This window comes from Dipodomys merriami, unplaced genomic scaffold (assembly GCF_024711535.1).
Source record: "Dipodomys merriami isolate MVZ:Mamm:240054 unplaced genomic scaffold, mDipMer1.0.p SCAF_2, whole genome shotgun sequence".
NCBI lineage: Eukaryota > Metazoa > Chordata > Mammalia > Rodentia > Heteromyidae > Dipodomys > Dipodomys merriami.
The window spans coordinates 7,464,769-7,536,857 of NW_027203381.1; positions in this window are offsets into that span (position 1 = coordinate 7,464,769).

A 72,089-nucleotide genomic window follows, 5' to 3' on the forward strand; every position below is an offset into this window, starting at 1 on the left:
TCTTATTGTTGGAATTGAACGATGCAGTGAGGGATAATTTATTGCAAGAATCAAAAGTCCTAAGTATTTACTTGAAGTTATATACTTATTTCTGATAGGATTCCAACCTAATCTGAGAATTAGGTTGATCCAGCCTTGTGTGAAAAATAAACAATGCATTAGGTAATTTTTTGTGTAATTATATTGAATTCTAGCACTTCTTACCTTCTTCTACTTTGTAATCTTTTTTCACTAATCTAACTATTCCTGAGTATTTCTACATTGTACACCAGTTTGAGAATTTCTTCTGATCCCCCTGTGGGGGGACATGTTAATCAATATGTCAGTTTTCTCATTTCATAGGACACTTTTGGTAAATGTAAAACTGTGTTCGGCAAACTCAAATCCATTACTAAGAGGTGTTCTACTTAATGATAAAAGTCAACCGTGTATGAGGAATGCTGTCAGTATGGACATGAGAATTTCAATTAAATGGTATTTCTTGAATGCATTCTGCAGAATTCCAAGTGACAAAATAAAAAGATTCTGAAATACAATGTAAGCTAGACCTGTTTTTCAAATATCCTGACAGACATTAACTTACTGAAAAGGATACTTCTTGTAAAGACATCTAACATTGGCCATGGAATATTTAATGAGGATCATACTAAGTAAAATAAGACAGACCTGAACAAACATCACATGTTTTCCTTCATTTATACAGGCCAGGGGTAAAAACAATCTATAACAAACATGCTGTTAAAACGAGCTGGGAGTGATGTAAAGGAGAGGGAGGGAAGAGAGGGGAGACGGAATAAGAGCAAAGGAAGAGAATACGATCACTGTTAGATGCGTCATGGAGATACCAAGACAATTAAAAAATAATTCTCAGTGTTTAGGCATGAATTTCACTTGTAATTTAAGTACCAGTGGGAAGAAATTATGGGACTTTGTCAGTCTAGACTTTGACACAGGACAGGTATAAGGAATTCAAACACATGCTAGAGGATAATCACAATAAAAAGAAACAACAGACAGTTCTTCTAGCTTTTCTTTAATTTTGCAAATATTAAATATATTCAGGGTGATGGCAGATCAGTCAAAGCAAAAACATACATAGACAGTAAACCAGGGTTGTAAGCTCGTATATGCTGACAAGAACCAGCAATCTAATCATACAGATTGTAATTAAAGAAATTGTTAGGTTTCTGGTGTTGTCATTCCTGAAGACATGTTTATCAAGCGATACACTTCAGTAATTCTATGTATTTGTAACTTTTATTAAATATCTGCTTTGGTTTTGCGTAGCGTAAAACTTGGCTGAACCTCAATATAAGAGATACATAAGCCTCTTATGTAGTTTATGAATTATGCACAATATTTACTTATCATTCAGCTACTACCAAAAGTGAACAGAAACCTGGAGAAAGTAAATGAGATACCTACTATTTATAGTCAGAAAACAGTGAAAGTCTATGTTTGATAGTGTTTTCGGCTATATTGATACAACTGGCTTATTCATTGTATGCCCCTTCGACACCAATTTCTTTAATGAAGGAAATATAATCTATTGATTTCCTATCATCTTTATGAAGATAGGAGATTATGGTAAAAAAAAAGTCTTATTAAAATTTGTAAAGAGAACAATGTTACATTCTGGAATTTGAAATTTGTTTAAGAAAACCCACAGAGCAACAAAAAGATGCAGAAGAGTTAGGGAGACAATATCCCCATGGGGTAGAGATACCTCCCCCACTACTGCATTATGGCAGTCATTATACAAATGAACAGAAAACAAACAGAAAGAACATTGTGCTCAAGGCCACAACAAAGCACACAGGCAGAAAAGGGAACATGGATCATAATGAAAAGAGGTTGTAGCTGTGCAAAATGGTGTGTTGTATTTCTGAAAGAATGCAAACAAGCTATTTAGAGGAAATTTGGGTAAAAGGATTCTTAGAATATAAAATACTTTTCTAAATTTGATTGTACTTGGAAAAATATATACGGAAAGTACAAAAAATCATTTTAAGTCATACATTTTTAGTGTATATGGTTTGAATTATTTTTCTTCTGTTTCAATCATTGCTAATGCTATCAATGTTTATGTTTCTTGTCAATAAGTTGAATCATAAGTATGAATACTATTTTGTCATTTGGAAACTTCTGTTCAAAACTGAAAATGAACAGAACTTAAATTGAATTGTCTATAGTATAAATATTTTTCAAAAAGTCTGAGAGCTAATAAGGATTTTGCTGTCCTAATATCCTTGGAATATATAATGAACCAGTATTATATTACTAATGTTCTCTTAAAAGTCATCATGCCAACTTGTTAAAAAAAAAAAGAAAGTGAAATGTATATTATGCATTATTCCACATAAATCAACATGTGTCTCAATATCTGCATTTATATTTCTATTTATAGTGAACTCAGTACAATTTGTTTCTGATGAAGATTGCAATCTTTTTTTTTTAATTATTGTACAGTTGTGTATACAGGGGTTACGGTTACATAAGTAAGGTAAAGAGCACATTTCTTTTTTAATAGTGTTATCCCTTCCCTCCTTTTCTCCTGCTTCTCCCCCTCAGACATACCTTCCCCACAAGTTGTAAAGTTCATTTCCAACATAAGGTCTAGTGAGTGTCAATGTTTCGATGTTACATTGGTTCATCCTTCTGTGATTCCTCTTCTCTTCCCCCAATCAGATAAACATATATACAAGACAAAGGGTGCAGAAATCTAAAACCATTACAACAGGGAATAAATCAAAGGGAGGAGGAAGAAAGGAAAAGAAATACTTGCACACTGTTCACTAAAGAAACCCTCTTGTTTCCATTTCTCAGAGTTCATTTTGATAAGCATCATTTTATATGATCACATTTTATATGATCACATGCACATAGCTGTTGTGCACATAGCTGATCCTCTGCTAAGAAAAGAGGATTGCAGTCTTCTTACACATTTTCAACAATGTTACTATTGCTTTGGCCATTCCACTTTTACTGAAAGTTCAGATCCTAGGAGAAACCTCTGGAGCTCCAGATGCTCACTTCTGACAGTTATTACCCTGACATTAACTAAAATAAGCTAGAAATGGCATTAAAATATAAATTACAATGGAATTAATAATATACATTGGTGTATTCCATCTGCATTGTCTTGTGGTGCACATGTTTACTGTCACATGTTTACTGTGCGTATGTTTACTGTTATTGATGAATCTAGGAGAATCACTACACCAATTACAAATTAAATGTAAGCTGCCAAATATTGGCTTTCATTCATTTTTGTCCACCAGATTTATTGTTTTAGTTCTTTTTCACTTCATTTTAAAATATGCACATGCACATATTTATGGGATTTTTAAAAGTCTAAATGTAACCTATATTTTTCAATTAATATACAATTATAGAAAATTCCCCTTTCTTAAGGAAATATTTTTTGTCATTCATCTCTCATCAACTGTTTACTAACCAGTATATAGTGCTTTCTCCAACACAGCTTATTAAAGATCTTTTAATTCATATGTAAGTGCATATATACATACATATGTGTATGCCAATTATACAGTATTAAATATTCAAGTTTTTAATCTTTTTAAATTTTCTTGTATTTCTAAATTTTAATGAGAGATTTATCCAGTGAGAAATGAATACATCATTGTACTTTGTAATACAGGTTTAATGGAACACTAAGTTCTATATCTCCTACTGTTGCCAATGTGTCCACAGTAAATGACTGGAATGTGGTTTCAGATTGAGGACCATCATGTTACTGAATGTGTGTACATGAAAATGGAACTTGATTACTTGTGGGGATGGGCAGGGTTAAGAGAGCTGGAGAGGGAGAAGGAGGGAAGAAGTACCCTGATCAAGATGTTTTGTACACGTAAATTGACATGTTGAATAGCAAAGCTTCATATCATTATTTAAAGGTTAAAGAGCAATTACAAAATGGTGATGGGATAAAGTCCAGACTCAAGAGGGAAAATGTGATATATTCAGCAATTTCAGGATGTCTGCTCACACACACAAGGTAGGATTTTATTATCTCAGGGTTTTAGTGTTGAATTTACTGTGTATCAAGTTGACCCCTAAAAATTTGTGCCTGTATTGTAAGCAATGTCATTTTGAGGTTTTTTGGTTGGTTGGTTGGTTTGTAGTTCAGCACTACCAATAATGAGCTCTGTTTTCAGATTGTGTTTCAGTTTCCTCTAACACAAAGATGGATTTAAAATATTACCTACTTTTCAAGTGTTTTCTGTAAAGATTTATAAGACTCAATACCACAAAAAAGTGGTGAGCACAAGTGGATAACACCCATTATTCCAGATACTCAGGAGGCTGAGATGGGGGATCAGAATTCCAGGCCCGCCTGGGCACAACACAATTGGAGTTTCCTACTCTTGACAGCTATGAGGCAAGATTACTCTTGTAAGTTTAGATTGAACTAAAAGATTTGCCTCCAGCCCTTCTCACAATTCTTTTATTACAAAATCTTTACCAGGTGTTAAAATACATTTGTATCTGTGTAGAGACCGTAATGCTGTTTTCTCTTTTCAGTAGAGTGAAAGAAATACTGAAATGTTTTTAAATGCATAGCATCAAAAATGCAACCCCTTCCAACTTATACAAAGGCTCTTGGCTAAACAATAGTGCTAGTCACTTTTCCAGAATGTCTTTCAGTGTATGAACTGATTATGCACCAGATGATTTTTTTTCATGTTATGTATTTCCTGATTCTGAGAGAAAAAAAAATAGATTTCTTTTCAAGCAAAATCCTGCAAATTTTGCAGAACTCAGTGTTGCAGTCTATATCATATTTCACTGAAAGCTATTGGCTTTTTTATATAAGCACACTAAAAGAGGGACAGATTATGGATAGCTTTTATGGGATTTATGGGTTTGGTTCATTCATTTCTGTATGTGTAGTAAGGTAAGAGGGAGAATAAGAATGAAAGAAAGATAAGAATGCTAAGAAGATTTACTGGTTCTTATTCTATCTTAATTCTCCAAGCCTAAATCTCAGTAGCTTTAGGTCTACTACTTATTAAAAATATACAGAAAAAAATAAGCTTAGCTAAGACCATAGAGCTTGACAAGTAGATTTTCCAAGCACCCTGTGGACGCAGTCTTATGAACAGTCACGTTGATTTTCCATTTCCTTGCATGTAATGATGGGCCTGAATTTCCACTGCACAGCTTACATTCCAGTCTGTGTTCTGCCACATATATTCTAAAGCCCAAGGCCAATTGCTTGACTTTCTTCTGAGCCTCGTTTTATCAAATCAAACAATCCTATAATAGCATGTGTTTAGTGCCTATTACATTGGGTTGTTTAATGAGTGGTTAAGATAATCCATATAAGATTAAAAGGTTTTGTTATTCCTCATGTCTCAATGCAATCTAGTTACTCTATCCTTTTGAAAAATCTTGCCTACATGGTAGTTTTCACTGCTATTATCACCCTTTCACTTCTGCTAGGAATGGACATCTTTTGAACTGCTTGTGGGCAGCTGCTTCATTTTTACTGTGTCACAGAGGTTGGGTGAGGGGTTTTCAGTAGCCGTGTGTTTGCTCTCAAAAGGCCATGAATCCGATTGTCTGACTTTCCACTCAACTGAGTGATAATACTAATGCAAAAGTCCACAACATGGCTAGTTTTCCTCAAACCACAAAGGAAGCAAAGTCTTTCCATCCTCATGGCTGTCATGTGATGGGGCTGCATTTCTCTTCCAGTGGGTAAACACAGCTTTTACCCACAAGGCTCTGTCAGACCAGACAAGGTTTGCTTTTTCTCTTTAACATAAAGAGAAAAAGTTTCCATGGGATTTACTGTTTTATATGGTCATGGATTTATCAGCACACATTACATTATCTGTTCGCCATGGCCATAAACATAATTTCTATGAGAGAAGACATAATTGTTCCTAGGCTGCCAGGTTGTAGAGATTTCTAGACAAGCTGATTCTTAGCAGTAAAAGCATTTATCAGCTGAAAATGGAGCACTTCACAACATCAGTGAGAAACACTGAGAAAGCATTCTTTATTCTCCTTTAAATATCCCTTTTTATTATTTAATCTCAGCCCAATCCTACTGGTTTATAGCTCATTTACATAAAATGGCATATGACCATAAGTACAGACAGACATTTACATTCCCATTAGTCCTATGATATGGCACTCAGGCAACAAATAATGAGAAACATATTATCCAGAATTATGAAAGGCTCGCTGTGCCAGGATGATGGCTTAAGCAATTAAATGTGCTCTGCCGGTATTTACTGCCCTCATCCTTCAGTTAGCATGCAATAAGGCACATGGATATAATTCTTGGAAATGTGTGGAAAGGTATGAGATTTTATTATATGAGGCATATCAACTCCAATTGACTAAGGATTATGAGAAAGCAAGTGATAAACTCTCCAATTTTGTTGTGGGGACAAACACTTTATATATTAGGGTTCTGAAGACAAATAAAATCGGTAAGGAATAAACATTAGGAATTTGCTCCTGTCATGGTGGAGGCTGTAATGCTGCATTATCTGTCATCTGTAAGCTGGAGAACCAGGAAAACCAGTGAGTTTATCTAGTTTAGTTCTGAAAGTCAGGGAGTATGAGAGGTGGCTATTACAATGGATTAAGTGGTAGTCAGAAAGCAGAACCCGGGCAACCAAAAATGTGGGTCCCCAGACAAGAGGTAGGTGTCTCTGTTTAAACAGAGAAAGATTAGTTCCCTGTTTTGTTTTGTTTTGTTTTGCTCTACTCAGGCTCTGGACAGATACAGGCTCTGATAAAGATACATTGTATCTACTCAGTGTACCCATTCAAATGCTATTTTCTTCAGCAGATACCAGGAATAATAATACTACACACATTATTGTGTGTAGTACCAGCCATCGGATTATCCTTTAGCCTGGTACAATTGATACATGAAATTAAATACTACAAGAAACCATGTAAAATTCTTAATTTCTTAAGCATATTTATTACTATGAATCTATCTCATTGGAAACACTCTCCTTAAACAACTGACCTAAAAAGAAGAACACCTTTCATTTTTGCAATGAGTACCTACGAAGATTGCCAAATTTTAAAGTACCAATCTTTTGGAAAGCTGCATTTTCTTTGAAACATTTCTGTCATTCAATTGACAATGATTAAATTCTGCCTTACTATGTGCTTAAAAACTTTGCGGGTATGAATGAAACTAATGTTTAACTTAGAATCTTTAATGTTTAACATTAAATCTTGCATGTATTCATTCAACAAGGCGCTCTTGCAGGTATACTAAATGCCTGCTACCTTGCTAGGGGCCACAATTAACATAATGAAAGATGTCAATAGGACAACAAGAGAAAAGCAGACAACAAAATAACTAAGTTTATCATTTTTGCTAAATGTGATGCTGCAAGTAGAGGCCTCGTAGGCAGCTATGAGCATAAAACCAGACTTTGTCAGAACAGTATGGAAGACATCACTAAGAAAGTTAGGTTGAGCTGTGTTGAGATGAAAAGAATTAAAGAAGCAAACTGGAAGACTGAGGTCATTCAAGGTGATTTGGAAATGATGGAAGAGGTAAAGAAAATCTCCTGTTTCCAAAGATTAAACAGTTCAATAAAATGAAGTATAACAGCAGCTTATTGAGGGATTTGGACTAACACCACATATTTTTTTTTTACAAACCATAGAACCGGGGCAAACAGACAGAGGTTTAGCCTAGCGACCTCGAAAGCTTGCCTCTCCAAGCCAGTTTGCACATACGTGCATTGTGCATTGTGTGTCTGTTTGCCAGTATTGTGCTTTTCGCCATCCACTCCTGTTAGTCCCCACACCTCAATCAAGACCTATTTCCAGGGTATCTTTCCTAAAGACAGCCGAAAAGCATACAGTGTAGCTGGCAGACCAGGAGCAATCAAAGCTCAGTGAGTCAAAGAAAATATTAGAGGCTTTTTTCAAGGCAGTACAAATCCCAATAATAGCATGACTTTTCGCTGCAAGGGAAGGACTGAGTCATTCATTCAGCATTTTCTATGTACCTATTTGTGTGCTAAGATCAATATGACCAGGAGAAATCACTAATTTCTTAGGTCCTAAAAGTGAAGATAAGTGGAATGAATAGCAACTGTGAAAAATGTTTCTTTCCCGATTAATGAATAGGATCAGAAAGTCCACAAGCTAATTTTTCTTCAGTGTCACATGATACATGAAGAAACTATGTTTGGAAATAATCTGACATTTGCTAAAGTATTTAAAAGGTAATTATATTATTATATGTGATCCCCCAACCTTTCTGATGAAAAAAAACCCCACTATATAACCATAGAATAATTATCAAAATTAAGAAATTATTTTCTTTTAATTCTATTAACTAAGAAATTTTACCAGAAGGTACCCCAGTTTTACCTTAATATTCTTCTTTTGATCCTGTGCAACACATTGCCAGATGGACATGTGTAATGTAAAGTTTCACTCATGCAAGGACGGGGTAAGGGGTTTAATCAACAAGTAGAGGTGCCACATGGGGAGATGTTTGGGGGTAGAGTGAGGGGGTGGGATCAGGAAGAAGAGGCAGAGACTTACCTGAAGAAATATTGAATGAAATTATTTTAAGCTTTTTAAATGTAGCAGTGGTTAAATCGAAGTTTTTAACTAATCCATAATAATATAAATAAGTAAATGGAAACAACACTTGGGGAACATCAAGTGTAAAAATGCTAAAAAAATGAAAGTCCCACTGAATATCTAAAGACACCCCGACAGTAAACACCTCACAGCAGGGTAAATGATACTAAGAATGGCAGCTCATTTATTACTAGAAAAAATAAAAACCAGGAAAAATAGAAAATATTTAAAGAACTGAAAAGATGAAATACTAACACCTTCCAGAAAGCAAAAGCTACACAGATCTATTGCCAACAAATTCTCACTAAAGACATGTATTTATAGGATGTGCATGCTGAAAGGGAAATAAAATTTCAGATCCCAGGAAAGAAGGAAGAGCCTTGTAAATGCATACATGTCAGTAAATTCAGAAGTTTATTTCCATTTAATGTTTACACTTTAAAAATCAACTGAGAGCAGCACTAAAATATTCAAGTATATAGACATTGAGGTATTTCTACAAATAAAATATCTTAAGGCATTGACTTAGGAGACAGGAAGAAAATAAACATCTTACTCTGGTAAAAAGTATGCATAATGTGAGAAATATCTTAAATTTTAATTTATATTGATAGAGAATTTTTTTTTTTGTCAGTCATGGGGCGTGGGCTTGGGTGCTGTCCCTCAGTTCTTCAGCTCAAGGAGAGTGCTCTACTGCTTGAGCCACAATGCCACTTCCGGATTTCTATTGGTTTATTGGAGATAAGAGTCTCATGGACTTTCATGCCCGGGCTGGCTTTAAACCACGATCCTCATATCTCAGTCCTGAGTAGCTAGGATTACAGGTGTGAGCCACCAGCTCCCAGCGATAGAGGAAATTTTATTTTATTTTATTTTATTTTATTTTATTTTATTTTATTTATTTTTTGGGGGGGTCCGGTCGTGGGGCCTGAACTCTAGGCCTGGGGGCTGTCCCTCAGCTCTTCAGCTCAAGGCTAGTGCTCTACCACTTGAGCCACAGCATCACTTTTGGCTTTTTTTTTCTTTTTGCTTATTGTGGTGCTGAGGAATCCAACCCTGGGCCTCAGGCATGCAAGGCAAGCTCTCTACCACCGAGCCACCTTCCCAGCCCCATAGAGGAAATTTTATAATAAGACTTTTTTAATATTTGTATCAGCCACTAAAATACAAGCAGTTATAGTTTTTGCCCAGTAAACATATGGAAAAATATTAATAAAAATACATATTTGATTGACACAAATGAAGGATAAGAGACAGGAAAGTTAAAGACTGGAAAATAGAAACAAATAGCCAAATGATACAGAGAAATCTAACTGTATTAGGTACTATGTTCAACTTGAAAGAAATACATATGTAATTAATTGCATTACTATTCAGACTAGATAAAGAAGGATTCTACCATCTAGATAAAGCTACTCTACAACTAACCCTTCGTTTTATTAATGAAGAAACTATGAAGCCAGATAAGCCTTCCACAGGGACATAGGAAGTATCAGAACTGGATTCCAGGTTGAGTTATTTTTATCTACAACTCACTGCTTCCTGTAACTTCCTTTTGTGGGTATCCTTATCCCAAAGGTAGAAAGACAGGAAAGAAACATTCTCAATTCCAAAGCCTATGTGCACATTTTCTAAAACACAATATTCATGGGAATTCAGTTAAAGAGGATAATACATCAGGATAAAAATATTTGCAAGATTATAAAAACACAAATGGTGAAATATAAATTATGTAAATCTACAACTTCACAACATGATAGATTCTATCATATCTATGCCTACTGTTACAATATCTCCAAATCTCATACCACAAAAAACTTGATGTATTTTATTTACAGTCAACCATTTTTTTCTGGGGAAACCCCTTTGAATTGTTTCTCTGAATGGAGAGATTAGCGATTACCAGCAGAAATGAATCAGAATCAGACTTTGCTTTCCCAAAAGAGAAATCTTGTCATTTCTAGGAATCATTTAATCTTTTCAATATGAGGTGATTTGTCATCTATTATAGTTGGGCATTGCTTCTGGCTAAAATTTTGTAGCAGTATAGAAAAAGGAGTTAAAATTATTGAAAATTCTTTTTTATACACGTACTATTTAATAAACCTGAATGATCATGTTGTGTTTATAAGGCTGTAGGTGCTCATGGCTTACCAAATAGACATGATTGGTACATTCATAAGTTAGCAAGCCCTGCTCTGAAGTCATGGCCTTGTCAGCAGCTCTTTCCTGTACCTTTCTCTAAATATTTCTGAAGCTCATTCCATCACTTAATGCAGTTTTTTAAAATGAAAAGCTGCTTTCTTAGTGCATTCCTAAAAGCCCTATTGAAAATTTCAATTATATATATATATATATGTATACAAACTTCCTAATAATTACCCAGTGTTTTTATGCTGTAGTATAGCTAGAACCATCTGTTATATTACTACTAATTCAGCAATCTTTGATATGTCTGCAGACTATCTGTGGTCTCCAAAGTCCTTCAGACTTTTTACTTTTATGCTGATATCTCAGCCTTCCCGGCCTAGCGCCTAGTTCACCTGGAATACAGTCTGTACTTAGGAAGCACATGATCACATTGTGAATTTTAACAAGAATTCAGAGGTAATGTGAGATAATGCTTTTCACATAGTTTTAATGGACAAATGGATTTAAATTCCTATTTGATGCATATTTTTACTTTTAAGACACCCAGTAGCATGGATGCCTGGTGGATTTTAGTTAGTAGAAGTCCACGGTGCAGAGCCAGGTGTAATCTCCATTTCTGTCTCCATGGTCACTTCACTCCAGAGCTTCCAGAGAGATGGTGTGGCGCCGGGGCAGGCAGGGCACTTGAGTGATAAAATCCGTCGTTGCTGAGGTCACTTCTAGTTGAACACTCATAAAAAAGAGATGTCTTTCTGTTCTGCACATCTAGCAAGGTCTGTGCTCATATCGTTCCCTAATTTCTTTATCCCCGAGTTTCCAATCATGTCTCTTTTTTTGGTTGGGGGGTGGTCAATCATGAGGCTTGAACTCTGGACCTGGGCGCTGTCCCTCAGTTCTTCAGCTCAAGGCTAGCGCTCTACCACTTGAGCCACAGCGCCACTTCCGGTTTTCAGTTGGTTAATTGCAGATAAGAGTCTCAGGGCCTTTCCTGCCCGGGCTGGCTTTGAACCGCGATCCTCAGATCTCAACCTCCTGAGTAGCTAGGATTATAGGCATGAGCCTCTGCAGCCCGGCTCAGGTGTCTTTTTAAGTCACTGATCATTTTGACAAGCACTGGTCGCAATCCATGCGCGGCCGTGTCATTTCTCAAGGACCAGAGCCACTGATTCAAGTTCTTCCTCAAAGGAAGAATTCTCTTTGCGATTGTCACTCAGATACCATCAGGAGAGGGGCGCTGGAATATTGCTGCCTGCTTCCAGACATGTCTGCATTGTGTGCAGAAGCCGTTGAAAAATGTGAACTGGACATACAGAGCGCCCACCCAGCAGCAGTGGCAGGAGGGAGGAGATTGAGGGCCTCACCGGTCATTAACGTTAGGAAGACTCCTTAGCAGCAACTTATACCTGTGTTAAATAATACAAGTTAATGCTTGTATTCTTGAAAAGTAATTTCATCCATAACAATAAAGAGAAAATTCTCTAACAACGTATACAATCATTAAAATTGTAGACTTATTGGTTTCCCAATGTTTTCATTCTAAAAACCAGAATTTCACTGTATTTCAAACATTATCATAGTATCCTTCACAAAATATTAAAATGATCAGACAGCGCTATTAATCAACAAGGAGAATGAGAATCTTGAAATATCTGTCTTAATTGTAACTACTTTATTTGTTCATGTTTTTCAGGTGTATTCACGTATTTAAAAGATATAATTCTGGTTTCTTAGTGAAAGGCAAGCAAGTGTGATACAAGTATACATTTAGATGGAGATGTCGATGCAAAATAGTGTTTCATGGAAGGGTAGAGACCAACATTTCTTTGAGCATCTCAGATTCTGTTTGCCAAGTCTACAGACAAGATACATTAGGGCATAAAAATTTTGATGTCATTGGTTTTATTAGCTTCTTTATGTTCAGATATTATATACTACATATCTAGTAAAATAATCACTTAAGAAAAACTAGCTAAACAGCCTTTTAAATGAAATTTTATTCCAAGTAATATAAAAATAATGACAGGTTTTCAAACTAAAGAGAGAATCAAAATGTACTAAGTATCATATGTGTTTACACCTCATTTTTCCTACCCAAATGCATTCATTATCACCTTTTAAGTCAACATGTTAATATCAAGTTCTTTTTAAATGTGTGTTGATTTTCATATTTTTCTGATATTATATTCATTAGGACAATAACATTTCCTAGTTATAATTATACAAGCTGTTTCAATATCTTCATAATAATAGGTTGTCTCTTTCTACTCATGAATTTCAGTGCTATGTATTTTTCAAAACTAAATTTCAACATTCCACCAATAAGATGCAGGGAAGATGATATAGCAGAGCTATTAAACATCACACATGCTGCTAATATAGGTAATTATCTGTTATGTCTTCCAAAGGGCGAAAAAGCATTTGGTGTCATTTGGTTTTTCTGGGAGGAATACCATATTTCAATGTTTGGCACCAAGAAAAATGCCAATGCATAGTACATTTATGTGCTGGAGCTAATGTCTCTCTCCCTTGATCATGCTTCAATTAATTAGCTAGACTGCCAAAGTGAAAAGAAGGAAAACTTAGAACTTCCGTGTACTCAGAGGCATAAAGTCCACCACAGGCTCTAAGAAAGTACCCGGATGGTAAATACAAAGGAACTAACGATAATTACTTTACTGCCTTCAAATGTAGTATCACACAATATTTTGGGGGAAGAAGTACAGGAGCATATTTAAATGTGATGCTGTGGAATTTTAAAAGAAACCTTAATACGTACTTTGTAACCAGAATATGTAAATTGTAACCAGAATATGTAAATCGCATCATTATTGGAAGCTTGTAACATTAAATTTCCTTGAGAATGATATTAACACTTTGCTTTAAATAATGATCTTCCTTAAGTTTGAATAAAGTTAGTGTTAAAACCAGGTAGAGGATACTAAAAATAGCACTGAATTCTCAAAAAGGCCACACACTCAATTAGTTTAATGTTTAAAAAATGAGAAAATAAGTTATTCCATAATAAGTCTAAATTGGGTCTATCCCAGAGTCCTGTGGGGAAAACAGAAAATGTACCATCTGTGCATCAATAACAATAAGGACACTAATTTCGTATGTGAAGTCAACACAGGAATTATGACAGTTACATGATGACTTTTGGAGACAACATGAATAATGGAAATTGAAAATTAACCTGAGAGTCACCAGCAGGCAGAAGCTTCTCTGTCCTGTCAGTCAATTTTAAATCAATTAGGATATTCTGAATAAACATTCTCCAAGGATAATCCATTTACTTTAAATGCCAGTCTTACTGGATGTCTTTCTCTGTTCCCTAAAAATGCCTTTATTCTGCCCATACCTCTATAGAACCATTTACTGGTTGCTTCTCTTTACTTGGCCTAAAAAGTTCAATTCCCAGAAGAAGTATGAGAAGAATGTATTTATTTCTTATCTAAAACTTTGAACAAAGAAAAGAGAATGGAACAAGAATATAATTTGTGATTGAAACTGGGAGGAGCTAGATATAATAATAACTTAGACCATAACATAAAAATGTGTGTTCACCATCCTCAAACTGTGTTTCCTTAAAGCCAGGTAAAAGTAAACAAGATAGAGTTGTTAGGGATTCTTAGAAATAGAAAGGAAGGGGCTTGGAAGGTGGCTTAGTGGTAGAGTGCTTACCTTGCATGCATGAGGCCCTGGGTTCAATTCCTCAGCACCGCATAAACAGAAAAAGCCAGAACTGGCACTGACTCAAGTGGTAGAGCACTAGCCTTCACCTGAAGATCTGAGGGACAGCGCCCAGGCCCAGAGTTCAGACCCCATGACTGACAAAGAAAAAAAAAAGTATTAAAACTTTAGAATCCCATTCAAGTTATTCTTTTTTTCGTTAATTCAAATTGGGATCAAAGTTTCCAAAGAATCCACCAGAATCCTAATTAATCTATGTAATTGCTTTTAGTGGTCTCTGCATGGGTGATCTATTGTCCAAGGGTGACTACCAGAAGGACAAACAGATGATCTAACTCTTTCAGATCAGCCTAATTCTTGAAGTTGTCAGTACAATGTGAATAGTTTCTTTTGTGATTTTCTTCATTTGAGATATCAGTAAATTCTGTTCCAATCTGTTGGCTCCATCACTGAATTGCTCTACCAAATGGAAGTTCAATCCCTACTCTAAGAATTCTATAAATCTCCTCAGGGGCTTACCCCAAACCCCCAAACTTTTTTTTTTGTAAACATACTGTACAGAGGGGTTACAATTACATGGGCAGGATAATGCATACATTTCTTACCAAGCATTGCAGCCTCCTCCTTTGTTTACCCTTCACCTCCCTTCCCAGCATCCCCCCTCCCCCCCAAATCCTTCCCCCCCATCCCCCCCACCGACATTGTAAAGCTAGTTTTTGACATGACAATTTGTACTTCTCATTGTTGCAACAGGTCCACCTGTATCCTTAAACGACTTGTTTTTCCCCATCTCCTCCACAAGTTATACTGACATCAAATATAGGGAAAGCAGGGGTTATACTGTGGGGGAGGGACATACAAAGCAACAAAGAAATAATCTTATAAATGAGTTAGAAACACATGCATAAAGAAAAAAACATTAAAATACATATCTAAGGGTTCATTTTCCTAACATCACATTATCTGACCTTTTCCGCTTGACTCATACATATACTAGATATTGCAAATAAGGGAAACCATGGGACCTTGTTTCTTTGGACCTGGCTTACTTCACTTAATATAATTTTTTCCAAGTCTTTCCATTTCCTAACAAATGGGGCAATGTCATTCTTTCTGATGGAGGCATAGAATTCCATTGTGTATATATACCACATTTTCTTGATCCATTCATCTACTGAGGGGCATCTGGGTTGGTTCCATATCTTAGCTATGGTAAATAATGCTGCAATAAACATAGTTGTGCTGGTAGCTTTAGTGTGGTCTTGTTTGTAAGCATTTGGGTAAATGCCCAAAAGTGGGATTGCTGGGTCATAGGGGAGCTCTATGTGAAGTCTTTTGAGGAACCTCTATACTGCTTTCCAAAGTGGTTGAACAAGTTTACATTCCCACCAACAATGAAGTAAGGTTCCCTTCTGTACACATCCCCTCCAGCATCTGTTGTTGTTAGAGTTCTTGATTTTTGCCATTGTAACTGGAGTGAGATGGTATCTCAATGTTGTTTTGATTTGCATTTCTTTTATGGCTAGGGAGGTTGAGCATTTCTTAATGTGTCTATTGGCCATCCTTCTTTCTTCTTCAGAGAAGTTTCTCTTTAAGTCTTTAGCCCACTTATTTATTGTGCAGTTGTTTCTTTGAGGATTTGTTGTTGGGGGATTTAATTTTTTGAGTTCCAAGTATATTTTAGATATGAGACCCTTGTCTGTTGTATGGCTAATAAAGATCTTCTCCCAATCCATGGGCTTTTTATTGATCTTGCTAGCTATGTCCTTTGCCATGCAGAAGCTCTGCAACTTTATGCAATCCCATTTGTCCAACCTTTCTTTGATTTGTTGTGTTTCTGGGTCTCTATTCAGAAAATTTCAGCCTGAGCCAAGGAGACCTAGGGTTTCTCCTATTCCATCCTGTAATGTTTTCAGAGTGTCTGCTTTGACTCCGAGGTCTTTGATCCATTTGGAGTTGATTCTGGTGCAGGGTGATATATAAGGATCTAGCTTTAGTTTTCTACAAGTAGTTAACCAATTTTGCCAGCACCATTTACTGAAGAGGCTGTCTTTCTTCCATTCTATTGTTTTAGCTCCCTTATCGAAGATTAGATGGCTATAGGTCCTTAGGTTCATTTCTGGGTTTTCAATTCTATTCCATTGGTCCTGGGGTCTGTTCTTATGCCAATACCAAGCTGTTTTGATTAATATGGCTTTATAGTAGAGTTTGAAATTTGGTATTGATATTCCTCCAGCAGTGTTCTTTCCGTTGAGGAGTGTTTTTGCTATTCGGGGTCTTTTGTTGTTCCATATGAATTTTTGGATTGCCTCTTCTATATCCTTGAAGAATGAGGATGGAATTTTGATAGATATTGCATTGAATTTGTAGATAGCCTTGGGAAGTATTGCCATTTTCAGGATGTTAATCTTTCCAATCCAGGAGCATGGGAGCAAACCCCCAAACTTTTATTTCATTGTGATTTGTAGATTAGCTGATGGATGTATTTGCCCTCTTGAATTTTCTGTTCTTTGTGTTCATCTTTTGTTTTTGGCCCAGATATGAAACCTATTCTTCCTCTTGATTTATAAATACATCATGTGTCCATCAGCTTTCTCGCTTGATAATTCTCTGCAATTGCATTTGCAGATCATTGAGGACAGGAGAGACTATTGAGAGAAGAGGCATATGTAAATAGAATCCACTTTGAACCACATGACTCTTTTTTGAGTGGTCTTCAAGATACACCAAATCTTCTCTTCTCCCATTTCCTTGGTACCTCCTACATGATTTTTATATAATTTCAAATACATAGATATTTAACTGGCTCTTATTTTAACTGAATTTCTTCTCATATTAGTTGTTATTTTTATGACTGACTAAATTTTAGTGGACCATGATGAGAGTTGTCTAAAGAGAGATATCTGAAAACAGTTTTGGTTTTGGTAACATTTGCAGAGTGAGAGACATTTCTCCAGAAGTTCAGACTTCTGGAGATAATGCACAGGCATTATCACTAAACAATAAGAAAGAATGTAAGAATGTTGCAATTCTAAAATTCAAATTGCCAGTGGAAATAGAGCCAAGAAACTCTCAATGGAACTACAAGTTCAAGGGAAATCCACAAGTGTTCTCTTGTTAAAATGGTCTCTTGAAACTCAGAAATATCCTTAAGCAAGTAGAATTTATTATAAATGTATTGATTTAAATTTCCTGTAATGTTACTTGTTACCATTCATTCCTTCATAAAGACTGTTGTAGTTTGGAATGCAGTAGAACCAAAAGAGTATTTATTTTGTAATTGTTAGTTATTTAGTAGCACACAGAATTGGAAGGTTAGAGCATGCTTAGGTTGGGCCAATATAGATATAGGTATAATTTATGGAAAAATATCTCCTAACCTCTTCATGCTAAGAAGAAATTAGCTCATTTCCCTCTCATAGTGTAAAATAACTGTACAATTAATTATAGGTATTTCCAACCACATTTCATAATTCCTTTATGTTATTGTGCAAACATTTTGTGTATGTTTTGTATTACTGAACAAACAAAATTTCCAAAAAAAGAATAGCTGTTTTCATTTTGGTGGTTCATAAACATTTAGTTCAATTAAGAGGTAGATTTCTTTTATGTTGGCCAACCGAAGAATATGTGATGCAAATTTTGTCTTAAACTGCTGATTTGCAATATTCTGCATAGAGGTCTGAAATTGCATTATCCAAATGAAATTTTATTATTTATCCCATCATCTCTTCACTGTGTTAGCCTGTACTCCTTCAATTTCGAATTTTATGACCAATCAATTATAAGCTGTGTCATTATTTTATGAGTGCCTAATAAAAGCCAAGTACTTTCTGAAGTCAAATCTGGCATAGTTAATAGTTCTGTTCAACAAATGGCTTTGCTGCATAATTCTCTCATGAGTTGAGGTTCCTTTCATCGATCCAAGGTATTTTGCTATTTTTACCTGTATTTGCTATATAACCTTTCGCATGAAGTAGACAACTATTTTGCATGCATACAATTATTAAACACCATCTGCTCCTAAATCTTATACTTCATTATTTACCACAGAGCATGTGCACAGAGATTTTAAAATATCCTGTTCCAATGACCCTCTGCCTCAGAGTCTATTTCTTCTGCAGTGACCAACTTTATGTCCTCCTCTTCATGACTTTTTGTTTAAGGTTTTAATACTTTGGAATTTCATGGAAGATTTAAAAATAACAATTAAAATTGGCTAACTTCTCAAATACACCTATCATTTAAGAGGTACTGATATCATGATAAGTTAATGATACACAATATAGAGCAGGAAATATTTAGGGGGAAAATGAATTATAATATTTCTTGAAATTTATCATGTACCTGAAACTGTGCTAACTACTGAGTTATATTAAAATAATGGAATATGGTCAAGATATAAATAGATAGGTAATAGTGAACACTTCAAGAGCAATGAAAACAAGATATGATAGGGGAAAAATGTTCTCAAGAAATAAATAGATATGGGCCTTCAAGTTGGCAAGACTAACGCACACTTCAGATGAAAATGCTAGTTCATTTATAAAGCTTAAAATATTTTAAAAATTTGAGTAATTGGAGAAGGATGAGGAAAAAGATATTTAAAAGCAACAATGGATTGTGAGCAAACATTTGAAAACATGAAAAGAGGGAGAATATTCCCCGGAGGATAGGTAGGTGTAGTTGGAGTCAATTTAACATGTAAGAAGCAATCAATACCTACTGAAGAAATTGCTATAAATTACAAAGAAGAAATAGTTTTCAATGCCCAGCTAGAAAATAAGGTGAACCTTGAATTTTTCAATTTTGTTAATATTGTAATAGACTTGTTTTTCAAGGAGCAATCTTATATCACTGACTTATCTGAATAAAGGTAACTCAACAAAAGTCAGACTTTCTTGCATTCCAATTGGCTCAAACATAAGTAAGTAGACAATGGGAGTGTGGGGATTTTCTCTGTATGTGTTGTCAAACATAAGTATTGCTTTGTAATATAGATTCCAACCTCCCCACCACCACCAAATTTGAATGAGAGGCTTATTCCAAAACAGAAGAAAAGTCATTTTGCTAGAACTGAAAAAACTTTACAGAGATCTGACATTAGAAATTACAGAAGCTATGAAGGAAGTTCTCTATAATTACAGGGCTAAGTCAATGAAGTTGATTTCCTTGGTTTTTAATGTCTTCTAAAAGCAAACTCCACATTAGTCCAGCATTCCTAAACTATTTCCAATATTAGAATTCATTTGTTTATGTAAGTACACTTAGAACACTTCACTGGAGTTCAATGGTTTACATTAAAATGAAAATGGCAACAATGTAAAAAAAAGAGCGATGTTGACAGCAGACTATAAAGTAGAAAACCAAGAAATAAGAATAGTCCATTGAGTCTCCCATGGATTAGCTGATACATTGGTATGCCCTTGCATACTGCCCAGTCTATTTACTTATACTTATAAGCTAATCTTAAGTTTCACATATAAGGGAACACAAGTATCTTGTATCTGACTTACTTCATTTAGCATAATTTTTTGCTCTTTCCATTGCTTTATGGATGGCACAATATCATTCTTTCTAATGTATGAATCAAATTCTATTGTGTATATACACCAAATTTTCTTGATTCATAAATCCATTGAGAGGGAAGATGTGGGTAGAAGAGGGATGAGTAAAATGTGGAAAGGAACAACATTGATAAAGATGCATTTTAGGAAGTGGCACATGTAGCTCAAGTGGTAGAGTGCTAGCCTTGAGCTGAATAGCTGAGGGACAGCGCCCAGGCCCAGAGTTCAAGCCCCACGACTGACAAAAAAAAAGATGCATTTTAACATATACTACTTTGTTAATTAGCAACTTCTTTGCAAACCTACTTAAGATATTAAAATATTTTCATGAAAAAGAAAGTAGAAGACCATTAAAACAGACTTCAAGTAGTAAAGTGTTGGAATAAGCCAGTACATAGTTATTTCTAGATTAATGTACAAAATGGTTCAGGGAAATATAACTTTTAAAAGACTCTATAATCACCCTGCTCATTATGTAAGTACTTTTTGTGTTGAGTTGAGATGAAATTGTAGTTTGAGATAAAACCCTTCTCAAATGCATTTAGAATCTATTTTCTACAAATGTACGGAAATACAAAATTTAGAAAGAACAAAAAGAAAAAATATCAAAGCAGTAATAGTTTCCCTTTCCAACATCTTTGTTATAATGAAAAGCTTCTGTGTTATTCATTGTTTTTAAGAAACAAACCAAACGGAAGCAACAACTCAAAAGTTAAAATAAATACATCACTACATCTGTCAGTGGATGCTAAACATAAAGCATGTGCAGCTTCATTTATCATAGGAAATGTGCAAATTTAAAGTGCAAATTGAAATTTGCAAATTTAAACCCCAACGGCATATATCAAACACCAGAACTGTGAAAATTTAAAAAAAAGAGAGAAAGAAAAATACAAATTGTTGTCAGGTGTCTAGAGTAACAAGGATTCTCGTGTCTTTCTTCAATTTTTTTTGCAATAATGAGACCAAAAGAGGGGAGACAGCAAAGAGAGGGAAAGGTTAGGAAAGGAAGGGAAGGGAGTGGAAAGGAGGAAATAAAAAAAGTGCAGAGTCCACAGACAGCATCCTACACATCAATTCTATTTCTCGTTACAAGTATGCATCCCAGAGAAGGCCATGCTTATCTAAACAACCAAAGTAAACTCTGTACTCGGATGGCACACCTTGTGTCCCATGGTTTCCCTTATTTGCAATAACTAGTGTATGTCTGAGACAAGCAGAAAAGGTCAGATAAGTTGATGTTAGGCGAAATAAACCCCAAGACATGTACTCAAATGTTTTTGTTTCTTTCTTGCTATTGTTTCTAACACATTTATAAGATGATTTCTTTGTTGCTTTGTATGTCCCTCCCCCATGGTATAACTCCTGTTTTCACTGTATTTGATGTTGGTATAATTTGTGGAAGGGAAGGGAAAAATTTGTTTAAATAGGGATACAGGTGGATCCATTGCAACAATAAGATGTACAAGACATTATGTCGAAAAACGAACTTTACAACATTGGCGGGGGGTGGGGGGAGGTGTGAAAAGGGTATGGAGGGGGGGGGAGAGGGGAGATGGGAAGGGACAGGAAACAAAGGAGGAGTCAACAATGCTTGATAGAAATGTACTCATTACCTTGCCCATGTAATTGTAACACCTCTGTAAGGTATTTTCACACACAAAAAAATAAAATATAAATGCACAATCTCTTTAAAGCAGATATAAATATTGAGTTATTAATATAATGACCTACTATTAAAGAAAGAGAAATATTTCAAATATATGGGGATTATTTAGGAAAGACTCACATAACACTGAAAAAAATTATCCAGTCATAAACCTACCAATGATTGATTTATGTAAAGAACAAATCTAGTCTTGAGCATATTAGCTTAAAAAGAATGTAATATGATAATATCTTTACACATAATACTAATATAATAATATACAAAAATATTATATACTATACAATATCCATTTAGATATATTATATTTTGATAGTATTTTAAACTATATATCAATATTATGTATACTTATATATAAAATTTTATACATGTACAAATATTACTAAATACTAGTAAATAATGTAATATATTAAAATAATCTTTGTATTTTCAGTAAGCTTATTTCTGTTAGACTGAATGTCCCATCCCAACATTTTGGAATATGTGTATTTAAATGAGCAAAAATACTTTTTTGATACCAAAAATCAAGGAGATATTGCAACCTTAAGAACTTTTAGTGGGGGGGGTGGCAGGGAGGGTAGTTGTGGAGGTGGGAGGGAAGGGAGGGTAGGGGAAAAACAAAGGAGGAGGCAACAATGCTCCATAGGAAATGTACTCATGACCTTGCTCATGTAACTGTAACCCCTCTGTACAATATTTTTACAATAAAAAGATCAAAAAAAGACCTTTTAATGCAAAGAAAGAATCAAGATTAGTTAATCTTTCTAGAGTGTGTACTCATCCTTTCTTCCATAAATACATATTTAGGAAGACTGAATATAAACGCCAATATTCAACCGTGACATGAAATTTATTGATTCTACCCCATGAATATCAACACAATTGAGCTTATGAATAAACATCAAAACAGAAACAAGAGAACATGTAATTCTCAGATAATGTGGAACATTTTGGGTATAATGAGAAAGGAGTTTATTATTGAGCTCAATTCCACAAAGCCATTTAATGGTAAGTACTTATAATACACAGAGAATGAAGCATTCCTTCAACATTTAGTCAATAGCAAAGGAGAGAAAGCACTCAGTAGCTGGTTTACAAACTGCTTGTACACTTCTTTTCTTGCTTGTACCAGTCACTTAAGCTTTAAGTTCACTTTTTTCATAAATAAATGGGAATATAATCACACCTAATTACATAGCTATGGGTTATTTGTATAACTAAGTTATCTGTTGCAAAGTTAATGAGTGAATTTTGTATTCAACTCTCTTTAGTGACCTGATTAATATACCAACATTTTTTGTGTATCACAGCCTATGGAGGGAGACTTATTGAATGAAAAATTTTAAGTATATATTAATATATTTATTTTCCCCCAACTCACAAGTCATTTATGAAATTTATATTTTGAAATGAGTTCTCAATTGTAAAAGTGTTGAGTTTTAAAATGAGCAGTTGTGCTAACAGAATTATAATTTTTTAAAGAATATTTGAATCTATTTGTAAAGTCATTTTAAGATTGGTGAAAAAGTGCTTTTATCCAAAACCAGGACATCCTTGGAAATGTGAATTAATTAAGCAAAAGGTATCTCAAATAGTAATGCCATTGAAATGTGACACAAGAGATCCTGGATAATAATGCACACAAAATTACCACCGAGCAAACCAAACCAAGGAAATCTCCTTGGTTTATATCTTGGGCTTAGAGACTGTCAACAGTCACAAATCAGGTTACACTTTAGATCACAGTGTGTTAAATTATATTTATGCCCTCTTAAAACTATGTGACAATGGTGACAGTGTTGCTTTGTGTAAGAAATCTTTCAACCACATGTTCTGGAAAGTAACTGCTGATGTTTACCACCCAAATTTGATCTGGGTGCATAAGCTACTTAACAAAGACCTTTGAAATAGTCCATCTGGAAAAGACTGTTTTTGAGATGTTTATTCCGATTGTAACTCATCACAGCTAATATCTTACTGTGATAACTTAGAAATTACTCTATTTCTTCAAATGTCTTTTGATATGTAGGATCTCAGGGTTTAATTTTATAACATGAATATCCATAAATATGTATAGAATACAACTTAGTGCTTGTTTTAAATTCCCAAACATTGGAACTGACGCTTAAAAGCTACATCCTAACATAAAGTTGAAGGATGTAGATAATTATAAAAATTATTTTCACAAGATGTATCCTCATAATTGAAGCAAATGTGAGTTTCGCTTGTGGAAATTATGCCAATTTTCCACTTCAGTTCCCTAGTATAAAAATAAAGAATAATCATATTTTATGGCTTCAAGCAATTAATACATTCGCAAAAAAAACCCTATTGTGGATTTCTCGAGGCTTTTGTTTAGCATTGGAAATGTATGCTATTTAAATGGTCAAATGATATTTTAGTATCGTAGCTGTTCTTTGATTTGTTCAAGTAAAAATTGTTCTTAAAGTTCAATTGTGAGCACTATGTTCTTAACCCACAATGAACAATGCACTCTTTTACACGGTGAGGTAATGATAGGGCAACTGCTAGGACATAGTCCCAGCTATAATCTTCTGTGGTTAAAAAGTGGTTTGGAACCAAGCTCTTCCACTCAAGAAGGATATTAATACAATTGTAAAACTTCTGTACACATTAACCTTAAAGAATTCTATTGTAGAATATTTCAAATATTTAAACCTAAAGCCTATCTTAAACCTATATATATGTATGTATAAATGTGTATATAGACATACATATATGTATATATGTGTATATGGATATACATATATGTATATATGTGTATATAGATATACATATATTATGCACACGTGCACAGGGCTCTGGAAAAATTAATAGCAAAGAAAATAAATCCCTTAATTCTCATGATTTCATCAAGAAACATAAATATCTTTGCACCTGTCAGTGTTACTGTTGTTTTGAGTGATAGTTCTGCCATTTTTAATGAATATTTTTGAGTTTTTTATCAAGGGTATTATTTCAGTTTACTTCTTAATATTATTTAAGTTGTGTTCAACTTGTAACTTGTAAGATTATATACATTTTTACTTGGTTTGTAGTCTTCTTAAGCTGGAAAAACCAGTATCATACCTGCAATTAAGTGTTTATCTGTATCACTTTGCTTCTTTCTTTAGTCTAGGACAAAAATAAGTAGACATTTTGATATGTATATATATATATATATAAATTATGTATGCATATATATATATGCTAGCTCATTGCATTCTATAAAAATATAAGAAATTATTTAAGACATTTTAATCTGTATTTTAGTGTCAAAATACTTGCATTTCCCTTCTTAATAAAAAATAACTTTAGCTGCCTGTATTCAAATCCCAGTCATTGTTATAGGTCAGTGTTTCACATTCAGATTAATTTTATTAGAACACTGCCTATTTTTTTTCTCAGAATAATTTTTGATATCCAATCACATAGGACCTTTCCCAATCTTGTCTGCTTTTTGTTTTTTTTGTTGGTCTTGATTAGAAGTGGTTTAAAACAATTTCTAATGGGGTAAAGATATGATGTAGAGGATGTCATAGTACATAATATTTAGGCCTTTTAATTAAGGTAAATAGATATACTACTTTCTTAATATCAGTGTCATAAAACATATAACACATTTGAAATATATTATGAAATTGAAATTAGTTATCGTGATCCTTACAGGAATCCCTTTACTCTCTTACTGTGCATTCTTCAAAGTACATATATGCCTCAAACTTGGAACTAGTGGTAGGTGGCCTTTTTGTCTTTGCTGGTACTTATAAATATTAATTAATATTAATATCTAAAATTAATTTACCACAGCAAGTATACCTTCAGGTTGTTGATATTTTTCTGCTTGTATTTATTGAATTTGCATTTTTGTTGTTATCTTTGTGTTATAGTATACATTCACTTCATAACCTGAATCAATAGCTTCAAAGATTTGTAGGGGAATACAATAAATGTTAAGAAATTAGCTCAGAACAGCTAATACAAATATAAACTGAGAACAGTAATCCATTACAAAGGAAACAGTGCAAGAAGTATGTAATCTTGAAAAGGTGAGTTTAAATGATTGTTTGCATTAATATGCTTTCTGAGATGAAGCTCTGTAAAGAGTAGCTGTAAGAACTATGATGTTTTCTTTAATGACATTTCCACAGAATGTTTCAGGACATATTTGGTAAACTAAGGGTATCTATAAAAGAATTTTTTGTCACAGACTTTGTGTCCAGAAACCTAGACTAAATGCTAAAGAGTTGTATAAATTTAGAAAATAAATTAAATTCTAAAAGACTTAGTTTGCTCACCAATAATGTGAAGGTAATGAAATACTTAAATCATAGCAGTAGTGAAGATTAAAATAAATAATACTTAGAAAAAATATGAAAGTTTCAATAAGCATCTAACAGGAATAGATATTGTTATTGGTTCTTGCTTTTGTTGTTATTGGCATTGTATTATTGTGACAAATTGGAAAAATTACCTGTAACAATGTGCATAAATTAAAAAACATAAAAATCAGTGTCAAATAATTTAAAGGTATTTGGAATATGTCATACACACTTTGATGGATTAACAATTATATGAACAGTAATACAGGAAAATAAGCAGTGATGTGCTAATTTAAAAGATACAAAGGATCATAGCATGTATTTGAACTAGAACTTGAGAAAACAACCTCTTAATATAGTGAATATATCAGTAAAGCAGGTACTTTACAAAAAGAGAAAACTTTAGACATAAAAATTGGGTACCTGTGTGTGTGAGTTTGTATGTGTATGTGTGTGTGTGTGTGTGTGTGTGTGTATGTAAGAGAGAGAATGAGAGAGAGAGAGAGAGAGAGAGAGAGAGAGAGAGAGAGAGAGAGAGAGAGCACACTTCTGAAAGCATTCATAGAAAATAATACAAGTAGCATAAATTACTTGACAAATCCTGTGGAAATATTAAATGATTCCTTGGAAGCCTCACTTCAGCTAAAAAGAAATCTTCTGTTAATTTGAACATACATGTACTTTCTCTCAAACCTTTAGCATATTCTTTTTAAAAACTTCATTGTTAAGTGTTACATCTTCCATCGGTCTAACATATTCTTTATTTAACTATACCTAGTAATCGGTGAAAAATACATAGGAAGACACTAGGTTAAGTCACTAGGCTTATAGTGCCTACTTTCTATGTAGGAGAGAAGGAACTATTATCAATTAATAAAACAGTAATTTCACTAATATTTATTGCTAGTGTTGTGGTTTTAGTCTGAGCAATTTGCTTTCGGTTTTTTTCATAAGATTGCAGTTTTTAATATTTCATGCTACCCAGCTATGGCTGGCATTAAATTGGTGGAAACATTCAGAGCTCACTTACAAGCTGTGCTCCTATTTTTCTGTTTGTGATGCACCGTGTGAAAATAGTAAACTGCACTCTGTTATTATTATACTGTTTGAACCTAATGGCACTTGTAGCAAACTTAACTCATTAAATCCACCATTGATGATGGCTCACGGAATCAGTTTTACAAATACAAGATTTCCCACATATTTTACCCTTTTTCACATTTGGTCTCCAAGACTGCATATAATTCCATTACACAGGCAAAAAAGTTGAAGTTCTCACATGTTAATTGACTTAAAAGTATCTTTTGCTGATTAGTGTCAAACCAGCTTTAATTCAGTGCCATGTTATTTCCTGGACTCTCGAATCCCCTTCCCACCCCTGCCTTCCTCCCTGGGCAAGTAGATCTGGCTGCAACTTGAGTTAACACCTTTCTCGTTAGGCCTGGCGGGCTGGTCTACTGGTGCTGGCATGGAAATATCTACTTCCTTCACATAAGGATGTGATAGCACATGTTTTTAAAAAATGCAATAATATACTGATAATCACTATTAAAACAGGTAGTACATTTGATAACTCAATTTTACTAAGTTAGTAAGCTAAAAGTAATGATCATCAAATAACTAATACTATAGTGGGCCTAAGTACCATAACTGACTGGATTTGCTCTAACTACTGAATTAGAAAATAAATAAATAAATAAATCCCTATCTACACAATATATTTAAAAACAAGTAACTCCCAAACATGGCTACTTTTAGAGATCATTATAATTAAGTAGTACACGTAATGAAATATGTTTGAAACCTACAAATAGTTTCATATAAAATTGTCAGAGCAAAGTACCTTTATTGTAAATACTTAGAATATACTCACCCAAACCTGAAGAAACTATTCCTAAATGTGTTTTGATATATTTATTGAGAAGTTGAATGACATAAAGTTCTTTTTTTTTAAATTTAATTTTATTTTATTTGTGAACATACTGTACAGAGGAGTTACAATTACATGGGCAGGATAATGCGTACATTTCTTACCAAGCATTGCAGCCTCCTCCTTTGTTTACCCTTCACATCCCTTCCCAGCCTCCCCCCTCCCCCCATCCCAATCCTTCTCCTTCCCCTCCCTCCCCCCCCCACCCCCCCCCCCCCTGCACCGACGTTGTAAAGCTCGTTTTGGACATGACAACTTGTACTTCTCATTGTTGCAACAGGTCCACCTGTATCCTTAAACAACTAGTTTTTCCCCATCTACTCCACAAGTTATACTGACATCAAATATAGTGAAAGCAGGGGTTATACTGTGGGGGAGGGACATTCAAAGCAACAAAGAGATAATCTTATAAATGCGTTAGAAACACATGCATGAAAGAAAAAAACATTAAAATACACCTCTAAGGGTTCATTTTCCTGACATCACATTATCTGACCTTTTCCGCTTGACTCATACATATACTAGATATTACAAATAAGGGAAACCATGGGACCTATGTTTCTTTGGGCCTGGCTTACTTCACTTAATATAATTTTTCCAAGTTTTTCCATTTCCTAACAAATGGGGCAATGACATAAAGTTCTTAATGAAGCAATTTGTTGTTCAATTTCATAGCTAAAATAACTAGTTAAACACTTCAAGCATTATGTTCATCAAAACATAACAATGAGGGATGATGTAAAATATATATTAGAACATCACTGTGTATCAATCAATTTAATCCCTAGTGTTTATTTTTATTTTTTATTGTGAAAATACCATACAAAGGGGTTACAATTACATGGGCAAAGTAATGAGTACATTTCTTATCAAACATTGTTGCCTCCTCCTTTGTTTCCCCTTACCATCCCTTCCCTGTCTTGTACATCTCATTGTTGCAATGGGTCCACATGTATCCCTATTTAAACATTTTGTTTTTTCCCTTCCCCTCTACGAATTATACAAACATCAAATACAGTGAAAGCAGGGAATATACCATGAGGGATCATTCATAGTGTTGAGAAGAAGGTATAAGGCAAATACAGTGATGTGAAGTGCAACGGTTTCTAATGTTTTTGTTGGAAGACTTGTACTCTTGCTATTTTGTGTTAGAAATAAGAAAGATGGAGAACAGCACTTAGCTCTGGGGCCAGAGTGGCCGCGTCACAGCTGTTGCTGAAGGCTTTCGCCTGCCTCGGAATGTCAAAGGCTTTGCATATAGTCAACTCTCCTTGCATCACGAAAGCAGGAGATTCCTGGGAACATGCTTAGTAGACTGGATCCAAGCTAAATGAAAGTGGCCTGGGATACCCGCCTGACCAAGTGCTCTGAGTTGTAGTGAAGGAAGTTTATTTAGTTCTGCACATCTCAAGATGAGGCATCAGAAAGGGCATCCCCCCAGAGAACCTGTGACCTCCTCGTCTCTATATTTATCTCTATAGTATGTAATAGAAAGTGTTTTAGGGTAAGAAAGAAAATGCTAATAACCCTCTATAATTGTCAGTGAAGATTTTTTTGCCAATTCCTGTGGCTAACTAATGTAAAATAGTTTTAGAAAGTGTATATTTTCTCCTTATGGACACACTGTCACTAGTGATAATGATGGAAAATTCACACCTACTTAAATTGAAGTCACTCTACATTTCTTGGCAATTCTGTAACTTGCGAACCAGGAAAGTTCAGTGATTAGCAGTTCAAAAGAATGAACTTATGCCTCCAAAGTGTGAGGTTATTATTTTTCATTTGTCAGCTTACTTTATCTAAATGGCCCTTACTCCTCATTGGGTTTGACCTCTTCCGTGCTGATCTGCATTGCCTGATACTGAATTTAAGAAGACCCCAAGATTAATTAATTAAATTAACTGGGGCCCTTTGCAAAGTCACATAGGGGGCAATTTAATTTTTTGCTGCTACCCTGGCTGGGAAAGGAAACTCAAACACAACTGCATGAAATACTGTTTTAATTAGATCCAAAGAGGGATGTAGCCTTGGTTTCTGGCTCAACTTCCTTAATTATGGAAATCAGTTTTAAAAGCAACTGGAACTTTGTTTTATGAACGTGAAATGTTCTTGAATTCTTTTTTGCCCTCCCCATCAGGTAAGAAAAAGTAAAATCAAATTTTGTTTTATCCATTTTTTTTTTTTTAGGTCTGGTTGTGGGGCCTGAACTCTGGGCCTGAGCTCTGTCCCTCAGCTCTTTAGCTCAAAGCTAGCATTCTACCACTTGAACCACAGCAGCACTTCTGGCTTTTTTCTTTTTGCTTATGTGGTGCTCAGGAATCGAACCCAGGGCCTCATGCATGCAAGGCCAGTGCTCTACCACTGAGCCACCTTCCCAGCCGCTATCCATTTCTTTTTAGCAGTAGTAAACAAGTCTCAAAGAAGACTAAGCCACATTCAGGAATACCTGGAATAAAAAATATATGGAATACCAACAGTCCATAGTACCAAAAGGCAGTTCGCTCATGGCTCTGACTCTAAATGCAGTTCTAGAACAATCTTTAGGCAAACATTATAGTTTGATTGACCTCTTTTCTATTATTTGTGTACTTCTTTTAATGAAGTAGAAGAAATATTAGTTAAAAAATCTTCAAGAAAATACAAATACAAAGGGAAATATTGCAAATATCCCTCATATATATTCAGACATAAATGAAGAGTTATTCGGCCTGCCTTTTATGATTTGACTTTAAGAGTATTAGTAAGATTGGTGAGGGGCTTTACTACCATGGTAACCTACCCCAGAAAATGTAGAAATTGTTCATGCCCAATGAGATGCAAAATTCTATTCATTTGCTGTTGTTGTTGTATTTAAAAATTGATGTAATATTTAAATCAGCCTGAATTTAGGACACCTTCACTATGTCAATACACTATGATGGAGCCATGAAATTAAATGCTAGAACACAATAACATCTCCATTAATCCAGACATCAAATCTGAAACATAAGGCATCAAGATACTAAATCTCAGAAAAGATAAATACTGAAGAGAGACTGAGAGAAGATTAAAGAGAGAAAAGTATATTCCAGGTTGAAATGTCCAGTTACATAATATTCCAACACATTGTCTGTCAGTCTGTGTCTTACTGTCTCTCCCAGTCTCTTACTTGATTGCCTTCAGCTACACGTAGCAAATATGTGTACTCTATTATCACTCTACACACTCTAAATCACCTTGGAGTAATAGTGTGTATGTGGTGAAACAATTTGTTATGTATATACAATTCACTATTTACTGTTTGAATATAGTTAGCTAACAGATTATAGAGCTAGAAAAATGGTTGATGAGCTGTAGATAGATATACATATATTCTTGGAATTGATGCTTTTAATCTTTGAAAATACAACATGAGAATGGAAAAATGCCTTTCAAACATCAAGTCTAGTGAGAGTCAAATTATTAAACTTAGAAGATGTTATCACATATAGAGATGTGCATGAATGTTAAATACCTCGTAAAATGATAATAGAGTTTGGTAAGTTATGAAAATAAACCAAACAACAAATTGCAGCTACAAAATTAAAGCAAGAGTTTTTGTGCTCTTTGATTTCACCCATGAGTATAAACAAGGAGCAGAATAAGCATGTCCTCAAACACACACACACACACACACACACACACACACACACACACACACACACACACACACACACACACCTGGAGTTGGATTTGGCATTTGTGTGACATGCCTTGAGGGTAAACGTGTGCAGCTTTACTTATCTCTAAATTAAATTGTTTGTTTTCCATAGGATTCTAGTACTGTCGTTGAATGTTGTTATATTTTGTTTTCCACTAAAATCAATTACAAACAAGGATCACTCTTGGTTGCAATTCAACTTAGAAGTTCTGCACAAGCTCAAACAAAATTCGCTGTGAGCAAAGCGACATTTCCTGCCAGCACCTCATTCCATTATAAAATATTTTAACTTGGTAAGAACATAGGGCTAGACTTGGTGCAGAAATAGTATTCTAACTAAGATTTGTATTTATGAATCAATATATGTAGTCTAAGTAATATCCAGACATTTAAAGGTAAATACTTAAAAGGATAAGGATTGTTATGTAAAGACTGGTTGGAAGTTGGTATGGGAACAACAAATTGTCTCCATATTTCAAACTCAAAGAATGAAATAACAGAAATCCTAATCCTGAATGAAGGCTCTTAATTCTTTTTATTTATTTATTTATTTATTGTGAAAATACTGTACACAGGGGTTGCAATTACATGGGCAAGATAATGAGTACATTTCTTATCAAGCATTGTTGCCTCCTCCTTTGTTTCCCCTTCCCATCCCTTCCCATCCTCCCCCACCCAATCCTCCTCTCCCCCCCCCACCAAAATTGTAAGTTCGTTTTTGACATAATGACTTGTACTTCTCATTGTTGCAATGGGTCCACCTGTATCCCTATTTAAACGATTTGTTTTTCCCCTTCCCCTCCACAAATTATACCACATCAAATACAGTGAAAGCAGGGGTTATACTGTGGGGGAGGGACATAGAAAGCAACAATGAAATAATCTTATAAATGTGTTAGAAACAATCGCATGAAAGAAAAAAAAAACATTTAAAGCTGATAGCAATGTTGTTGCAGATATATGCTGCCAGTTTATGTTTCTGCAGGAATATTTCATACCTGTCATCTTGCTTCACTAAACACCTAAAAAGACAATGTCTAAGGTTGTGAGACTCAGACTCTTTTGTTATTTACTGGTATGCAGCAAAATAACTTCTTTTATTCAATTCTATTTTTCATGTCTTCAAAGAGAAGTCTGGATTGATAAGTGATAATTCATTTATTTTAATTGCGTAATAGGCACACTTGAGTTTTAATAAAATAATTAAATGAAGAAAAAAGTTTTCTTCTAAAGTTCCAACTTCAGTTGTCTGACTTAGCATTTGAATTTACAGCCCATGTGCATTAAGTTATATGGGTAATTTTGATATTTTATTTAATATTTGTCTAGAAGTAACGGACATTTAATCACAATGTTGGCCATTGTGATATGTGCAAACACATGTGAGGTGTGCAAACATTGTATTTGTTGTGTGCAAATGTGTGTGATACTCAGTGTGGCAAAAATTCAGAGAGAAGATCAACATGACAGTTTTAAACTTACTTATAAATCCTTTCAATAATTATGACTCTTGGCATTTTAATTTTTTGTGATAATGAAGCACTAAGCATTCTTTCCTGCAAATGTCTGCTTTTGCCTCTCACAGATTATCTTGTAGGATCCCATCAGCTCTCCCCTTTTGTAAGTTTGGTGGTCTACTGGGGAAATTTTACTTGTTTGGTCTGAAGTTAAATGGAATATTCACTATGTGGGAAACAATATGTAAGATGCTAACAAGGTAATTAATGGAACCACCATTTCCTTGTCCTTGAAAAGCTTAAAATTTGGAGACCATCATGTTCTCGAAAGAATCTAGGGTTACCAATAGACGCTTGCCTTCGTCAAAACTGAACAAATCTACTATAATCATGAGCACACAGCATGGATTGGTAAGAGTTCAATGCAGAGACATCAGCTGCAAACATTTCTGTGTACATGATTGTATTACATCACTATTATTTATCCTTTTAAAAAAGCAGTTCTTTATAAACAATAAGCCTACAAATGAAGTGAAACAGAAATTAAATAAAGAGTAAAATGGTCTTGGAACAGTGGCCATGAAACACAGTTAAGGCTTTAAACTATTTTTTATTCAAATAGAATAGACTTACATAGGAAACATAAAGGGATTTCTCCAGATTCCAAAGATGGTGAGCAGAGCCCTACACATTTCATGATGTCTGTCCAAGACAGCTCATGCAACAGTGCAGACAGGACTAGAGAAAGCAGCTTATGACTCTGAGAAAACAAACCTCCAACAGGTACTCTTCTATGCAAACCATAAAATTTATAAATGTGTTTGTGCCAATGAACCTATGTACAAAGAAATGAAAATAAGGACCTAGAAAGAGGCACAGAATGACTTAAAAGCACATATTTTTGTCATGCCAATTCTGATACCTTGCAACCTGACAGAAGTTAGAAGTTAAGAATCACAAAACGAGGTCCATGTCTGGACCTCACAATCAGGAACAATACAAATGTATACATTATCCTCTTCTTATTTTTATTATTATAATTTTTAGCCCAGTCTCGGGCCTTGAACTCGGGGCCTGGGTAATGTTCCTGAGCTTCTTTGTGCTCTACAAGTTGAACCATAGGACCACTGCCAGCTTTTACTGAGTAGTCTATTGAAGATAAAAGTCTCAAGGACTTTTCTTCTCAGACTGGCTTCAAACCACATCCTCAGCTCTCAGCCTCCAAAGTAGTTAGGATTACAAGTGTGAGCCACTGGCGCCTGGTTCTCTTCCTCTTCTTTATCTTGATAGTTTAATAGATTCTGAGGTAGAGTCAAAATTCCTGTCCAAAACTAAAAGTTGGGAGCAAGAACTCGGTTTCAGTAATCAACAAAGCAAATTATTCCTGACATAGAAGATCACATAAATGAGAAATTATGATCCTCTTTAGACATGGGTAGGTATAATTTACAGACAAAAATCTACAAAGTCATATCACATTGTCAATTCTGAGCTTACAGCTGGCAAGTAGGAGCAGCAGGGTGATGTATATGATCTCTCTTCCATCAGCTTTATGTGAAGGGTCATAACAATGGTCTAAAAATTCGCAGGCAAGTAATTGGAGTTAAATATAATATCAAAACTGTGTGAATTAATATTTCCAAATAATCATTTGTAATGGGTTTTGGCATATAAGCAATTAACAAAGGAAAAATTCTGTAGGACTCATAACGCTAACTTTGCCTGATAGAACATCTTCCTTCACAAGCATGCTCACAATGAAGTTATATTAAGTTATATATGAGTTAACATGTGAACTGATAGATGAAATAATTTCCTATTGCTGACCGACCATTCTGTGATTTTTAGGACTGATCATTTCTGTGATTTTTACATCATTACAGTACCTTCCCTGGTACTTGATTAATCCTAGAAATAGCAATGTGTTTCTTTCTTCTTTCATCATAAAAGAAGAAACATAAGCAGCTACATTTTGCATGATTTTTTAGTAATGGCACAATGCTAGGATTCCTTTAAATTTAATCAGAAGCCATGTCCTCTAATTATTCCTTTTTAAGAAGTCAGGGCGTCTTCTGTTTAGGGGCGATACACTGTGTTAGAGGCAGGAGTAATGGCGCTGCCTTCAAAACACTCACTCCAGAAGTACAAAATTAAAGGCTTTCCTGTCTGTAACATGACCATTGAGGCAGGTGCCTTTAATTTTCAAACCCTGTTTCAAAATTAGGGAATTGGAGCGCTTTTCGATTGCCCATTTGCCTGCCTGCTTGTTTTGCTGACTTCCTACATCCTCAGGCTGCGAGGTGAATTCAGTAGTACAGGAGACAACTGAATTTGGAACAGCACCCTCGGTACTGGGCAAGCTCATTCCTGCAGTGCCTGGGCGAGGATGTGTGCACCAGTACAGATGGGTCCAAGAACGACAACGGGGTGACAGCGGAAATCCAGGTCAACAACGCTTCCAAATATGCACATGTAATCTTTTTTGAGCAGGCATTGTTATTTGAGCATCACTGATTCTGAAAACATCAATTGAATGTTTCTGCGAAGCAAATCTTATCACTTTCCATGTCCCATCAGCCAGCAATGATTAGTTCCCCGGGTTCACAGACGCCCAGAAAGAGGATACACAATCAAGGATTAGGAATCAACCTTGAAATACAAACTTGATCAAAATTCCCTCTCTCCAGACAATATTTAGTTCCAAGGGGTCTTTCAAACATACGTCTCACAACGTCAGCAAGGTTGCTGCAAGGTGATATTTTTGTTGCTTAGATAAGAATTCTGGTTAGCATTGATTTCCACTCGACTCTGAACCTGTGACCCCTCCCTTGAGACGCCCAGGGAGGATGTCTAACGTTGTGGGTGGCCTTGCTGCGCCCGGCATCTTTGGAAGTCCAGCAAAGCCCATTCCCACCCAGTGGGAAGAGAGCCAAACGCACGTTCAGCAAGTCATAAAGGCAGGATTGTCTGTTTCCAGAGGATTTGTAATTTTCCATGATCCCGAAAATGAAGACCCAAACAATGTTTGAGCATCCTCACTCATTTGAGAGTGGCACATGGGTAGTTGTGATGGAAACGGGTCATTACTCTTAAGGATTAGACTGTTTAAGTTCCACACAAGATATATTTTAAAACCTGTAAATCTATTTTTTTCCGGGGCGGGCAAAGAGGGAATGATTCTCTTTCGGTAAAATTGATTCTGTGAAACATATTTTTTTTCTTTCGTCTTGGAATTTCAAATCTAAATCCATACAGTATAAAGCGTGCTCTTCAAAGCTTTAAAAATTGACTGAGATCCTAAAGAAATGAAATGAATTAGAAAAAAATATATCTCTTAATGCAGGTTTGGCCTAGGTAGTACAAATGAATCAATAACACCCAAATTTAAAAGCTTTTGAGACTCTGTAGAACCTGCATTTTATCTTTTTTTTGTAAACTTGTGGAGTTGTTTAATAATCCCTTTGCTGGCTTAAAAATAATCTATCCACCTAGGATCAAAAAAAATTCTCCCATATATATGGGAGAATATATATATATATATATATATGTATATATGTGTGTGTGTGTGTGTGTGTGTGTGTGTGTATACACACACACACACACACACACACACACACACACACACACACACATATATATGCCTGGGAAGATGGCTCAGTGGTAGAGCGCTTGCCTTGCATGCATAAGGCCCTGGGTTCGATTCCTCAGTACCACATAAGCAAAATAAAAAAAGCTGGAAGTGGCGCTGTGGCTCAAATGGTAGAGCGCTAGCCTTGAGCTGAAGAGCTGAAGGACAGCGCCCCGGCCCAGAGTTCAGGCCCCACTACCGGACCACCCAAAAAAATCTATCCACCTAGGCCGGGCGCTGGTGGCTCACGCCTGTAATCCTAGCTACTCAGGAGGCTGAGATCTGAGGATCGTGGTTCAAAGCCAGCCCGGGCAGGAGAGACCGTGAGACTCCTATCTCCAATAAACCACCAAAAAACCGGAAGTGGCGCTGTAGCTCAAGTGGTAGAGTGCTCGCCTTGAACTAAAGAGCTGAGGGACAGCACTCAGGCCCAGAGTTCAAGCCCAACGACAGACAAAAAAAAAAAAAAAAAATCTATCCACCTAGGATCAAAGAAAATTCTCCCATATAATATATATATATATATATATATATATATATATATATATATATATATTCCTTTTCCTTTCAAGTATTTACCATAAGAAAATGTCTTACCTTTCATCATTTAGAGTATTTGTTTCTTTCTTTCTTTTTTTAAAAAATATATATTTTTGATTGTGAAAAGACCATATAGAGGAGTTGCTATTACACGGGCAAGATAATGAGAATATTTCTTATCAAGCGTTGTTGCCTCCTCCTTTTATTCCCCTTCCCCTTCCCATGCCTTCCCATCTCCCACCCCCGCCCCTCAAAAGTTGTAAAGTTTGTTTTTTCAACATAATGTCTTATACATCTCATTGGTGCAAGGGGTCCACCTGTATCCCTATTAAAACGATTTGTTTTTTCCCTTCTCCTCCACAAATTATACCAACATCAAATACAGTAAAAGCAGGAGTTATACCGTGGGGGAGGGGCATACAAACCAACAAAGAAATCATCTTAGATGTTTTTCTTGACATGCACATTCATGAAGAATTTATAACATGTGGGCAGAAACTAATTACTTCTTTTTGGGAAACTTGGAACTACCTAATTTGATTTCAAAGGCCATAGTTCTGATACTAGATTTGAGAGTAAAACTTAAAAAGAGGCTTCTAGATTTTCTTCTTAATCTTGACCTGAATGGTAATAGAACATCCTGTGCTCTGAAATTCAAATATATTTTGTCTAAGTTTGATCTACCACAAAGAGTCAAACTCTCAATACTATTCTGCTTCCTTCCTCCTTCTCCCTCCCTCCCTTCCCCTCCATCTCTTCCTTCCTTCCTTCCTTCTTTCCTCTCTCCCTCCCTCCCTCCCTCTTTTCCTTCCTTCCTTCCTCCCTCTCTCCCTCTCTTCCTTCCTTCCTCCCTCCCTCCCTCTCTTCCTTCCTTCCTTCTTTCCTTCCTTCCTTCCTTCCTTCCTTCCTTCCTTCCTTCCTTCCTTCCTTCCTTCCTTCCTGCCTCTCTCCCTTCCTTCCTTCCTTCCTTCCTTCCTTCCTTCCTTCCTTCCTTCCTTCCTTCCTTCCTTCCTTCCTCCCTTCCTTCCTCCTTTCCTTCCTCTTGGTTGTACTTGATTTTGAACTCAGAACCTTGCACTTGCTAGTAATGTCCTGAGTTCAGGCAAATGTACTAGCACATGAGCCAGGCCTCCATTCCTCAGCAGAATTCTTCACTTCCAAACCAAACTTGTATTTGCAATAGTCATTTCTCACTAACCAAGGAGAAACAGTACTCAGAGTTAGAAACCAATTCTAGGAACTCTTCTTTATTTCTGTTTTCCTCTTTTCTCAAACCAAACCATAAGTTCTAACAACTATTCCAAAATTGGTCTATTTCCAAGATGCAATACATATGCTATATATATATATATATATATATATATATATATATATATATATATATATATATATATTCCACTTGTTTCTAGTATTAAAAGAATAGTGGTCAGATAATTACTGTTCTACATTCTAGTTTCTAAAAATGTTACAAAAGAGGTGGATGCCAGTTGCACATGACTGTAATCCGAGATAATCAAAAGGCTGAGATCTGAGAATAGAGGTTTGGAGCCAGCCAGGAAAGGAATGTCCTTGACACTTTTATCTCCAATGAACCAACATAAAGCCAGAAGTAGAACTCTAGCTCAAATGGTAGACACCCAGCCTGGAGCAAAAAAGCTAAGGGACAGTAGTACCCTGGCTCTCACTTCAAGCTTTTGTACTTCCACCAAAGAAAATAAAGAGAAAACAGAAGATTTATCATTTTTAATTTCCACAAGATTTTTTGTTTTCCTTATTTATAATAACTAATATCTAGTAACTTACTTTGTTCTTCTTTTATTTTCTCTTTTTATTTATTTTTTAAGACACAAAAAGATGAGGATATTATAATGATCCCTTTCAATTACTCATAGAATGAAGCAGATAAAAGGATTTTTTCAGAGAACACTGGAGTAGCATATACATTTGCTCATGAATCTACTGGAAGGTTTTGCATGCATTTGAAATATTAGGGGGAAGTCAAGTATTTCTATAGAAAATTTAATAGATGAGAGCATTTTAAAAAGAAATTCTACAAAATGAACTTGAACCTTTAGAACAAAGAATAAATCTTTACATAGAGAATACACAATGATTAAAACTCATTAAATTTATATCATACTTATTATAATAAGGCCAAGGAGGAATCCTACATGCTCCCTAGAGCCCATTGATTTTCCTCTGATATTTAAATGAATGGGTGCTGTATTGTAGTCATAAATAACATCAAAGTGTTCTATTCATGTGCTGGGACCAACACTCGGCTGTTCCTATGAAGTTAATCATCTTCACAATTTTATAATCAAATGAAGGTGTTTGAGTTTTGGAGGTTTGGTTTGTTTGTTTTAAAAAGGGAAAAGAAACTCCTGAGGGTTTTTTTCTTTGTATTTTCAAAAAGAAAATGTGTTAAGAAAAGAAAAATAATTCTTTAAAAAAGCTGTTCATCCTTGAGAAATCTTAGACATCACAAGCATTAAGAATTATTATGAAGCTAAAAACAGAAGGAAAGAGAGGAAGGAAGGAAGGAAGGAAGGAAGGAAGGAAGGAAGGAAGAAAGAAAGAAAGAAAGAAAGAAAGAAAGAAAGAAAGAAAGAAAGAAAGAAAGAAAGAAAGAAAGAAAGGAAAAGAAAAGAAAAGAAAGTACCCTGGGATGCAGCAAAAGTTTTGCTTGAAGAAGTAAAATTTCATGAAGATAAAACCCAACCAGATGAGGAGCCCTTACTTTGCACAATACACAAGTGATCCACAGAATGAATACCATTAATTTTCTGTTAGAAGAAATTGATGAATAAGAGGGGAAAATCCTTTGCTATTTATATAGTTTTTGCATGTTAAAGGGGAAAAACCCATTAAGTAAAAAGATCTTTTGCTATTCATAGCTAATCCATTCATTTAATAAGAAGAATCCTTTGTCATATTCAATCCGTAAAGGAAATGTCCAAGTGATGCTGAATTAAGGGGAGGTATATTGGATAACATGAATTATTCACAGGGAATTCTAAAGAACTGAATAATATACTATTAATTCAATTTTAATATTAAAATCCAATCGGGAGGTGGAAAGTCAGATGGTGGACAAAAAATAGGGAATTGCTCCAGCTCTCCAAACAGAGAGACACACAGAAACACAAAGAAACACATCAGATGAGAATCACCTCAAGAACAATTTAGTAAACACAGGAAGAGGAAACAAAATACAAAAAATCAAGAACACAGCAGAAAACATGCCACATCTTATAATAATAACCTTATACATTAATGGATTTAATTCCCCAATCAAACAAAAAAGAACAGGAGAATGGATCAAGATCCATCCAATGTTTGCAATCTGTTTGGGGTTTTTCTTTTCTTTCTTTTTTTAAAAAATATGTTTTTATTGTAAAATACAGTACAGAGGGGTTACAGTTATATGAGCAAGGTCATGAGTACATTTCCTATCAAGCATTGTTACTTCCTCCTTTGTTTTTCCCCTACCATCCCTTCCCTCCCACCTCCACAACTACACTCCCCCTCCCTCTTCCCCCTCTCCCCGCCTAAATTGTAAAATAGTTCATTTTCAATATAGTGACTTGTACATCTCATTGTTACAATGGGTCAACCTGTATCCCTATTTTAGCATTTTGTTTTTTCCCTTCCCCTCCCCAAGTTAGAGAAGTGTATATACAAAATGTAGGGCACTGACATCAAATACAGTCCAAATGGGTTATACTGTGGGGGAGGAACATACAAAGGAACAAAAAAAAATCATGTCATGGTACATTATACACTTTAGGAGCAATAGCAAGAATAAAAAAACCACTTGTGTCCTTATCTTGGGGTTCATTTCACTTAACATCATTGTATCTGGTCACATGTACACATCTTTTGACCTTTTCTGCTTGTCCCAGATTTATACTAGTTAGTGCAAATAAGGGAAACCATGAGACCTATGTTTCTTTGGGCCTGGCTTACTTCACTTAATATAATTTTTTCCAAGTCTTTCCATTTCCTAACAAATGGGGCAATGCCATTCTTTCTGAGGGAGGCATAGAATTCCATCATTTATATATATATATATATATATATATATATATATATGATATATATGTATATATATCATATATGTATATGATAAATATACATATACACGCATATATATGCATATATATGTATATGTATACCACATTTTCTTGTTCCATTCATCTACTGAGGGGCATCTGGGTTGCTTCCATAGCTTAGCTATGGTAAAAAATGCTGCGATAATCATAGTTGGCCATAAGAGAACCTTACTGCATTGTTGTTGGGATTGTAACCTTGTTCAACTACTTTGGAAAGCAGTATGGAGATTCCTCAAAAGACTCCACATAGAGCTTCCCTATGACCCAGCAATCCGACTTTTGTGTGTTTACCCAAATGATCACAAACAAGACCATACTAAAACTACCAGCACAACTATGGGTTATTTTTTAATTGATTAAAGCTTCCCCTAATTATGATATATGGCTTTGAATATATTACCTGTATGTCACATTTATTGAATAAATAAAAGATGTTAATCTCTGATCTGTATCTTAGATACAGATATTTACACAACATAATATACATTTAAATATAAAAAGCTATATGAATTATATGTAATTCAGAAATAAAAATACCTTGCCTTTAAATACTTTTCAGAAGTACTGTTCCCTTTATTCATATGTTGATTTTATGTTGGATGTTATATTCAATGCCAACAAGCAATGAATACAAATAAAATTTCATACATATATCATCAAAAAAGGAAAGATTCATATGACATTATTTCCTTCCTTTTTGAATAATGAATGATGCTTCATATGCATGTATCCACTAACAGTATCTTTACAGATTTAAAGGCTGTCAAGATAACCTACCATAGAAAGTAGCCCTATTGCAAGAAGATGGAGGAGGAGGAGGAGGAGGAGGAGGAGGAGGAGGAGGAGGAGGAGGAGGAGGAGGAGGAGGAGGAGGAGGAGGAGGAGGAGGAGGAGGAGGAGGAGGAGGAGGAGGAGGAGGAGGAGGAGGAGGAGGAGGAGGAGGGAGAGGAAGCAGGAACAGCATCACAGCAGCAGTACAGTCCCAAGCATAGGGTCTTCCTTTCCTCCACCACCTCACAAAACAATAATGACAATAATAATAACAATAACAATAATAATAACTATTATCTAAAAGAATAAAATAACTAAGCATGGCTTCTAAACAAGCAACCTTCCTCTATGTATCAATATGGACAGTATCATTTTCAATGTATATTTTTTGTTTAGAACTTTTTTAAAAATTAAAGTATAAACTGACTTCTCAATATAATTACCAAAAATAATTCATGAAAACAAAAGATCAGAGCCAGTCACTGGAGGTTCACACCCATAATCCTAGCTACTCAGAAGGCTAAGGTCTGAGGATCATAATTTAAAGCCAGCCCAGCAGAAAAGTCCACAAGATTCTTATCTCCAGGCAACCACCAAAAAGCCTGAAGTGGGAAAACACCAACCTCTTTGGAACCTGCAGCAATACTAATAATCTAGGATACTAGGTTAGATGTCCACATTTCCCAGTAGAGAATGGTATTCATTCTCTCTTCCTTTCTGTTTTCCTCTACATAAGTTCATGTGGTTGAGGTTGGCTGTGTTCTATATAATCATGTAAGGATTGTTATTAAAATGCATTGACCTCTCTAGATCTTTGTTCTGTATACATACCTTCTATGATTATACACAATGTTTACATTTTAATATCACATCCAAACATTTTGGGCTACCTAAATTCTGTGATTCTCAGAATTCATAACACATTTGCTCAAATGGAGACAGCACAAATAGAGGATTCTGATACTTCTTGCACCCAATATTAACTGAAAACCCATTAAGAAGGGATCAGGCTTAGGCTTCTGTTGTTGCAAAGAAATACATAACATGCATGCATGGATTTACATACATACTTATTTTAAAATAATTTTGAAATAATAACCAGTGATCTCAACAGTACAAGTTTGTCTCAGGAGTATAGTTATTGAGAACATAGTAAGTAAATAAATCACAAAATACGTATGTAAAAGTAGAAGTATATACATGGAAATAAGGGAGATGTGAAAGCTAAATTTTATTATTGTTTTTCCTTTGTATTTACTATTTTTGGCAGTTAGTATTAGTGTTTGTACCCAAGGACTTAAGCTCATTAAACAGGAACTCTACCACTTGAGCCTTCCCCCTAGTCCTTTTTAGCTTAAGTTCTTTTTCCCCAGTTGATCTTCACACATAGTCCTCCTGACCTTTGCCCTCTATGTACCTGGGATTACAGGCATAAGCCATCTTTTTTTTTTCTAATAGCTATATTTTTAGATGGAATAAAAAGAAGAATTTAATTTTTAGGAGGACAAATTCTATGGGAAATGGATTAAATATAAAAGAATGAGAAAGATATGTCCAAGAAAAAAACAATAATTGCAATATTTGATAGAAAGAAGAGAATATATAGAAATAACCAAACATGGGTGAGTGGAGGGTTGAGGGTCCTCATATAATATGGGTTAAATGGGAGACTGATAGGCAGTCAGTTGTGTGTGTTAGAAAACCAATATGGAGCACTTTAATTTTATTTGTACTGTTGTCACTTACATCCCCTTTTTCCTTCACTGAAGTTTCAAAAGTTCGTCTGGGCTATTCTCCACACTACATTTCAGACAAGAATCTGGAGCCAAAGAATGGCAAGCAAGAAAACCAACTTAATCCTTGCCAGCATCCTGGGAAAGGCTGAAAATCACAAGCGTTATCATGCACGTAATATAAGAGAATGAAAGAGGCTTCACCCAGGGGCCAGGGACTGGACTGGATGACAGGTTAGATGTGGAAACAAAGGAGAAAAATGAGGCTGGGATGGAGTGTGGTTTGGAGGGTGCACGGAGATCTGTGCAGAGATAGTGGCGAAGCCGACCGGAAGGAGACTTAAAAAGGAACAGGATGAATTATGTCTCAGATATGCTTCACTTGGCAGAACAATGAGAAATCTAAGGGGATTCAAGAGCAATGCTATCTGGGAGTCGCCACTGACTTTGCCATCTGTAATGTTCTCACTTTATCTGATGCGTTAGGGCCTTGGAACATCACCCCTAACAAATTGTCATTCAACCTGTGTTTGACAGTCCCTTAATGACAAGAAAATCCTCTATTTTCTCGCCAATTCAATGTTTTTATCTTCTCTAATTTTAAAAAGTCCGTCCAGGTTCTATAAATGTCCCTCTTGCACTAATCCAAAACTATGCCTTCTTAAAATTCCAGACTCTAGTGCTAACTGTTCCCTGTGGAAACACAAAATAACTGCAGTGCTTCTTTGAGAAAACCGTCTTTCAAATCATTGAAGGCACTTTTCATGTCCCATCGAGCCTTCCCCTCTGCAGGTGAAATATCATTCCAAGCACTTTCAATGCTTTCGCTGTGTCTTTCTCTAAAGTGCAGCACCTAGAACGAAACTGAGAAGCAGGATTAAATTTAAAGGAAAAAAAATAGAACAGTTCATTGTGAAATTTCTGAAGCTACGGCAGAGTAGCTTCAGAGAGTATTAAAGAAGAAAAGAAGGGGAAAAAAAGCAAACACACACAAGAAAGCAGAGCAGAGGGCTGGGGATTCAACCTTAGTAAACGGAGCAAAGTAAAGGACAGACAATCCCAGAAAAGGATAAGTTATCGAATGCATCAAAAGCCATGGCAAGGCAGGCCCCAAATCTTTGTATTTTGAAAGAAAGTTTTATAATGATTGAAAAAAATAAAACATAAAATGCTACAGAACTATTGATATTGAAAGGAAGCTGAAAAAAGTCTACTGAGTTATTTATCAATTTGCCTACATATATATTTATATACATATATCCAACATATATATATATACATATATCCAACATATATATATATATATATATATATATATATATATATATATATATATATAAGATTCAAGGAAGGCAAAGTTCAGAAATTTAAATTGACAGAGGATAGAAAATGTCCATATTAAAAGGAATGAAATAAGTAAAGCTCTAGTCTAAAAATCCTATTCATACTTCAAGGTTTAAATCAAAAGTTAATTCTTTATATAAGTGTACCTGGATACCCTTCCTCAAAAGCAAGTAGCAGTCCCACATCCAAAACACTTGCACAATAACCTATTTCAATGTGCTTGTCATCATTTATACAGTTTACTGACAGGAACTTCTTCTTAACTGCTCACTGTGTGTTCAACAATAAGTGTAACGCAGAATGAAATAACCCACAGTCCATAAAACATGTGAAACAGAAAACAAATATTCTCTAACTCAAGGGAAGTTTTAGTAGACACTGGATTTTCCACCCAGTTTTACATATTCATAGGTTTGAGGTTTTTTCTTTTTCTTTTTTTGCTTCCAATCACTAAATCCTGAAACTGCACTGAATGATGTTTTTAGCGTTAATGTGCCTCCTTTGTATGTGTGCACAGATCATAAGTATCCCTCGGTGACTTTGAACCCGTGGGTATTGGCAGCAAGAGTGAGAAAGACTTGAGACATGGGCTCCGGAGGTGATGAAGAGCTAAGGACACAGATTCCAAGAGTTTCCTTGGTGAAGCTGGCTGCCGGCACCTGTTCGTCTTGTCCTCTGAGCACCTCCTTGATAAAGCACTTGTCTACCAATCCTTCACCCCAGATCTGCTTCTGCCCCATGGACCTAAAATGCTTGTCCCTTTAGACAGGCACTAGAGGATTATGTGTAAAGAAAGAAAGTTAGGTCAATTCAGGGAAGCTGTTTAAGTAAATATGTCCTTGAATAAACCTGATATCACAGGGAATTGAAGTAATTGCTGATTGTATGATTAATGCCTGGAGGTAAAAAGCTGGCTGTGGAACATCTTAATCTTTGACCCAGAGGATGGCAAAAAGGACATTTTTGATTAGGGTGAGTATATTCTTTCATTTCTTAAGGATTATGTGGAATGTGAGTAGTTCAGAATGAAAAATGAAGTTGTTATACACACATAGACACAAATACAGATAAAGACCTCAAAATGCTCATGATGTGAATATCAGAAAATAAGATCCCAGTAGATGAAGATTTGTACTTCCAAATGCCATAAAAAGAGCCCATAAAGATGTTCAAAATTTCACTCACTGTTTCAGACATGTCAGTCCATCCAGACAAGGAGAACTTCATATCAACACATCAGAAAACAGAGAGAAGGACGAGAGGAAGCAGCAGGGTCACCGACTCCATGCCTTATATGCTCCAATTGGATCCTATATCCTCCTGTTCATGACCTCTACATGTTTCCACAATGCTTGCTAATTTGAGTGAGCAGAAAGAAAGGAGAGGGAAGAGGGGATGGAGAGACAGAGGGGGTGGGGAGAGAGAGGAAGGGAGGGAGAAGAAGGAAGGAAGGGAGGAAGGAAGGAAGGAAGGAAGGAAGGAAGGAAGGAAGGATTGGAGATTAGTAATTTACACCTTTAGTTTGTCTGTGTTGATGCCTCCAGAGGCATTGAGTTCACAAGGGCTTTGAACTATGAATAGATGAATTCATGATGATACAATTTAAGGAGGTGATGTGGAATTTAGGAGATGAGATTCAGCTGTAGGATTTGGGTGACAGGGGATGGGACTTTTGGAATATGTTATATCCATGGCCCCTTCCTGTTTTGCTTCTATATGCTTCCTATCTATCATTTATGAAGAATTTCTTCCACCAAATGCTCCAACCATGATGATGTTCTACCCAAGAGCATGAGGACAGAGGACCATGGATTGAACCCCTTGAAACCATGAACTGAACCAATCTTCCTCCTTCTTACATGGTTTATGTCAGGAATTCTGACATAGCAATGAGAAAGCCACTTGTGTCAGAAATTGGATAACATTTTCTTCTGAGTAAATGTTCCATGATCAGGTTTGTACATTTTCATCCTGTGAAGCTGTTCCAAACACAAAAGAACACTGACAGATATTTCATTTCTCTTGCCAAATCTATTCTATCTATTCTGACATGTAGTTAAAACTGCCTATGAAATTTACCCATGAGTTGTTATATCTTTATTTCATATACAACCATAAATATTATACTAAACCTATCTAATTAGATTCAATAGTTACTCAGGCTAAAGTTAATATAAATATTCATTTAGAGGTTAACAGGTATCTCCTTGAAGTTAAGCAATAATGTGCTCCATTGTATTAAAAAAAAGATTTAATTTATCCAAATTCCACAGTTGTAAAATATCTGCAGAATTTATATATATATATATATATATATATATATATATATATATATTAAACACACACATATCAGGAATAGTGTTTGAAGAAAAAATAAAATGATATACTAATATGTTTCTCTTGGAAAATAAATGAATTTATATAAACATTATTTTTCTTTCAAAGATAAAACAATGGCTGGCTCAGATACAGTATTTTGTTGGAAAAGGATAAACTTGAAAAATGAAACAAACTGTACACTGCAGCCTCAAAAAGCCCACCAATGAGTTTGTTTCAGCAAATAGAGTAGGATATGGATATCTTCCCCCCATAGCAATAATGCCTCACTTCACTTGAAGTAACTGGTCCAGATTCATTAAATAATAAAGAATTATTGTACTAAACCACTGCTGTGTCCTCTGAGTTGGCTTCCAATGAATGATTATTCATTGTTTATGATTGCCATTCTTAGTTAACAATTGTTAACTCTTCCTGAAGTCTTCCATAGAGGACCAATGTGACCTGCTTGTGAACTTTGTCCCGGCTATTTCCTCAAGGGGTTTGCTGACGGCCCTTTCCACATGATTTCTTTCTTTGATGACTGGATGTTTTCTAATCACTGGAGCTGTTTCATCAAATTCAATAAGTATGTGCCATGACTCAGCTGATTAGTGCAGGCTGAGCACCATGCTAGCTCCCTGCAAAAAAGGAGCTAACTCCAGATATCTGTCCTAGTACTCATTTTCCTTAAACCCTCTACTCCATGAATGGCCTTCATCTACATGGCCTTAAAAGTGTACTGATTTCCATAAATGGCATCATCCAAGGGCAACGTTCCTCGTCAAGTTATATAGAGCTCATCAGCTTAATAGTGTAGTAAAGTGACTGCATAAGATGAGGGATTCTCAATGAGAAAAATAACTTTTTAGTGCCCATGAACCTTTCTTTCAGACAGTCAAAGCTTGTGTGTATACTATTAATTATTATTATTAATATAATTATTACTACTACTACTACTTCCAGGTGAATATCCCCAGCTTATGGCACTCTCGTCAAGCTTATAAATGTGTGATTAGTGGGGCTCGGAAGGTGGCTCAGTGGTAGAGCCTTGCATGCATGAGACTCTGGGTTCTATTCCTGAGCACCACATAAGCAAAAAGAAAAAGCCGAAAGTGGCACTGTGGCTCAAGTAGTAGAATGCTAGCCTTAAGCTGAAGAGCTGAGGGACAGCGCTCAGGCCCAGAGTTCAGGCCCCATGACCAGACCCCCCGCCCCCCCAAAAAATGTGTGATTGGGTTCAACTTTGCACTTAATTATTTTTTCGGACTTCATCCTGTAGGTGCCTGTGTTTTTATTGACTATGTTTCCTTCCTTTGACTAGTCAACTTTCATGATATCAGCAATATATTTTACTAAGTAGTTCCTGTTGGCCATCAAGTTCAACTTCCACTTTAGTAGGCCCTGAGCTAAAATATCTGTGCAATACACAGAAAACTTAGACTGATCCACTTGTGTAAGAATGTAAGTCATCCTAAGTGATCTTGAAATTTAGACAGAAAGGGATTCTTTTGCTGAGGAGGGTTCTATAGTTGTATACTATAGCAGTTTATTGTTTGTCATGATCACATAACACACAAGAAATATCCACTAAAAATTTGTTTTTGTTCCAAAATATGTACAAGTAATATTCAGGAGCTACCTGACAAAATCACTGGCCAGATGGTAAATAATGAATGTCAGGTTATGTTGTTTTACTTTAATTTCTTTCTTAAAAGTAAATTTTGTGCTTATGTTCAGAGTTGAAAGTAATGTTCACCTTCTCCATGACAATTGCATCCTATTCTTATGCTGAAAACTTCAAGCTTTCGCCTCACAGGCTAGAAGGTCTGAAGAAGCTTTCCTAATAAGAATGATATGGCATCATTTGGAAAAAAATGAACAGATAAGGAAAAACTATGCTAAATGAAGTCAGGCCCAGAGTTGACACATTCTTTCACTCATATGCAGAAGCTAACATTAGTTTCTAAATGCACAAGTACATACAGATGTGATTATGTGGCAGTACACAAATGTATTGACTGAAATACAGTATTCACCAGGATAATTCAAATGGTGTAACTCCCTACACAAACAAACTCACAGTCCAACAAAATGAAGATCAGGAAATGCATACTCAAAAAGTGTGGGTGGAAGTCAAAGGAAGGGGCTAGATGAATGAAGAGGAGAAAGGTGGAAAAGCTGTCATAGTATGCACTGCATGTCCTATGAAAATAAGAAAACTGAGTGGAGGGGTTGTATTGGCGGAGATGGAGAGAATGATGTAAAGGGGTGGTATATATTAAGATGTATTGCATTTATTATCTGATTCACTGCATGCTAATATCTTTGTACAACTAATGATGATAAAAATATAACTTAATAAGGGAATATAGTAGCATTCATTTGTAAAAAAATCCTTTTTCTATTTCCATGTGTTTAGATGTAATTAACATTGTCTCTGTATGCAGTTAAATGAATTGACAGACAGTCATATATTAAACAGAAATTTTTAATCTATATTCTCTTACTTAATCTATATTATCTTTGGGCTAACTATCAGCTTAAATCTTCATTTTGTTTAACATACATCATCAGATTTCACAATCAAATATTTATGTTATTTTAAATGTACTTAAGATAATCTTTACTAAATGGTGCAAAATTGTTGGTCCTACTAAGGAAGAAACAACTCCATGAAAATATTTTCCTGCAGAAAACAAAACAAAAAGAAATGCACTTTCCTATTCAAACATATTGGTTGTTTAACACCAGTAGCAATTTTATGTGACTAATTTGATCTAATATTCTAGGACCCTTTCAGCTTAATGAATTAACTGAAAAAAAATTTCCAACTCCAGGCATTTGCTATTCACGGTGCCCTGACTGTGCTTTGAGAACAGATTTTGTAAGTAATATGACTGTGGAGTCATTATCTCCTATGCTAAGAATCAGGTAAAATTGGTTTGCTTCATTTTTTAATTATTAATTTATTTTATTGTTTTTATAGAGGTGATGTACAGCAGGCTTACAATTAAATGAGCCAATAATGAGCACATTTCCTCTGGTACAGTGTCTTCTGTTCCCTCATTCTCTCCCAGTCCTTTCACCCCCCTCAATACCCACAAGTTGCATAGTTCACTTTCACCAATGTCCAGTGAGCTCTACTGCTGCTTTTTCACCCTTTTCCCCTCAAATTCTGAACCTTTTCCCCAATCCATCTGAAGTACATTTCAGTACACCATGAAAAAGGTAGAGAAGACAGAATCATCAAAAACTAAAAGCTAAAAAATGGAAATGGAGAAGAAAATATACAGGTCTCTTGTTTCCATATCTTGGAGTTTGTTTCAACATGTATATTATTTTATAGAAATATGAAGAGACACTTAGGCATCGCACCTTTGTGTTTCTCTCCTAGGAGCAGCCTATTTTTGTCTCACAGTGTGTTAGTGTCTAGAATCACATATAGTTGATCATATCTCAGTGTATTTTAGATCTAATTTCTGCAAATCAGAAGGAACATGTGTAGTGTTACCTCACTTACCATGATTCGTTCTAGTTCTATTTCCCTGCAATCACTGTGTAAAATTCCATGGCACATAGGTACCACATTTTTTGCATCCATTCATCTATTTGGGGGCATCTACCCAGTTATATTGGCCAAACATTGTGAATCAGAGCAACAACAAATGTTGCTGTGGGGGGAAAGGAGCCCTACTACCCTGTTGGTGTAAACCAGCACAACCTCTCTGCAGTGCAGTCTTGAGGTTCCTCAAAAAACTAAACACAGACGTGCCCTACAACCCAACCACTCCAGTCCTAGGCATCTACCCTGAACATCATGAGCCAGGATGTGATAAAGACACCTGCACACCCATGTTCATTGCAGCTCTGGTCACAATAGCCAGGATATGGAAACAGCCCAGAGGATCTACAAGGGATGAGTAGTTTCCTTCATTTCTGCCTTAATGTTTGTTTATTTCTCATTCTTCTTCAGTTGAGTTCACATTTCTTAAGGAGTGGTAAAATAATATCCAATTAATGTTGAGTCTAGCTTCTGCAGACATTTTTATATAGATTTGACTTTACTGTTTGAACTTTACTGTTTCAAAGTTGCATACCTTATTGGATAATAAATAAAATAGTCAAGTTTCGAAACCATTTAAATATCCATGTTGCAAGCCATAAAGAAATCATCATGGGAGAAAGTTGGACATTTGTTTGCCATCATTGCATTGTTCCTCAAGTGAGAAGTAGAGAAAGTCTCAAGAAGTTATGTACTATATGTTCCATGAGCAATAATCTGTCTTTTGATTCCTTGTGTTTCTTCCTTATGATCAGTTTCTAATAGTTCTCCTACACAAGGAGCGATCCTGGGTCATCTCTCACTTCAAATATTACTTAACTATTTTTGTATTTCAGGTCAGTCTCTAATTTTATTTTATAATTTTTTTGTCAGTCATGGGGCTTGAACTCTGGGCTTGGGTGCTGTCCCTGCACTCTTCAACTCAAGGCTAGTGCTCTACCACTTGAGCCACGGTGGCACTTGCTTTTTCTAGTGGTTTATTGGAGATAAGAGTCTCACAGACTTTCCTGCCCAGGCTGGCTTTGAACCATGAGCCTCAGATCTCAGCCTCCTAAGTAGATAGAATTACAGATGTGAGCCACTGGTGCCCAGCCAATCTCTGATTTTAAAATGCAATTTTTATTGTACTTTAGGGTTTCAAGAATATATATATATATATATATATATATATATATATATATATATATATATATTTGTTCAGGGAAAATACTTTATGTCAAAAAGCATTCAGGGAATGGTCCAAAGTACTTAAGAAATCCTAGGTGTAAAAACTTTATTTCTCAAATGTTTTTGTAATAGGAGAGCCATGTTTGTATGAGAAGAAGTGATGTGGCAGCTCTCCACATTGGCTGTATTGGAAACTGCGCATGTGTGTACAGAGTTGGGAGGATTTTGCTCCTCTTTAGAGATCTCAAAGTCCTGAGGCAAGTCCCATGCATGCTCTCAATGGGAAGTTAGAAATGTGTGTGAATTAGACAATGAATTTAGAGTCTTAAGCAATACTATCACCATGCTTGGATGACTTGACCATTCTCTAGCTGAGGTGGATTCTGCTAGTTCAATGAATGAGCATAGAAAAGTAAAATAAAAAAAAATAAAAAATAAAAAAAAGAAAAGGAATTCATGCATTCTAGTTTGTGTATCTTGATAGAAACAGTACCCTGGCATAGGAATTAAACAAGAATCTTAAAATCTATTATAGTATTATCTAAATGACATATAGCTCACGTTTTTCATGTAATGCATCATAAAGTTACATTCTCTTTTTTAAAAAAGTTTCCTTGTTTAAGTGGTAAAATTGTCCAGAAGAATTTAGGTACTTAGAAGATAGTCGTATTTGAACTCATGTCATATGTGTGTGTGTGTGTGTGTGTAGGAAATATTGCTGTTGGAATAAATAAATAATTATGTGAGAATTTGTGCTTATCTCATCTTCTCTACAGTTTTAGTTCCAAAGGTATATACATTCTGCAAATGTATCCCAATATGACAGACTTCAGTCATGACTGCAACATCTGTCTCTATATACCATTTGAAGCGCCATGTAACAAATCTGGAGGGAGTTTTGTGGCCAGGTATTAAAGAAGCGTAGCTATTAGTATGAGGAAAAAAATGTTTAAATAATAGAAAGGGCTACTCATAATGTAGCATATATTAATATGGTTTAATGGATAAAGTAGTTGATCTGATCATTGTGTGTTGACAGAATAGAACACATATTTGAATCATTCTCTGAATGAATTTTTTCTTTTATGTGTAGTTTGGGCTTCAGGAATGAAATTGTTTCTTCATACTTTAGGAAGCTTCAGCACTCTATCCCTAAATAACAAGAAGCTTCGACTATTCTCTGATGTCTGGAAAGAGTATCACTGAAGAGCTTTACGTTTTTCTTGAAAGAACATTAGATGTTTGGCTCAAAGAAAAGCACTGAGGAATTCGGGTTGAGCACTGGTAAGCATTTTTTAAATTCTGATTTTCTGCCTGTCACTCATCCTCATTTATCACAAGTCATACCATACATTTCTGTTAAGTCTGACTTAAGGAAGATGCAAGAAAGACTCTCAAACACTTGAGTTTCTCTTCTTAATTATTTTCAGGATAGTCAGAACCGTAGGCAAAAGCAAAATCAGGAGAACTTTGCCTTGCTACTTTATCCCCAAAACTAAGAGAAATCCTAATGATGAGGGAAAAGAAATATCAGAGTCCTGAGTGCTGACAGGGAATCAGACTTGTGAGTTCTATGAAGTTCACCTTCTGTCTGATCTTCTGACACTCTGAGGGGTCGTCTTTTTTTATTTTACTTTTACTAGTCTATGACTCTCATGTACTTACCTCTAAACAAGGAAAATGCTCTTTTCCATTAAAACACCGACTTCTCTTTGAAGTAAGGCTCCAGTCAAACGATGTATGTTTCAAAAAGAACATCAAAGCTCCAACCAGTATTGATATGGAACTGATAGCTCGATATTGAACAGCTGGTACGGTTTAAAATTTTCAGAAAACAGAAAGTGGGTTTAATTACATGTATATCCTATGTAATGCACATCTGTATAGAAAAAAATGGAATTGCATTTTTCTCTTCAACCTTTTCAAACACCAATAAATGTGAGTGCATAGCACAATGAGCAATGATTTATATCTGAACATAATTTCCATTTAGTTTATCAGTTTTCACAAATATGCTCTACCACATTATTATTTCAATCAGCACCACATTTTTATTTCTCTCCATGGCCAGTTTTAAACTAATAGTCATATCCAACCAACAAGAGGATGAAACATACTATTAATACAATTAGGAAAATAAATGGACCATGTAAGGCAAAGGCTGTGTTTTCTGGACTGATCTCATACCACCAAGCTTTCCTAACATGACTCGGGTCACTTTTTCCTGTTTTATCTGTGATCCTATGCTTTTTTTCAGTGATTATACAATTTTCTGGTTATATTTTTCAACTCTTTGTAGGTTAGTTTGTACTTCTGTTTGTTTTAAATTCATCATTGCTATGACCAAGCTGTACCTGGCCTCAAGATCCTTCTGCCTCCATTTTCCCAGTGCTAGGATGATAGGTATTCATCACCACATTCCAGATTCCATTTCTAATTCCTAATGGTCTTTCTGTTCATTTTCTATTAGGCTCTTAAAGGACAGAATCCATCCAGGTTCTATGCCAATGTGTTCAGGAAACTTTCTCTTAACTGTCCTTATTCTTTCCCAGTGTGGTAACAGAAGCATTATTTCAAGGATTCTAAGTATAATCTATCCTGTAGATACCTCACTTGAATTTCAGAATTGGAAATTCAAGTTCCCATTTAAAACAACCATATCAGTATCTAAAAGACAAGATAAAGAAGCAGAGGAAAGAAGATACAGCACATAAGCCCTATCCAAAATGCATCACAGACTGACTAATTTATCTTATTGACTAAATTTCTGTTTAGTCTTGGCCGTCTCAATAATTGAAGCCTCTAAGTATTCCATTCCATTGCTTAGTTGGACATATAGAAGTTGCTCATAGTGTCTCCTTTCCATCACTGCCCAGTGGATGACCATTTAAAAAGTAATATTGTGGGGCTGGGAAGTTGGCTCAGTGGTAGAGCGCTTGCCTTGCATGCCTGGGGCCCTGGGTTCAATTCCTCAGCACCACATAAGCAAGAAATGCCAAAGTGGTGCTGTGGCTCAAGTAGTAGAGCACTAGCCTTGAGCTGAAGAGCTGAGGGACAGCACCCAGGCCCAGAGTTCAAGCCCCACAACTGACAGAACAAAAAACAAAACCAAAAAACAAAAAAGGAGAGAGAGAAATATTTCTTTTCTTTATGTAATGCTAGGATGCCAGTTCTCTCATCTCCCTAATCTCCACATTGTCTCCCAGTTCATCTCCATTGTGTCCAAGTCATACCAATTGTTTTTCTCCCCTCCCCAGTTCCACCAAATGACTTCTCATGGCAAGGATTTCACTCAGCCATACACGCCAGCGCTGCATGTCTCTCCTGTCCCTCACAGCTTTGCATCAGCACTTTCAGATAAACAAAACTAAAGAACAGTCATCTCATCCTTATCTAACTTTTACTTCCTCCATTTTCTACCTATAAACTACCTATCTCACTCTAACTTTGCTGCACGATCTCCTGCTCTCTTTTCAATAGTGCAGAAAGAGGAGGAAGATTTTTAACCCAAAGATTTTATGAGCTCCTTGAAGAAGAGAGCTCCCTGTGAAGGAAACTGGAAGATATTTCACATAATGTATTATACTCACAGAGAAACAAGAGATTCTAGAGATTAAAATTTTGAAAAAATGAGCTACTTGGAAGAACTTGCACTAGATCCAAGAACTTGCACTAGAAATAATCTGTGCTTGTCTATTGAATTGTAGAACAAATTTGAACTTGTTGGAGTTCTATTACCAAGTAAACCATTTTTACCTTCCATATCCAGAATATTTTGCTTTATGTTAATTTACATTGATTTTGTGAAATAACATAAAAAAATGAAACCTGAAATAAGTATGTACTTGAGAAGTTAAGAAGGGACAAAATTAGCAAAGAAAAGGACTAATGCATGTGGAATTAAGAACAATGAAAAGGGAATTAAGAACAATGAACTCAGAAGCTCATGGCTTGCTGAGTAAATTCTCTACTACTTAAAGCACATCCCAACTTTTTTTTTTTTTTTTTTTTGCTTTTGGTGTATTTGTCAGATAGGATTTTATACTTTTGCCCAGCACAGGCATTGATGTTCCTACCTACCTTTCTGGAATTTCTGGAATTATAGGTGTTACCACCCATATGAACCTCAAAATTTTGTTTTTAGTTAAAGCAATTGTAATCAGATAATATTAGAATTTCTCAGCCTCAGCACTGAGAACATTTTGAGCTGGATTATTCTTTCTTGATGAGATGGTGGAAGGCAGAGGATATCCCTAAAAACTGTACGCATATTAAGCTATATTGTACTCTATAAGCTGCATTCTCCAACCAGCATCAAACTGTCCTTGTGTTGTGACCACCAAACATTTCTCCAAACCTTGCAATTGTTTTCAGGAGAAAAGTAGCCCTCCTCAATTCACCCTGTTATGGAGACCTGCTTCCTTTATGTGAAGGGAATAAATGGGGTTTCACAAGAAAAGATCCATTTTGAAACCTGAGCTCAACAGTGAAATTTTGAAATAGTCACTTAATCATCATCTCTCTATTCTTAGGAAAATGGAGTTATCTATAATGCCGTGTCATCAATTATATTACTTCAAATCCTTTAAAGGAAATAATGACAAAATGGGAAAAGGGAAATCAGAAGCAGTAGGTAGAAGACTTCCTAAATGTAGATGAAAAGGTCAGATGTAATTGTTCTAGTAGAGTGTCCAATTTTATTGGGATCAATTCCGCAGGCAAGGCAGAAGGCAGAGTACTATGGTAATCTTTAACCCCCTGGTGAAGGAAAGGACTTACTCCAAGGCACAATAGGCTAGCACAGGGATTTTCTTCTACAGATGCCACTGGCTTTCTAGAAAAACAAGAAAAAGCAGACAACTGGGAAGACTCCTTGTGATTTTGACACACAAAACTTTAGATAATAGCCTTAAAACTTAATCTAGGAACAGAAGCTCTGTTAGACTAAAATACTACGGCACACAGCCCGGCGTAAGGCTGTGATTTAAAACATCAAGCTCTGTGGTTTGCCCGTGCACCCTCAAGATTTTATTAATTATGATTTCTTTCTTCCTGGCTTTGAAAAGAGTTTGCTATTACTTATTATAAAATATTTGTGAATGGAATTGTGCCTAATGGGAAGATTGAAACCATTATGATTTTCCTTTTTTCTTGCTCAAGCTGACAAGGCCTTGCTCTCTGGCATTTTTCTGTAATCAGCAGATGGTATCTACCTGCCTGTGTTGGGGCCGAGGCAGGCTGCAGACAAAAAGTGTGGGGGAGAATTCATGCAGTGCAATTCTTTAGAAAAGTAACTCACAGTCCAACAAAATGAATACCAAGAAACGAGCAATGAAAGGTGTGTTGCAAAGGAGGTTAGGAGAGGGAGAAACAAGAATAAAGAGAGTAAGGAGGAAAGAAGGTGTCTGTGATATTCAATGCATATCCAATGAATCTAGGAAAATTGTGGAGAGGGTTGATTTGGGAGGGATGGGGGAAATGATGAAAGTGGTGACATTGAACTAGTCATAAACTCTTTTGTTGAATGGTAATTCCTTTGTACAACTCAAGATAATAAAACTATAATTAAACCAAAGAGTTGATAGTTGACACAGAACATGTAAGTAGAATACTTCTATTTGTAATGTAACACATTATATACTTCTACAGCACAACATATCTATAATGCTAATAAAGAAAACAAACATTATAAAATGTGATTTAATTATTCATGTACTCAGTTGATAAACAATGACTATATTTGACACTCATGTAATATTTCACTGGTAAAATTCATATGGTCTGGACCTCTAACCCTAGTAGAAATATTCTATATGATATATTTGTATCTATGACCTTAATGATCTGGAGAAAATGATGATGACACATTTATATGGTTGTAGTTGTGTTTTCAATTCAATGAAATGTCTCTAATAGTGCCTTGGCTACAGGCTAACTATTGCCAAAAAGTAGAACTCGATACTGCTGAAATTTTAGTTACTGGTGACCCGATATATTTGTGCCCGCTTGACATCTACCTCCAAGTACAGGTAAAGTAAATACTTGACAATAAATAATGTCCAATTTTTTATTTAGATCAGATAGGTAGCAATCAGTTGAAAAAGGACCTAAATAGTCTAATAATGTTATTTTCTAATAATTTTATTTTTTCCTTATTGAATTCCTTATTTTATTTTTTTTGCTTGTGACTTTTAATTTTGTATTCATTTTTTTCTTACACTGTTAAACTTTCCAACCCACAAACCTATATTTAATAATTATACTTAAAAGTTTTCATAATATTAAACATGCATTCTGGAATTTTTATTAAATATTTTATTGACCATTTGGTTATACTTAAAAGTTATCATAATATTAAACATATATTCTAGAATTTTTATTAAATATTTTATGGACTACTTGGTTGTAATGTGCTCCTGCTTCACACCCTCAACTTGATTCTAAGCACTTTAAAACATTCACCATGAGCCGGGTCCTGGTGGCTCACACCTGTAATCCTAGCTACTCAGGATTCTGAGATCTGGGGATCACGGTTCAAAATCAGCCCGGGAAAGAAAGTCCATGAGATTCTTATCTCCAATAAACCACAGAAAACTGGAAGTAGCACTGTGGCTCAAGTGGTAGAATGCTCACCATGAGCTGAAGAGCTGAGGGACAGTGCCCAAGCCCAGAGTTCAAGCCCCACAACCAACCAAAAAAACAAATTCACCCTGCATCTACTCATTAAAATATAATTTGATATCCAGCACAATAAAACTCATAGTTTATGCACAATAAAAATGAAATTAATTAATAAATTCATGTTATCTTTCTATGCAGTCCTGCATTTCTGGTCTAGAAGGTGCATGCCACTTGCTGGATCACATTTCCTTCTCCAAAGGTTTTATGTTCTTTCATGTTTGCACCTGTGCAGATCAAAGTACCCATTCAGTTAATCAAACCGTGAATGATATTCAAATCAAATATGCTACATTTTTACATCACTACCTTCCCATGACAAAATATAAAGAAGACAGAACCAGTGATTTTATAATGAAGGAAAATTTTAAACTTTATTTCAGCGAGGCAAGGTTGAAAGTAAATTTCTCTGTAAATTAAATTATAGACATTTCTGAGATGTTATTTACTTAACAGAGAGTTCTGAGTTCTGGGAATAAGAGATGATGAGTAAAGAGAGAGAGGGGGAAGAGAGGGAGAGAGAGAGAGAGGGAGGGAGAGAGGAGGGAGGGAGAGAGAGAGACTTTTGGTAGTAAATGCGGGAGACTGTAACAGACTGAGAACATTTCACAACAGTTGTATATGCACTCAACAGTGAGCAGTGTTTCCTTCTCCTGGATGGTGCGTTCGTCTGCCCCTCTATTGACTTCAGCTGACTCTGCTACAGAAGCCTCATCTTTGGAGCAGAGCTAAAGGCAGGAAAGGGGATGATAGGCTCTCAGAGAGTGAAGTTTTAAAATTAGCTTTAGAAAGGCTTAAAAGGAAGGTATAAAGTTAAATATGAAAACATAAAGCAAAAAATATAAAGGTATATAACCCTTCATGGGAGTAATATATATTTTCAAATTACAATTTTTTATTTTCTTTTTTTAATTTTTATTATTTTATTTTATTTGTGAACATACTGTACAGAGGGGTTACAATTACATGGGCCGGATAATGCATACATTTCTTACCAAGCATTGCAGCCTCCTCTCTTGTTTATCCTTCACATCCCTTCCCAGAATCCCCCCTCCCCCCCCAGTCCCAATCCTTCTCCCCTCCCCCCGCCGCCCCCGCGGCCCCCCCTCCCCCCCCCTCCCCCCCCCCCCCCCCCCCCCGCCGCCCCGCACAGACATTGTAAAACTCGTTGTGGACATGACAACTTGTACTTCTCATTGTTGCAAGAGGTCCACCTGTATCCTTAAACGACTTGTTTTTCCCCATCTCCTCCACAAGTTATACTGACATCAAATATAGGGAAAGCAGGGGTTATACTGTGGGGGAGGGACATACAAAGCAACAAAGAAATAAGCTTATTAATGCGTTAAAAATACATGCATGAAAGAAAAGAACATTAAAATACATATCTTAGGGTTCATTTTCCTAACATCACATTATCTGACCTTTTCCGCATGACTCATACATATACTAGATATTGCAAGTAAGGGAAACCATGGGGCCTATGTTTCTTTGGGCCTGGCTTACTTCCCTTAATATAATTTTTTACAAGTCTTTCCATTTCCTAACAAATGGGGCAATGTCATTCTTTCTGATGGAGGCATAGAATTCCATTGTGTATATATACCACATTTTCTTGATCCATTCATCTACTGAGGGGCATCTGGGTTGGTTCCAGATCTTAGCTATGGTGAATAATGCTGCAATAAACATAGTTGTGCTGGTAGCTTTAGTGTGGTCTTGTTTGTAAACATTTGGGTAAATGCCCAACAGTGGGATTGCTGGGTCATAGGGAAGCTCTATGTGGAGTCTTTTGAGGAACCTCCATACTGCTTTCCAAAGTGGTTGAACAAGTTTACATTCCCACCAACAATGAAGTAAGGTTCCCTTCTGTCCACATCCCCTCCAGCATCTGTTGTTGTTAGAGTTCTTGATTTTTGCCGTTCTAACTGGGGTGAGGTGATATCTCAATGTTGTTTTGATTTGCATTTCTTTTATGGCTAGGGATGTTGAGCATTTCTTCATGTGTCTATTGGCCATCCTTCTTTCTTCTTCAGAGAAGTTTCTCTTTAAGTCTTTCGCCCACTTGTTTATTGGGCAGTTGTTTCTTTGAGGATTTGTTGTTGGGGGGTTTAATTTTTTGAGTTCCAAGTATATTTTAGATATGAGACCCATGTCCATTGTATGGCTAGTAAAGATCTTTTCCCAATCCGTGGGCTTTCTATTGATCTTGGTAGCTATGTCCTTTGCCATGCAGAAGCTCTGCAACTTTATGCGATCCCATTTGTCCAACCTTTCTTTGATTTATTGTGTTTCCGGGTCTCTATTCAGAAAATTTCGGCCTGAGCCAAGGAGACCTAGGGTTTCTCCTATTCCATCCTGTAATGTTTTCAGAGTGTCTGCTTTGACTTCGAGGTCTTTGATCCATTTGGAGTTGATTCTGGTGCAGGGTGATATATAAGGATCTAGCTTTAGTTTTCTACAAGTAGTTAACCAATTTTGCCAGCACCATTTACTGAAGAGGCTGTCTTTCTTCCATTCTGTTGTTTTAGCTCCCTTATCAAAGATTAGATGGCTATAGATCTGTAGGTTCATTTCTGGGTTTTCAATTCTATTCCATTGGTCCTGAGGTCTGTTCTTATGCCAATACCAAGCTGTTTTGATTACAATGGCTTTATAGTAGAGTTTGAAATTTGGTATTGATATTCCTCCAGCAGTGTTCTTTCCGTTGAGGAGTGTTTTTGCTATTCAGGGTCTTTTATTGTTCCATATGAATTTTTGGATTGCCTCTTCTATTTCCTTGAAGAATGAGCTTGGAATTTTGATAAGTATCGCGTTGAATTTGTAGATAGCCTTGGGAAGTATTGCCATTTTCATGATGTTAATCTTTCCAATCCAGGAGCATGGGAAGTTTTGCCATTTTTTAAGTTCTGTGTTGATTTCCTTTTTCAAGATTTTATAGTTTTCATCATAGAGGTCCTTCACTTCTTTGGTTAAGTTAATTCCTAGGTATTTTATTTTTTGTTGGGCTATTACAAATGGAGTTGCTTTCCTAATTTCAGCCACACTTTTCTCATTGTTGGCATACAGAAAGGCCATTGATTTTGGGGGGTTAATTTTATACCCTGCTACTTTGCCAAAGTTTTGAATCAGCTTGAGTAATTTGGGAGTGGAGTCTATGGAATTCTTTAAATACAAGATCATGTCGTCTGCAAAGAGGGAGAGTTTTACTTCTTCTTTCCCTATTTGAATGCCCTTTATGTCTGCATCTTGTCTTATTGCTGTAGCAAGGCATTATAATACTAGATTGAAGAGAAGTGCAGAGTGTGGACATCCTTGTCTTGTTCCTGAGTTAAGAGGAAATGGCTTTAGTTTTTCACCATTAAGTATAATGCTGGCTGTAGGTTTGTCATATACAGCCTTTATTGTATTGAGGAATGTTCCATGGATTCCTAATTTTTCCAAAACCTTCATCATAAAGGGGTGTTGGATCTTGTCGAATGCTTTTTCTGCATCTATTGAGATAACCATGTGCTTCTTATTCTTGCTCCTGTTGATGTGATGAATAATATTAATTGATTTGCGTATATTAAACCAGCTTTGCATCCCTGAAATGAATCCTGTTTGATCGTGGTGTATGATTTTTTGGATGAATTGTTGAAGTTGGTTGGCCAATATTTTGTTGAGAAGTTTTGCATCAATGTTCTCTTTCTTTGATGAGTCCCTGCCTGGTTTTTGGATGAGGGTTATGATGGCTTCATAGAATGTGTTTGGTAGTGAACTTTCTCTTTCAATTTCATTGAAGAGTTGGAGGAATATTGGTGTGAGCTCTGCTTTGAAGGCCTTGTAGAATTCCGCTGTAAAACCATCTGGTCCTGGACTTTTCTTAGCTGGAAGGTCTCTTATTGCTGTTTCTATTTCAATGCTTGATATGGGCCTGTTAAGCTGGTTTAACTCATCTTGGTTTAGTTTTGGCATGTCAATATTTGCTAGGAAAAGGTCCATTTCTGTCAAGTTCTCAAACTTATGAGCATAAAGTTTTGAGAAGTATTCCCTTATAATGTTTTGAATCTTGGTTGTTTCCGTGGTGATGTTTCCATTCTCGTCCCTGAGTTTATTTATTTGGGTGTGTTCTCTTCTTTTTCTGATAAGATTTGCTAAGGGTCTGTCAATTTTGTTAATTTTTTCCAAGAACCAACTCTTTGTTTTGTTGATTCTTTCTATAGTTTTTTTGATTCTAATTCATTTAATTCGGATTTAATTTTAATTATTTCTTTCTGTCTACTGGATTGGGGTTTATCTTGCTGCTCTTTTTCAAGGAGGTTTAGATGTGTCATTAGATTGTTGGTTTCAGATCTCTCCAATTTGTTGATGTAGGAGCTCAGAGCTATAAACTTGCCTCTGAGTACTGCTTTTGCTGTGTCCCAGAGGAGCTGGTAATTTGTGTGTTCATTTTTATTGAGTAGCATGAACATTTGAATTTCCTTTCTAATCTCTTCCCTGACCCACTCGTGATTCAGCAGTGTGTTCTTCAGCCTCCATGTGATACCAGACTTTCTTAGGTGGCTTTTGGTGTTGAGTTCTAATTTTATTCCCTTGTGGTCAGAGAGAATGCAAGGTATAACTTCAATGTTTCTGAATTTGGACAGGTTTGCTTTGTGGCCTAAAATGTGGTCTATTTTAGAAAATGTTCCATGTGCTGCTGAGAAAAACGTGTATTCTGATGCTGCTGGGTGAAATGTTCGGTTGATATCTGTTAAATCTAGTTGATCTATGCAGCTGTTTAGATCTGTAGTTTCTCTGTTGAGTTTTTGCCGAGTTGATCTATCTAGTGGGAAGAGTGGTGTGTTTAAATTCCCAACAATTAATGTCTTTGGAGTTATATGGGATTTGAGGGAAAATAGTGTTTCTTGGATAAATTTGGGTGCTCCATTGTTTGGCGAGTAGATATTTAGAATTGTAATATCCTCCTGAAAGAGAGATCCCTTAATTAGTATGTAGCGACCTTCTTTATCTCTTCTCACGAGTTTTAATTTGAAGTCTATTTTATCTGATATTAGGAGACTAACAGACTGAGAATATTTCACAACAGTTGTATATGCACTCAACAGTGAGCAGTGTTTCCTTCTCCTGGATGGTGCATTCGTCTGCCCCTCTATTGACTTCAGTTGACTCTGCTACAGAAGCCTCGTCGTTGGAGCAGAGCTAAAGGCAGGAAAGGGGATGATAGGCTCTCAGAGAGTGAAGTTTTAAAATTAGCTGTAGAAAGGCTTAAAAGGAAGGTATAAAGTTAAATATGAAAACATAAAGCAAAAAATATAAAGGTATATAACCCTTCATGGGAGTAATATATATTTTCAAATTACAATATTTTAAAGAATCAGCCTACTGACTATTATTTACAGTTCTAAACAGACAGCAAGTAGCAATGGCAGGGCTACACTAAGCCGCTCATTCCATAATAACCAGCATGGAGATGGCCAGTCCCACAACTTTTTTTTTTAATTTTCATTTTAATTTTTTGTGAACATACTGTACAGAAGGGTTACAATTACATGGGCAAGATAATGAGTACATTTCTTATCAAGCATTGCAGCCTCCTCCTTTGTTTACCCTTCACATCCCTTCCCAGCCTCCCCCCCCCAGCCCCTCAATCCTCCCTCCCCAGCTCCCCCCACCAAAGTTGTAAAGTTCGTTTTTGACATGACAACTTGTACTTCTCATAATTGCATCGGGTCCACCTGTATCCTTAAACGACTTGTTTTTCCCCATCTCCTCCACAAATTATACCGACATCAAATATAGTGAAAGCAGGGGTTATACTGTGGGGGAGAGTCCCACAGCTTTTACTACCTTGCACCGAAATGTGATGCGGTTCCCAATGTCACATCATATGGGTCAGGAGAGAGGGTTTTTCACTGAGGAAAGAAAAAAGGTGGATATCGTATGCCCTTATCTACAGCTTCCTAGAAGCTGCAGAGTTCAGTATGTGAAAGAATTTGCACCCTAGGATAGGGGAGGTGGTGGTTTGAATCTACGCCCCTTCTTAGCTGCGCTCACATGAAGCTTTAGCAGATGGTAGAAAGTCTAAGGCATCTCTCTGTCAAAACCATTCTCATGACATGGACCACAAAATGCAGAGGAAGCTACTTAAGTTATTATCCAATAGTTGTACTTGTGTCACAAAGTGAATTCTTTTTATAACTTCTTACTTTCCAATTAATCTACTGGAAGCTATTTTTAGATATAATTTATTTATGAAAGTAAGTTTTTTTAAGCCACAGGAATAATAAAGCTGTGAATTCTTCTATCTGGATAATGAAGTCAAGAACAGCGTTATTAAAGATGGGTGTTCCTAACTCATTTAAAATTATAACAAGAGTATAAGATGGAAAGAGTAATGTCACAGGAGAATGTAGAACTAAAAGGATGTACACAACATATTTGTTTCATTGTACAGAAATATTTGTAACAAAATACTATTTTGAATTAGTTGCAAATGTCACTGGCATTTGGCACAGTGGCAAGTCTATGCAACCACCAGTGCACTCGGAACCTATTCCTTATTGATCGTCTCAAATTCTCATTAGATGCATTAAACAATCAATCTCCAAATCCACCTTTCCCCAGCCCCTGACAACTGCCTATCTATTTTTGTCAGTTTAAATTTTACTTAGGCACCTAAGTAACTCATACTAATAAAATTATAGAGTATTTATATGTCTGCATGTGTCTTATTTCATTTAAGGTTTCCTTTCCTTAGCCTAGGTCAGAGTGTTTTCCATTTTCCACCTTGCAAGCCATTGTGTAGTATTCATGCACTAGATTTAGTTTATTCATTCTCCACCTCCTCCTTCTGGGAATTGTACACAATGCTACAACTGACATCCTGTTGTTCAAATACCTGTGTAGTCCACGCTTCAGATCCCATTACTATATACCCAGAAGACAAATCACTGCCTGCTGTGGTTAATTCTATGCTACATGGTATTTTAAATACATTTACAACAAAGGGACACTTTATAAAATATTTTGTCATCGCAGAGATTAAGCTTACATAACCCTGAATGTTTATGTCTGAGAAGCCAAGATTGATGTCATGTAACTTGCAACATTGCAAGAGAACATAATTTTTGTTTATTTCCATTTCTCAGGGGTTTTAGCGTTGTACTTTGGCAGTGGAGATAACACTGATTTTGTGGGATGAGAGCCCACAGTCAGGTTTCCTAAGGATGTGTCAGACTCACAGGGCTGGAGACTACTGTGTCCTGGGGAAAGGCAAGAGATCACATAGGGATACAGCTTAGCACTTAGGACATTTCATTTCTCCCTAGTCTTCTTTCTGTTCTATTCAGAGTATGCTTTCAAGCATGTGGCTTTGTTTTTCCTCCCAGCCACTTACCCATTTCCTGCCACTTATGCAATAGAAAACAACAAATTCTCCATACACTCACGTTGGAAATTTTGATCTGCGATAACATACTCAATTCAAATATTTTCCACATGCTCATTTGGGGGGTGTTTCTTCCATATGAGAATGCTATTTTCTCAATTTGAATTTCTACATTGTTTTGGCCCCAGAGACAAAAATGAGTGCTCCATGGACAAGAAAACAGCAGAACACAAGGGTGGGAGAATAAGCCATCTTCTTACTAAGGAAGAAATACAGTATTTGTTTCTTCTTGTCTTCTCTGTCTCTCTGTCTCTCTGTCTCTCTGTCTCTTTGTCTCTGTCTCTGTCTCTGTCTCTCTGTCTCTCTGTCTCTGTCTCTGTCTCTCTCTCTCTCTGTGTCTTCTCTCACTATTGTAATAATTACTATTTTTGAATTCCTGACAGTACTGTATTTTAAGCTCAGAGCCTAAGACATGGTCAACTTGCTTGCTCCCCGCTTCCACTCTAATGCTCCCCCAAACCCCATGGCTTAATTATTATCGAGAACGACAAATCCAACCTTTGTATCCTGAAATTTGTTAGATGTATTTGTATTTCTCAGGGCCATAAGAAAATAAACTACATGACTAATACTTTGTAAAACTTAATCACATCAATTGGTAATTTTCCTATGAAGTATACTAATTCCCTTAGCATGGGTAAAGGGAATACAATTTCTTTCCTCTCCAAATTCACTTGAGTTTTTTAAACTGAAATGTGAAGTTGTATATGCTTATTGTATACATTAGGATGTGAGCATATATCCAAGCACCTTTGTTAAATGTGGCTATCATTTATCCAGTTAATTACCATTTGTATAGGGAAAATATTTAGTACTCATTTGCTCAGCATTTTTTCAGAATATAATATAATTATCCAGGTGACAACGACTTATGTGTCTAATCCAATCTACATGGGAGATGGGGATAGGACGATTGTGGCTCAAGGTCAGTCTGGAAATAATCACAAGCCCTCATCTTCACCAATTCACAGAATGGTTCATGCCTTGCTTCTATCTACATGGGAAGCAATAAATGTGTGCCTTGTGGTCCAGGTACTATCAAACAAGAACAGCCTGGGTCAGGTGGTTCAGGCTTGCAATCTTCACTCCTCATGAGGCTGAACTCCAGAGGAGGCTACATCAAGGCAGTCCTGGACACAAAATTACACAAGGCTTTACCTCCAAAATAACAAATAATCTCTAGGCTGGAAGCATAGGTCAAGTAGTAGAACACTAGCCAAACTAGTAAGGTGAGAAAGCATGAGTTCCTGGCTTCTGTACCAGTAAAAAAAAAAAAGAAATAAATAATAAAGGAGAGGAAAGGAAAACAAAGAAGAAAGAAAAGTATTTCTGGGGGTATGAGTCAAGAGATAAGCACCTGCTTAGCAACAGAAAGCCTGGAGTTACACAGCCACCAGAAAAGAAGTAAAACGAGGAGACAAAGAAGTAGAGACAGACAAAGAGAATGGAAGAGAAGGAAGGAGAAAGAGGTGGGAAGGGGAGGGGATAGGATGGGATAGTAAGGGAGGGGAGGGAAAATATTATGTCATGAACTATAGTCACCAGGCTGTACAACATACCTCTTTAACTTTCCCTTGTACTTAACGATAGCAGATTTCAATGTTGGCACAGAAAGGAACTAAATCTAGAAATTAGTTTACATGGGTGATTATATATATATATATATATATATATATATATATATATATATATATATATATATATAAAGCTAGCACTTGGAATCTAGTTTTAATCCCACTGTTTAGAAGCTATATGGCCATAAGTAGGTTGCTCACTCACCTTGAATTTAAGTTTCCTCTTGGTAAAAAAAAATGGGAGGCCTAAAGACATTTATAAATCTACTATTTTATTCTGTGATTCAACAGCTTCTGTATTAAAATCAAACATTCTGATAGCATTTTATTGGAGCTGCGTCATCATAAGTCAGGTTTTTAAGTCTTTTAAATCTCCAAACCCTACTCTCTTCACAAAGACAGCTCATAAATGGCCTGTATAGCTCAGAATAGCCTGGGAGAGCCACTTAGTCAGTTGTAATTCCCCACACTGATTGGGATGAGGTGTACAGACATTCTATTCACATCAGCTGTGATATTTAACTTTAAATCAAAATCAAAAATTCACTTCCAACACCAGTGTTAAGCTAACAATCAATGTTTCATTTAGAATGTTAAAATATGAGCAGAGTGTTGTCTACATTATTCCATACATATGTGCTTGTTCCTGTGTGTCCATGCATTCATTGATACACACATTTTTAACATTTAATGAACTTAATTTTCTAAAGAATTTATGACCTGCGTCTAAGGTAAAGCCTGAGATGTTTTATGACTGAGCAGAAACTATGATTATTCCAGTACTAATGTCTGAGAATAAACAGGCATTTTTGTCAAAATGATTGTCTCCTTTACTCTGCTGATAATTTGTTTCTTATACAGGTAAATTACTGGAAGATACCAGAAGATGATGTGCAAGTGTAGTTCAGATGCTCACCTATTTTGTTGTTTGGTTAGAGATATTTTCATGGCTTCAGTACTTTGAGATCTCCATTTTAGTGGTCATAGGTGAGTCATATGATACTAATTTAGTTTCAGAGGGAAGCAGGAATTGCAATCTTCAACTACTTGGAATTCTCAAAAGCCAAGAAGGAAAGCATAAAACACAGCAACAATACTGTATAGGGATAACTAATTTATAGTATGTTTCATATATTCTGTTTATAAACTCCTCTTACTTTATTAATCTTATTTCTTCATTCTTCCCTTTGAATTCATACATACTATTTTTCCTTACTGAAGTTCTCTATACTTAATCTTCCTGAATTAATCTAACTGAATTGCTCAAAGAATGAACAAAATACAACAGGGATTTCAAGAAAGAATTTGAAGCCAATAATTAGCATTTGCCCAGTGACACCTTTTTCTTACACATAAAATATTCAGTCCATTGGGAAATAGGAAAAAATCAGTTAGATTATAGTATCTCTGTTAGTATTTCCTTATCAAAACTGTTAATGTAATCCTAGTAATGACTTTTGTCTTCTGGGTCATTTGTTTGGCCTGGTGTACACTTGAGACATGGCTGGCTGACACAGTATTGCTACTCAACTCTTGAAATAGGAAGACCCTTTCCCCATTTCCAAACATGCATTTGTGATAGATTAGGATTCCCAGAGGCACTTATATATCTATTGGCAAGACCAGGTGTTTTTATAGGTCTACAAATGAACAGAAAAAATAGATTGAGGGAAAAAGGATCTCCTGGGAATATCATGCTTTGCTCATAAGCGAGACTCATTTAAAAACATCATAAAGCATTTACATAAAGGAAAAGAATAATAGATCATAGGGTGGCTATTAACCAGGGATATATTCACAATTAGGAAATCTGTAACCACCTGCCTAAGGTTATTGACAGAAGTTATTTAATTGTTTGAGGATAAAACACAGGCTGTTGTATGTTCCTTTTAGGGTAATAAAATTATACTTCTTGTTCTAAAGCTTTCAAGAAAATGGATGATGTATATTAGCACTGTTATAATATTAGTTCTCTCTGGTGCGTATGTAATTCCCACTTGTTTTCTGGTTATCTGGTTACTTACATTATTTTCCATAGAAGTTAAAATGCAACTCAGAAATCCCCATGACAAACTGCTAGAGCAGCAAATAAATAAGTATAAATAAAGTTACCAGCTCTTCACTTTCTCTTTTTACAAAGGCCGCATTGGCTGGCTTGGCACCGCCTTGGGCAAACCAGAACCTATAGTTAAAATTTTTGCAAATTGAAGAGGTGCATGTATGCAGTGGAGTCTGGAATAATGGCAGTCCTTCTGGCACTGCCCAACAGCTCAGGGTCCTAACCACACGGGGGCCTTTCCTGGGAAACCCAGCCAAGAGTTAACGATTTGAATATTTCTGAAATAATAAGGAAATAAGTTGCTTCCAAGGACTCCTAAAGGTATTCGTTCGTGATCTTTTCCACAAGATCCAACCAACTTTGAGGCCATAAAACAGGTTTAAAGAGGAGCCAGGGTTCCCTTAGGAGTGGTTAGTGGAACAAAGTGAAGAACACCTCAACTGCACAGGAGAAACAATGTAACAATTCTGAGAAGACACTGGATCCTTAACGCTTTCAAATAGTATTAGTAATTTCAAGATTTGATGTGATTAATCAGAGCTCCTAATACCAATTGTCCAGTTCTTCCTGAGACTAAGTTAAACTTAGATCAGACATAAGAACAAAGGCACACAACCATGTGATAGAGATAGTTTAGTCATTTCTCAAGGATTATTGTTTTCATTTTGATATAGATTGTAACCTTTAACTGCATAATTAGCTAAGAACTATCTTACATTTTTCTTTCATTTTTTGATTTATGAGTTTTTATCTTGTTATCTGAGCTATGCAAACATAGAATAAACTTTAGAACATTTCATCATCCAAATAAAAGGAACTCCATAATTCTGGGTAGTCACCTTCATTCAGAAAACGTGTCTGTAAAGCATTGTTTTAATATTGTTGAATCCTTGCTCTGGCTGCCCTATTCCAATAATATTTACTACAAGAAATTTCAGCCACACTTATCAAGATTATATACTTTGGCCTAACTCTTCTTTAGAGCCTCAACTCCACAAAGGATACCGTCATTTTTATTCTGTATTTTATATATACTTTCATATATTGGTAAAGTGTAAATCTGACAGCTTAGTTTAATGCAAAACCTACCCCTGAGCAGCTTGGTTAATTGAAGCCTCAAATCACCAGCTTTTTCATCCACCATACACATACAATTCTTATCCTGTATGTTAACCATCAAATCTAAATAATGCAGTAAATGGAAGTAGTAGTGTTCCATGATAGTGAACCTATACATTTTAATTGGTAATTGTGCACCAAATCTTTAATACATCTTTCATTACGCTTATATCAATGCTCCTTATTTTAGAAAGAATATCATATTTTAGAAGGACCAATAAGTAAAGAGCAGAAGTGCACATGAATAATGTCTAATGCATAAAACTTTCAAACAGCCAATTCATGCACTTATGACTAAGATTAATGTATTCTTATTTCTGGCCTGTAAAATTCTGTCATTTAAGAGATATATTTCCAGTTTTATTTCAGTGACAAATAACTGGACTTATTCCTTTCTTGCACATTTTCGTGCATGTATGTCGGGGGAGGAAGGGGTGTGCTGGTCCTGGAGCTTGAATTTAGGGCTTGATCACTGTCCCTGAGCTTTTTGCTCAGGGCTGGCACCCTACCACTTGAACCACAGCTGTACTTCTGGCTCTTTTGGTGATTAATTGGGAATAGCATCATGGACTTTCCTGCCAGGGCTTGTTTCAAACTATGATCCTAAGATCTCTGCTTCTTGAATTGCTAGGATTGCAAATGTAATCTTGTCCGGATTGTTTAATTTCTAACAGCTTTTAAAATGATCCCAAACCATGCAATGCAAAGATCGTATTTTAAATAAATATTTCTTGAAAGGTCACAAATTGATTAATATAATTCTATAACAGAACTTCAGTATAAATAATTGCAGATCATAGAACCATTGTGTTCTTCCTTTTAAGGAATACATGAGACTAGATATGAGTCTACAAAATGCCTTTACTTTTTGTCACACAGTGAAAAAAACTGCAAGTTATGGTGGAATAGAAATACACCTGATGAACAGACAAAACCATCTGCTTCCCAGGAAAAGGGGAAGGTTTGACATGGTTTTGAT